This window comes from Aulostomus chinensis, chromosome 18 (assembly GCF_037954235.1).
Source record: "Aulostomus chinensis isolate RoL2024-O1b breed Wild chromosome 18, RoL_Achi_v1.0, whole genome shotgun sequence".
Taxonomy (NCBI): Eukaryota; Metazoa; Chordata; class Actinopteri; order Syngnathiformes; family Aulostomidae; genus Aulostomus; species Aulostomus chinensis.
In genome coordinates, this window is record NC_141337.1 from 3,496,267 (window position 1) to 3,568,138 (window position 71,872).

Genomic DNA, 71,872 nt, shown 5'->3' on the forward strand with positions numbered 1-71,872 from the left:
CAGCGACGAAGAGATCTTAACGATGCCAAATTAGCTACGTGACGGTGACGATTCAAACCGAGTACAAACGCCTTCGCTGTCGTGTGTTTCTGCAGGGCGACAAGAAAATGCAGTTTAAAATGTTGGTTTTCTGAATGCAGTTTGGTTTTGATGGGTTCAACGTGGCGCCAGCGGGAACTTTGTCGCGTCAGGCTACAAACCAGGCTTTTTCACCGGATCCAAAGCTCTCATTCCACATACGCCAGCAACATGTTTTCACGCTTGTATGAATGTAGGCTAATGCGCAGTGATGAAAAACAGGACTGAAAACTAAAAATGCGGACGCCATCACGTTTCTTTCCGTCCTTCTGGAGAGGCAGCGTTTAGCTGTTGTGCTAAGTGGAACTTGAACTGCCGGTGGATATTAAACTGTCCCCAAAAGTGGGCGCTCTCCAATCCATGCTGAAAACATGTCTTTTCTCATGCCGATACATGAAATCTGCACTGGTATCTCTCAACTTTTGTAGGCTGCTGGGTTGTTGTTGTTGTTGTTTTTAATGACTTTGAGTTAAATATCTTATTTTATTTTTAATTCTTCATTGTTTTTGAATTGTACTTTTTCATGTTTTCTATGATGCTTTTAGTGTTCTGTGTCAAGCACTTTGGGATGACTTGTACATGAACGAGCCGTCTCTTGTGCCACTGACAAACTGAAGGCGTCCTTCACGGTTAAATGACAAATAAATGACATGGATTTCATTTCCCGCTCCGAGTTGCCGAGTTTGTTCATCGCCCTGCACGAACTTCCTCCAGAGACCCGCGGCTGCTCCAGGCTGCGTCTCTAAGAACCGAAACCGAGCGAGCAATCAGGTAAGAACAGCACCACGCGGGTCAGGAGGCGGAGCCTGCGCGGTAATGATGAGTGACAGCCGAGCGGACCAATCACAAGGGGCGGGAGCTAAAGCTTTTAATGCCGTCCGAGGCTGCAGCTCTCAGCCTGAACCACCTGTAGCAGCTCCAGCTCGGAGGGGACCGGCAGCAGAGGAACCGTTACTCACCGGCAGGCAGGACCCGTTTCACCGCGCCGTTCACCTCAGAGGAACCGGGACTCGCAAGGGCTTGAGAGATGTTGGTCAGCTGCGTGAGTGTGGCGTTGCTGCTGAGCGCCGCCGCCAGAGGTGAGGGGCAAGTTGACTCCAATCCTGATTAACCAGGCCAAAAAAAGAAAGAAAGACAAACCCGCTTTAAAATGTTCTTGTGTTTCATTCAACACCGCTGCACTTTTCTCAGGTCTCAGGTGAGAGTTGAACTCACCTGGAAGTCTCAAAGTTCTGATGTAGTCAGAATGCATCTTCATGACGCAGGGGTGTGAAGATTGCTTTTTTTATGCGTGTGCGCGCGCGCGCGCGTGTGTGTCCAAATTTCCCTTAACGCTTGATTTATTTTTTTTATTTATTTATTTTTCGTCGCGTAACTCATCCGTGATTCTGAGAGTCTGGGGGTTCGACGTGATTGGGTTTATTTTTCAAACTATTCAGACAGGAAACCTGCCGTTCACATGCAGCCACTTCACTTTCGTGCATTTAATTCATAAAATTGTTGTGGTCGGGACATCATGGCAGCCTCCCACTGCGTCTGCAACAGTTACTGATCATCACGCGTCTCTCTCAAATATGATAAATGGAGAGTAAACTCGATCATCTTTGTGAAGGGAGTGTTTATAGCAGGACTTTTGGGTTTTATTACCTGTGTGTGCACAGCATGTTTGAGCCTACTCCGCATTTATTGCCTTTTATAAGTGGAAGTGTGTTGTGTAACAGGGTTGCCGTGTGTTTTCACACTTTATTGACTTTGGCTTGGGTTTATTCGTCATATCTCTGCATACTTACTGATTAAGCGATAGAAATGAGAAAGACCTGGACTCACCAAGATGAAGAACATCGATATAATTTTATCCCAGTAAAATAAGATGGCATCATGTAAACCAGCGACAACTAACGTTTGATTTTGGGCGCAAGATTGGTTGTTTTTCTAATTATCTGTAAAAAAGAAGGGGGCGAAGTTTGTACACACGTGGTCAAGTTATGTGTTTCATCTTGTGTTCTCCAGAGGAGAAAGCTGCTACTGTTGCCTGTGAGGCCTTCCAAGTTTTTTTGTGGAAGAAAATACAAGTTTTGTTCTTTATTCCTCCACACTTCCATGGGGGGTTCCCCCTATATGCTGCTGTAGATGGTTCTAAACCGTGACTCACCGCTCATCCAGCGTGACTCAGAGCTCCGGGGGTGGACAGATGCCACCGAGGAGGCATCGGGTCAAACAACTGCAGCCCCTCGACGGCGTGCTGGAGCTGCCTGAGCAGCTCTCAAATGCATCGCTGTGTTTAAAGGTTAACAGATACGGAGCCTGAGGGTCAGTCGCTGTCATGTGTCGCAGCCTTGGGGGGGTTTTCCCTTCTTGTCATGTGTCGGGGCTCCAGCTCGGCGTGACAGAGGGTGTCTGAGGAAGCTGGAAAGAGAACCTCCCAGTCTGGCGCCGCTTTTTTTTTTTTTTTCTCTTTTTTTCTTAAGAAAGATGGCTTCCAGAGAGGGAGAGAGGAGAGCAGGTTGAATGCTGCTGCTTCTCCCACTACAAGCATCATGCCCCCCATGTGTGTCATGGCGACTCATGGCCGGGTTATCTGCTGCTCAGGAGTTGGTGGGAAGTCGTGTGCAAGTGTGAACGCTCACACACGTTCACAACTCGTGTGGAGGAAATGTAGGGACGGTGGTTCTCTGCTGGTCCGGCCTCTGGAACCACCTTTTCTTCACGTGGTTGGGCACCCAAACGTTGGTGTGTGTGTTTTTATTTGTCCTGAGTGTGAGATTTTCCATGTTGATGCTGTGTCTGTGTTTCACCGCATTGACTGACCAGGCCACGAAAGAATGCCACTCTTATCGCCACATCGCTGGGGTCAAACGTGTCCTTCAAAATAAAAGCACATGAACAGAAAGTATGGCTGCACACCACTTACTCTAAACTGACCCACTGGTGGGTTGTGACCCAACAGTTGAGAAAATTGAACTGTAAACTTCAGTTCCTCCTTTTATTGCTTGGTATAGTTTAGTTTTGATAATTCCCCCCCACCACCACCCAAACTGCTGATTGTCCCTCCTCCTTCCACCTGTTGCCAGGTATTGTTGGCCACGTGTTGCTGTCTCTGGTCTGTCCGCCTCTGTGTCGCTGCTGCATCCTGTTGGATTAGACTCCTCCAGGGCAGTAAATCTCACGGGGTAATTTGGAGCGCATGTGCTGGCGGAGCTTTAATTGGATATGATATGTGGGAAGGCCCCGCAAGTGAGCTCTGCTGCAGGGAACCATCTGTTACCTGCGACTGTATCAACAACTGTGTTTGCTGTGGAACAGAGAGGCGGAGCGTGACGCTGGAGGCTGTCCGGCCGCGGAGGACACGCAGGGCCGAGTGTGGTGATCAGCTGGACCCCAGAGGGAGTGATAACGGACACGGAGACGGCTTCTTGTGATTTATCTGCCAGGTGCAAGACATAAACATGAAACAACCGTGCAGGCGTTCCCACGGATACGAGAACGTACCACAATGTGTGTTTGTGTGTGTATGTGTATATATGCACACACATAGATATAAATGTATATATGTGTTTAAACATGCATGTGTATATGTACATATATTGTATGCAGTTTGTGTGTGTGTGTGTGTGTATATATATATATATATATATATATATATATATATATAAAATCTCCCTACATACATATATTCATAAATATACATTCATACATGTACATTTATATATGCACATGCATATATGTATTGTATACATACACACATAAACATATATATGCTACATACATGTATTCATACATATAAACATATATATGCATGCATATAAAGACACATAGATATATAAATGTACCTTCATATGTGTATACATTCATACATATATACATTCATTCATACATATATACATATTTATGTATACCTTCATACACATACATACATATATGCATTCATACATGTTTGTGCATTCATACATGAAAATACATATATACAGTCATAAATACATATGCATACATGCACACATAGGCATACAAATATATGCTTACATTCATACACATACATACATGTATAAATATGTATACATATGCGAATACCTTCATAAACTTACATATATGTATACACTCATACATATACAAAGACATAGATATACATGCATATGTACATACATTCATACATATACCAGCACACACATATATATGTATACATACATGCATACATGTGCAGTCATACATATATGCCTACATACATATATACATGCAGACATATATATATATATACACACACATGCTATATATACATTCATACATATACATACATGTATAAAGAAATGCATACATATGTACATACATTCATACATATACCAACACACATTTATATAGATATAGACATGCACATGCCTACATACATGTATTCATACATTCATACATATACCAACACACATATATACATGCCTACATAGATATATACATGCAGACACATATGTTATATACTATGTGTTATATATGTGTGTGTGTGTGTACATATATATACACACACACGTATACATGTTTCATACGTGGACATACACACACACACACATATATATACATATATATATATATATATACACACATACAAGGATATGTTTACATTCATACACATGCATACACACATACATATATACATATATATACATATATACATATTTATGTATACCTTCATACACATACATACATATATCATGCATTCATACATGTTTGTGCATTCATACATGAAAATACATATATACAGTCATAAATACATATGCATACATGCACACATAGGCATACAAATATATGCTTACATTCATACACATACATACATGTATAAATACGTATACATATGCGAATACCTTCATAAACTTACATATATGTATACACTCATACATATACAAAGACATAGATATACATGCATATGCACATACATTCATACATATACCAGCACACACATATATATGTATACATACATGCATACATGTGCAGTCATACATATATGCCTACATACATATATACATGCAGACATATACATATATATATACACACACATGCTATATATACATTCATACATATACATACATGTATAAAGAAATATAAAGAAATGCATACATATGTACATACATTCATACATATACCAACACACATTTATATAGATATAGACATGCACATGCCTACATACATGTATTCATACATTCATACATATACCAACACACATATATACATGCCTACATAGATATATACATGCAGACACATATGTTATATACTGTGTGTTATATATGTGTGTGTGTGTGTACATATATACACACACACATGTATACATGTTTCATACGTGGACATACACACACACACACACGCACACACATATATATATATATATATACATACAAGGATATGTTTACATTCATACACATGCATACACACACATACATATATACATATATATACATACACACACACACACACACACACACACACACACACTTATATATATATACATATGCACATAAAGAGTCAAGATGGCAGCATGTAAGTGTTGGCCTGTTGCAGCAGCACCAGCTTTTCTGTCTACAAACTTTCCCAACAGTGCCAATTCCCTACTGACCGATGAATAAAGGGTTATCTTATATGTACATTTATGAATACCTCCAGACAGAATTTGTATGTATGTATGTGTGTGTATATATATACATGTATGTATATATGTATGTATATATACGCACACATTTAGACATACATACAAAAACACTTGCATATACAAATATGTATTGAATTATACATATATACATACATTCATACAGATGCACACATATGGATGGATGGATGGATGGATGGATGGATATGTATGCATACATACATGGATACCATCATACATACGTATACACAGTCAAGCATCTGCACACACATATACATACATACATAAATATATACTTATATATTCATGCATATACTCTCATATACATTTATACAGATATAAATATACATATATGTATACCTTCATACGTATACATTCATACATATATACATAGATTCATACATATTCACTCATATATGTACATTCACATACATATACATTCATAAATGTATGTACATGCATACATATACAGTCATTCATCTATATATGTGTACTTAGACACATACATACAAAATAAAAGCTTACATTCATACATATATATTCATAAATGTACATGTTTATACATTCTTATATATACATATACACTTATATATATGCATATATATAAATACCTACCTACATAGTTATACACATATATACATTCGTACATACATACAAAGAGACATACATATACATACATACACCTGCATACATATATACACACATATATATGCATACATACATGTATATGCCTACATACATATATCCATACATTCATACATGTACATTTGTACATGCATGTATGTATATTTGTCAGAATGCATCTTCATGATGCATTTCTGTGTCCAAATTTGACTTAATGCTTAATATTGCACATATTTACACACATATATACATACATTCATATGTATAAACACATATACATAATGTACTTACACACATAAATATACATACACACCATACATAGACACATGCTTACATTCATACACATACATATATACATAACTACACATTGACACATACATTAATGAATTCATACATATACATGCATATATATGTACATATATGCATACCTGCAAACATATCATACATATATACATTCATACATATGCAAACATATATAAATATCCATACATACATGCATTTGCATACCTTTATACACACACACATATATATATATATATATATATATACACACACATATAAAGTTACATGTACAAAAACATGTAACTTCATGCATATATACATTCATACGCATACTTAGATACACAAAAATCACTACATATATGCACACGTACATATACATGCATACATAGATTCATATATTGATACATACACATATAAATTCATAACTATGTACATAAATATACACATACATTCATAAACATACATATACACACATATACATGCATATATACATATATACATTTAGACACTTGTAAATGTAGACATTTTTATATATGTATATATAAATACATGCAGACATATACAGTCATACATACATATATAAATTCTGATGTATACATGCACACATGTATACATATAAATATATACTTACATCCATACACATGCACACATATATACTTACATATACACGCACATATACCCATACATATATGTATACCTGCACACACACACATATATGTACATCCATACCTATGCACACATATATAGATACATGTACATATACATACACATATCCATAAATATACATACCTTTTTACATATACATACACTCACATATATACACACATATACATGATGATGCAAACGTATATGAATGCTTATATACATACATTCATGCACATACACATTATATACTTGTATATACATATATGTTTATGTATATGTGTGTATGTATACGTATGATTATATGGATCTGTACAACTAAATATCTGCATGTATATATATATATATATATATATTCATGTTTATGTGTGTATGTATACGTAAGAATATGCATACATATATGCGTTCATATTTGTACACATTTGGACTCTCGTGACAAAAATTGTATACCTGCATACATACTTAAATACATATATACATTCATACATTACAAATATATAAATATCCATAAACACATACATGCATTTGCATACCTATATACACACATATAAACATACATGTACAAAACATATATAACTTCATGCATTTTTACATTCATACACATACATATATACACAAAAATTCATAAATATATGCACACATACATATAAACATACATATGCATGCATACATAGATTCATATATTGATACATATACACATATAAATTCATAAATATGTACATAAATATATGCACACATATATACATACATGCAGACATATACACACGTAGATATATAACATAATTTACTTACATATATTTATACATTCATACATGTACACACATATATCATGCATTTCCACGCACTTATATCCATACTTATATGTATACCTGCACACACACACACATATGTACATCCATACATATGCACACATGTATACATACATATACACATCCATAAATATGCATACCTTTTTACAAATACATACACTTACACATATACACGATGATGCAAACGTATATGAATGCTCATATACATACATTCATGCACATACACATTATATACTTGTGTATACATATATGTTTATGTATATGTGTGTATGTATACGTATGATTATATGGATCTGTACAACTAAACGTCTGCATGCATATATGTATATACATATATGTTTATGTATATTTGTATGTATACATAAGAATATATATACATATATACATTCATACATATGCACACATAGATATATCTATACATACATAAATTTGCATACCTTATACATACATAAACCTACACAAACACATGTATAACTTCATACATATGTAAATTCATACACATACATAAACACACACGTATAAACACTCATACATATATGCATACATACATATATACATACAAATGCATGCATACAAATATTGATACATATACACATATAAATTCAAAACTATGTACATACATAAATTCATACATTTAAATACACATGCATACATACATATAAACACATTTACATACACATATACATTCACACATGTATAGATACATTCATACAAACAGACATATATATATGTACTTACATAAATACAAATACATACATGTACATAGGGTTATGTATATACCTGCATACATATGTACACATGTGTATGTAAGTATATGTATCAGCATGTATACGTTCTCTTATAAATCCATCATGCATACATACACATACATGTTTATACGCATACATATATTTATGCACATACGTATATACTGTATGTTTACATGTATGTATATACATACATGCATATGCATGCCTATATATATACCAACATGCTTACATACAGTACATGCATACATACATACAGAGACACTTATTGGTATGTATGTTTGTGTATGCGAATAAATAAATTCATATATATATATATATATACACGGATTCAAGTACATCATGCATATTTTTACATGTATGTAAATATGTTTATATATATAGATACGTATTTACATATATTCACTTATATGTGTACTGTACTTGTGTATATATGACCATGCAGAAAAGCATATATGTTAACATTCTTTTCTGTACAGTCATATGTATACATACATACATACGTATATATACCGATATACATACATGCATACATACATGTATATGTCCATGCACATTTACATACACATACATATGTTATGTATGTTTATATGTATAAATATATGTATGTACATTTACATATATTGGTTTCATTGTTCTCTCTTTATGGCCTCTCTAGGGCTCCGTACTTGTGTGTGTGTGTGTGTGTGTGCGTGTGTGTGTGTTCAGGGCTCCACTTGTGTGTATCTTGAAAATAGAAAATTTAAAAAAAACATCTCAACTCAACTACATGTCAGAGGGAAAGTATAGTACTTATGTAGTATGCGGGTATGATCAGTAGTTTTTGTACACAAACCTAGAATGACATCATGAAAATATTCAGTATTATTCATAGCAACATCATGTTTTTATTCGCCCACATTAACCATATCATGATTTTGAACATTAAAAGCGGCTCATATGTTGAAGTAATTGCATGTACGCTCCTCCTGATACTAGTTGTCACTAACTGGGCAGCAGTGGTGTGGCCCTGCTGTTCGAGGCATGTGTGTGACTTCGGGAGTCGCCTCAGCAGGGTGACCGACTGCTCACCAACTTCCTCTCGGTCCTGGGAAGCTCCTGGCCCACTGGCGTCAGAGTTTTTGCTTTTATGTAGCAGCCCTTGAGCCTGGTTTCCCCTTGGCAGTGAAAGCAGACGGAAATTAACTCGCATGTGTCCGTGTGCCTTTTGAGTTAGCGTAGCCTGTATGCAGAGGAGGGACAGGCGGCTTTTAAATAGCAGGAGCTCATAAAGGAGCTGCGTGTTAGAAATGTTGGCTCTCATTAGCAGTCAAAGGGACCAAACATGTGACCAGTTTTCAGCTCCGAGGGGCTGTCTATTATACCTCCAGACTTTTTTCTTTTTTTTTTTACTTTGATTAGCTTGTTTCAGATGTCATGCTGCATAATTTGTAAAATACAGTGACTACAGACAGACACACACACTCACTCACTCACTCACTCACGCACACACACACACACACTGCAGGTCAGCTCCACATGACTCCTCTGTCCTCTGATGAGAGCCAGCCTCTTGCCCTCAGGCTCTTCCTGGTCACAACCCATCCGTTCATCTCCTTCTCCGTACGCATTCTTGAATCGGGTTCTTGCGGCGCTTCGAGATGTGCTGAAGAAGAAAAAAAAAAAAAAAGGAAAAAGTGTTTCAGGAACATGTGAATGCCAACAATGAGCTGGCAATGTTTAATAGCAACACCCAGGAAAAGAAGGCTCTCCAGATTGCTCAGCATTCCTCCTGGGAACCCTCACCCGCGGCGTGTCATCAGGACAGACAAGGCTTTAGTCATGGGCTGCGTGGACAGGAAGTGGAGGGTGTGTGTTTGGGGGAACTGGATCTGACAGTCATTTGGTGAACAGGTACTTTACAGGAGTGCTATTGTGCCACATGAATAGAAATCCCCTGAAGTGCAGGGCTGCGCTGAGGAAAAAAAACAAGCACCAACGTCTGGCTGTGTTTCTGCAAGCCGTAGTGATCTGAAGGGAGGCAAAATCTCTGCCGGCTGGAAGCGGACGTCCCCATGGTTACACACACACACACACACACACACACACTCGGCTGTTGTGGTTTCTGTGTGAAAGAAAAGCTCGAAGTGAAGAGATGTGGCTGCTTTTAAGTGCTGCCGTACACTGATAGCTATCAACGGGCGCTCTAACGAGAGCGGTGCTGAATGTGTCGTTCCCAGGGGGTGCAGCCGGACCCTCTTATCCACATCCTCCCGGACGTGTGTTTGCAGGCGACCTTAGACCCACTTGCCACCCGGCCTGACCCAGTCATCCCTTTTGTGTCTGCGAGGGATTATCTGGCTGTAGGTTAAATCCTGAGAGACAAAGCTCACTGTTCAGCGTGTTAGCCGGCGTGTGCGCTTAATTACTCCTCTGTTTCCACTGTATTACATTAAGTGTGTGTTTACATGCTCTCCTACGGGAGAGAGTTCAACCTCAGGGAACTTGCTTGCAGGTTCTGCAAACCCTCGTTGTTGCTGCCATTGTTTGCTAAAATATTACTGTTTCTGCGTGCGTGTGAAAAGAATTATACCCTCACGAATGGAAACAGAGGAGAAGTGTTGAGCTTTTAAAGTGGAAGCAGTACAATGTAACGTCAGCGCAGTGAGAACTCTGTTTGTTCAAGTTAAACCAAACACATCAGTTTCCCTTTTGCCAGTAACTTCCCCCTGTCAGTAAATAGTCATGATTTAATAATAGCACCATAATCTCTCTTGCCTCTTTCGCCGCGTGAAGTGGTAGGTGTGTCTGGTTGAGTTTCCCTCCAAGAATCACAAGATTAACCATGAGAAGGTGAGAGGCATGTGAAGGCTGCGCTTAAGAATCCGAAGGCCTCGAATGTTTGGACAGTTCGACTCACCGCAGCTTGAATTGTGATGCTAATCTCCGTCCAGATTGCGCAGGATTGAAGGGAACTTTAGAAATGCCGTCATAAAAAATCCACAGTGTAGTCATGGCTGCAGTTTTTCAAGGTGATAAGCAGGATATTACAGTGGTTTATGGGACCTGCATACGTTTGCATCATCGGATTTCACAATACATCCCTGCTAGGAGACATTTATCTGCTCATCTACAAATGCGCAAAACACTTTGACGTCAAGGTTATCAGAAATGTTCTGAATGTTAATATCGCCGTTAAAAAAATAAGAGTATCAGGCGAAGTCGTTTCCTGGCATTTATTAAATGTGTTTTACTATTAAAACACGATCATCTGATATCAGAGAAGCTTCCTGCTGTGCCAGAGAACGTCCAAAGGTCACACGGGCAGTCTTGTGGTCACGGGACGTTTCAGAAGTGCATGAAGGCGTGTGGGGTGTTCATCGAAATCTCACTTTGTGCTCACGCGCCTCTGCACTTCAGGACTTCCTGTGGACATCAACAGTCAGAGGCAGGCAGGTGACAACACACTTACTTTTCCACAGACGTGTTAAAAGGTCATTCGGAGGTCACAGTTCAAAATGTTTGCCCTCCATTTAAAGACAGATAATTAAGAATTGTGCAACATCATAAACTCTCAGATAAGCTTGCAGCTCGGCTAGGCTAGCAGCTCAGGCTAGCGCGGCTTTACTGTGATGCTAACATGGGTCACCATTAGCTACCTTACTCAGCTGGTATTTTTTTTGTATGTTACCCATCAAACATTCAGCAGCTAATTAGCTCAAATGAGGCGCAAACACATTTGGACTCTCGTGACAAAAATTTGAACAAAAACTTTGATTTTTTTGTTGCTGTTGTTAAATTTTTCTTTCTGTTGAAAACTTAAACTACACTTAACTCCACCGTCTTCCCCTCATCTCACATATTTACCTGCTGGTACTGACTGACTCAGGCTATTGTTAGCGAACCACGTCAGGCGCACCTGACTAATCCACAGGACAGAGTGTAAACTGAAACCACTTCAGCTCAAGCATTAGGAATCTGAAAAATGGTGCGGTGTGGCTACTTTTGATACAAGTCGATAAAACTCCTGCTTCTCAGAGATTCATGGAACGGAAAGTTTGCAGACAGGAGGCGCACGGTGAAAGACTTAACCCTCAACTGTGTCATTCATGGACTCACACAGGAGTCCTGGTGAAGCCTACGATCGTTAGAATGGAACTGATAGAAGAAGAAGAAGAAGAAGAAGAAGAAATGCAATGGCGCTAATTCACAGAGTTTTGGCTGGATCTGGTTTAAGAGGTTTTTCATTAATCTTCCCTGGCAAGATTAGTCCACTGGCCAATCTAGGTGAGGCAGTCACAAAATGATTCATCCTCCGTCTAACAGCAACAATCTCACGCTATGCAGAGATGGGTACTGTTCACATTTGACCACCTACTGGAACAGTTGCCGGGAATTTGATACTGGAACCAAGTGATGGGCGGCCACACTTCCTCTTAAAAAGAAAAGGTCATTTTAGTTGTTAAAAAAAAGTGTCCAAACTTCTCAATTTCTAGGCATGCTGCTATCACCGGCTGCAGCTGATATGTGTGGCTCCTCAGGTCAGATGGGCTGCCAGCACCAACTTTGCATTTCCCATTACAAACATATTGCAAAGAGCGTAGTTTGCATTGGCTTGCCATTACCCTGATTGCGCACTGGAAGGGATTAATGTGAATAATGTGATTCGGGCAGTATCTTTAAAGGTATAGTGCGGAACATGACGTCACAGGCTCCGTCACAGGCTGGTCTGTTGTTTCTGTTTTGACTGTATAAACGGTGGATGAATCGTGCCGAACGTCACACAGCTCTTGCAAAATGTCTCATGTTACTGTCACAACGCAATCCTTTTTTCTTTTCTTTTTTTTCCTCTGATAAGATTTGGAAAGTCATAAGAGCTGCGTGAATAAATAACCTGTCGGTGTTAGCAAGTGGCTAATTAGATGTGATTAAAACGGCTTTGGCTTCTTCAGCTGTTACTGTTTTTGCAGTAAAACAGTGGATTAATTATTCGGAGCATCCCTGCCAGTCGACTCCGTTCACTCTCAGAATTTGATTTGGTGAATAACAGACTTCAGTTCCCCGGTTTACCTGCTCCACATGTGCTGCTGAACACTTTCACTCCTTTACGTAACGCTCTTGAAAACGTCACGCACGACCACAGAGATCTTCCACACCTTTTGCCACTTAGCCATCAGGGGTTGTTGACCGTCTTAGTCAGCTCAGGGAGGGTCCAGTTGCGTGCGTGAGTCGTACAGGTGGTACATCCATAAAGGTCTTCCGTCTCTGAGGTGTGTTACACTACAAATACATTAGGTCACACGGCACCTTGCACACACAGAAAATAATCAAATGAGGTGCAGTGTCTGATATTGTTCTGGGTTTTCCCACCACTTCCTTGTGCTGTAGTGGTGAAAGCTGTTTGGTTAAGGCGTCCTCCCGTCTGGCATTTACGTTTCTACTCTGGCTGCTGAGAAAGGGCTCTGAATGTAATCATTCAATACATACAGATGAGGAGTTGAGGTAAACAGGCTAAGCCGTTATCAAAGGCCTCCTATCGTTTGTACTGCTCCTCGAAATGCCCTCTGCCTTCCTCCTTTCCCATTAACACGCCGCAGAGAGAGTTGGAGCTGGATAAATGGGAACGGACGTCACGGCAGCACACTTAAAAAACAGAACGCCGTTCTTCCCTGTAGGCTGGTCGAATTAACTTGTCGGAGCTTTGGAGTGACACTTTTAGATATCCGTCACAACACCTACCAGCTTTTTATGCACCTGGTGTAGAATGTTTCTTTGAAACACAGCCTCCAAAACTCTCTTTCAGAACAAGCTAAAGCTTTACATGTGTTTTAGAGTTGTTACTGACGCATTAGTTTTATCTAATCTTTTCCAAAGTAAAGTTTTTGGAATGTCAAATGGCTGAAAAGGGGATAGAATATTCCTTACAAGAGATGCAAGGTCTACAGATCAGTGCAGGTACAGAAAAACCTCTGAATTCAAACCCCCGTTTTTAGAATTTAATATTCACCCTGTTCCAAAACCCCTAATATGTGTTTAACAAAGTAAAAAACAAGTTATGACCAGTTGTTAGTTTAGCAACATCTTATTTCATACACTGAATGGCACATTTTATAGGAGCTGTCTGTTTGTGGATACATTTTGTTAAAATACTACACACTTATAGACAGTAACTGGAATAGATTTTCAGCCCTAATACAATACTTGTATGAAATATTTATTGAGTATGTTTGCTGTGAACCTGTGAAGATGTAGGAATTGACATACTCTGCATTATTTCGTAACTAGTATGAATGATTAGCCCGGTTCAGTCATTAGTAGTCGTTTAAGTGAACGTGCGAGTCCCTTCTTAGGAAATAAGTTTATTTTGTATCCTCCCCAGAGTCAGACAAGAAGATGGATATCCTTCTCTCCTCTGTGTGCTACATGAGGGAGCTGAGACCCAGAGACTGGCTGACCGTTAGCGCAAAAAGCTTTTGGCTGTGCTATACAGCGCATTGTGTTAAGCTAACGGTTAGCCAGTCTCTGTGGATCTCAGCTCCCCAATGCAGCACACAGAGGATAGAAGATGTATTTACCTTCTTTTATGGTGTTTGGGAGGATGGACAGTACTTTCGTTAACCAAAAAAGTTTGCATGATCCTTTAACAGTGGATCAGCGATTTCTTTTATATGAAAGGTGCCGTTATGACAGGCACATAACTAGTTCTCCCCACCTGAACTCTATTTAATTGTCCTTTTTTTCAACTCATTGTGTTATGGCTCACTGTAATTGCTCTCGTCTGCCTTGTTTCAAACTGCATCTGGCAGTTGTTTTTCATTAAAAATGCCTACTATCACTCTGGGACACTAAAGATAGACATTTGTGTTATTGTTTGTTTTCATGTGACAAACATAATAGAGGAGGATGAACACTTGAGAAAGATTTTCTCAGTAGAAATTATCCTCAACTTTTTGTGCTTTTGTTTTGACTGCAGGGATGACAACATCAGAGTCTATCACTGTCACTGCCAGCACTGAAGGAATGATCCGTGCGAGGACTGAAACAGCAAGCTCAAATGCAAGCAGCAGCCACACAACCGTCTTTTTTACAGCTCCAACCACTAAGGAATTTAAAACTACAACTGTTGAAAGTATCACAAAGGAACCTGTGCAACAAACAACAACTAGAGAGTCCAGAACAACAGAAATGGTCACCAGTGCAGGGTCTGATAACAGTAACGACAGCACAACCAGAAGCACCACTGACTCCCCCTTAGTTTCGACAAATGGTGCTGCCACATCCACGGAAACCCCAGAGACAAGAGCCCCCAGCAACACCAGTGAGACTACAAGTACAACCACACCTCCTCCAGCTCATACTGGCAGTCCCACACCCACAGTCTTCATCACAACAGCCAGTCAGACCAAGAATGACACAACACACACAACAGCCAGTCAGACCAACAATGACACAACCGTGATCACAACAGTCAGTCAGACCAACAACAACACAATTGTGATCACAACAGCCAGTCAGACCAACAACAACACAACCTTGACCACAACAGCCAGTCAGACCAACAATGACACAACCTTGACCACAACAGCCAGTCAGACCAACAACGACACAACCATGTTCACAACAGCCAGTCAGACCAACAACAACACAACCATGTTCACAACAGCCAGTCAGACCAACAACAACACAACACTGATCACGACAGCCAGTCAGACCAACAATGACACAACATTGATCACGACAGCCAGTCAGACCAACAATGACACAACATTGTTTACAACAGCCAGTCAGACCAACAATGACACAAGCATGTTATCAACAGCCAGTCAGACCAACAACGACACAACCATGTTAACAACAGCCAGTCAGACCAACAACAACACAACCATGTTAACAACAGCCATTCAGACCAACAATGACGCAACCATGTCAACAACAGCCATTCAGACCAACAATGACACAACCATGTCAACAACAGCCAGTCAGACCAACAATGACACAACCATGTCAACAACAGCCAGTCAGACCAACAATGACACAACCATGTCAACAACAGCCAGTCAGACCAACAATGACACAACCTTGATCACAACAGCCAGTCAGACCAACAATGACACAACCTTGATCACAACAGCCAGTCAGACCAACAATGACACAACCAAGTTCACAACAACCAGTCAGACCAACAATGACACAACCAAGTTCACAACAACCAGTCAGACCAACAATGACACAACCTCGACTGAACCGACCAACAGTGGTACAACAACCATAAGTGCAGCGACACCAGCCTTTCTCACTACAACCACAAACTCAACCAACACCTCTCCTGAGACACCTTCTTCTGCCACAACCAGTAGAACAGGCATGACCACAGGGCAGTCTGGACCCTCACCCTCTTCACCTACCTCCACCTTCCCAAGCAGTAGCACTGTACCCCCCACTGGACACACCACCCCTACTCCCTCAACACCAACCTCTGGAGGTAGGACCATGCTGACATGCACACTGACATGTGTTCTTGTAAAAATAACGCACTGTAACATGAGAGAGAAAGAATTCTGTGCAGTTCAACATGTCAGGTCATTAGTTGGGGTTTGCTTTTGCAAGCCCATCCTGGCGATTAGAATTAAAAGAATCTGGAGCTGGAAAACCGAATACAACTTGGAGCTACGTTCAGGAAAACTGTTGGCTGTTGTGTAAAATACGCCGTTTTTTTAACTTGCATGAAAATGTATTCAAAAGTGACATCAGAACTCTGCGCACAGTCCAGGTCAAGTTAGCATGGAGATGAATTTCAAACTTCTCACAACCGTGATTTGTTGTGTATGTGGTGTTATAATGGAATATGTACTTCATGTAAAGTTCGTTGCAGATATTGTTTTGTTTTAAAATACATTTTGAGGGATTTCTGCTGCTTCTTGAATTTTATAGTGACTGTTCCTACAATAGCAAGTACCGCAGGATCTGATGGTGGTATTACCACAGCGTCACCCAGCACCACTCCAACCACCAGCAGTAGTATCACCAGCCCGCGACCAACAGAGGTCACCACTGAGCCCACAACGAGACCGATTCCTACAGCAGGTCCAGTTATAGGTTGGTACCTTAAATGATGACGCTGTTTAGGTGGTTGGTGGTTAGATTAACCCGTGGTTAGATTAACACGGAACCCGTTCTGCAGTACTTGTATATTCCTATAATCAGTCAACACAGAAAAATCAGAAATATATAACATAAAAGGAATACTTCAACCAAAAAGTGTATTTTTCCTTTCAAGTACTCATGAAGACGTTTTCTTTTTCCTCCGGCATTACGTCTTGGTCACTCAGCAACCATGTGCATCTAGCTTTTAGCCGATGGCAAATGAAGGCTAGCAACAGCAAACTCCCTGAAAAATATACATTTACAAACTCTTAAGCTCATTATCTGTTATATCCATGTATTCTTTATCTGAAAACTATACTCAGTAATACACAAACGCTTGGATTTCAGCTAAAAATTATTTAAAAAATTTGGCCAGTTTTGGCTGTTGTTAGGCGTCAGTCACTGTTAGCTGCTAGCTAGCTGCTAGCTAAATATACATCGCTGGCTCTCTCTGCATTCTGTATTCACAAAGAAATAATACCGGGGGGGGGGGGGGGGGGGGGTCATCATTGTGTTTGTGGGCAGTTGAAAGGCCAAAAAAAATAGTTTAAAATAAGAAATGAGATTCTGAAGCTCTCGGTTGGAAGAGATTCCTACATTCACAGATCGTTGCCGTCATGTTTTTTTTTCTGCTGAAATGGCGTGTAATCATGAGTTTGTTTCAACTGTATTACCATCTGTCTCCTCACTAGTTTGTCCCGCTGTCCCATGCCCTCTTGATAGCGTTTGCCTTAATGGAACATGCCAGTGTCTCTCCGGTAGCTTCCTGTTCGACAACCGTTGCACACCAGGTAAAGATGAAACACTTCACGTCTAGTCAGATGTACAACGAGCTAACAGAGGTATTGCAGGTGGTGAGTCTTGTACCAGTCTTGCAATTTGCCTTATTTCCTCCTCTCTTTCTTATTAGCTCAAGTATTTCCTGGAGAGCTTCATATCGTCATGACATTTCTACCTGCAATGCTGAACAGGTCCTCGAAAGCATTCCAGGAGACAGCAGCGAAAATCTCAGGCGCTGTAGGTGCTAATTTCACGTAGTTTATTGACGTATGATTTCGTTTCAGTCATTAAACTCCACGTTCTTGCTCTTTCACAGCTCAGAGACGTCCTCAAAAAGGAGCCGGGGTACATTAGATCTGAGGTTGTAAGACTTCAGTGAGTATCGTCCTCGTCCTCATGCCTCTGAAAGACATTATCACGCGTCACAAAGGATTTCTGAGCTCGTTCTGTGCTGTCTGATCATTCCAGACCAGGAAGTGTGCTAGCCTCTGTGAATAACATCTTCCAAAACGCGACAATCTCTCAAGAGTCTGTTGATAAATCCATCGAGGCGGCGATAGCCAGCAGCTCAGATGGATTGTTGGCTAATGCTACGTTTAGAGGTATGTGGCGCGAGTGTGGATGCTAGCATGTGTGGCTACGTGAAGTGTTCCAAACCTTGTTCTGCACCCTCTCTGTCCCAGGTACGAGCCTGTGTGATCAGGAGCCGTTCCACTGTGACATCAGCACCACAACGTGCACCAACACAAGCGGCAAAGCTTTTTGTTCCTGCAAAAAGGGATTCGTCTCCAACGTGTACTCAAACACCAGCTGCAGGGGTAAACAACCGCCGCTATTCTTTAACTCATTTGGTAAAGCGGCAACTGTTTGGCTTTAGATTAGAACTATGACGTATATGTTGATTGCACGGCGTAAAAGCTGGAGAATAATGACCCCCATTTGCGTCTCTATTTTGCTTTTACTATGAAACCTTGCGAGCACGTGTGAGACAAACATTCTCAGCATACACTAAACTATTTTTATCATCTTTCATGTCTAGAATGAGTAAACAAACTCGTGCTTAAACACATCATAAAGAGCTTTTCACTTCAGAACAAACGGACCTGCTCGAGAATTTATATTGTGACATAAATTTTTATCCCTTACTGGAATATGCTGCCAAAGCTGCTACAGTTATTAAAGCCCATAAGTTTGCCCATAAAAGCCGACAACCCACGGCGTCCAAGATCAAGTTCAAGTGAAATTTTCTCAGCTGTAACAATAACATTTCATCCCCACTGGAATACTTTTGTGTGAGAATGAGGGGGGAGAAACAGCAGGGGGCAGGACTCAGACAAGGTCAAGCGCTGGAGCCTTTTCTCGCTGCGGACCCTTGACCTTTACTTCATTTATCTCTCTAATTTATTTCTTTGTAATGGGGTTATTACCCTGGAAACAAGTTAAAGAATCACAACCTTCCCCGGCCGTGGAGGCTTGCGAGCAAGCAGAGCCGCGGTGGGAAGAGCTGATCAAGACGTTACGCTGCGTGCGGCTCCTTTCCCAGGACGGACGGGACGTACTGTTGTGTGCTCGTTTGCAACGATCATCGTGCAGTTTGAAGAGACTCTCATTGGGCCGTGTTTTCATGGCGCGGGCAGCCAGGCGTACAGTACTTCTCCTCCCAACGTGAAGCTCGTCATGGCCTCGTTTGGGTTCGTTATTTATTGTCTTCTGTAGAGGAAAGGAGTTTCACAGTCTGGAGACAAAAACACTCAAAACTAGAAACATCACAACTGTCTGTTACGCTTCAGTGTATTTAAGGCAGCAGCAGCTGAGAGGGCGCGGAGCTCCTCCCAGAGCGTGTTTTGTTTTGTAGAGTAGTTGCGACCTGAGGGGAGGAGGATGAGGCATGGATGTGTGTGTGTGTGTGTGTGGGGATGGGTAAGGGGGAGCCGTAGGGGTCTCGTTATAAAGACCATTTTGTGTTTTTAAGTTCCTCTGTCTCTCTCTCCAGCTTGTCCAAGTGGGATGAGGGCAGTTGGGGACATGTGTGAACCGTGAGTAGCCTCGTTTTCATTCCTGTTCACGGGCTTGGTTTATTCAGATGTGGCGTGACAGGGTGATGTGTAGTTCCTGGCTCCTTCCTGACCTGAATTCTAATAAAATGCTATAGGGCAGCCCTGAAATGTCTTCTTTCTTTTCCTTTTTTGTCTTCCAGTTGTGCTTTTGGATATGCCGGCTTCAACTGCAGTGACTGTGAGTAACCATATTGGTGCAGAGTTCAAATGATTAGCCGTGTAGCAGCGACGGAACTTCACGGTGTGTTGTGATGTGTCCCGGTAGCGGCTCTGCTGGCGGTGGTGGTCATCTCCTGCGTCCTCGGAGGAGTCCTGCTCATCTTAGTTCTGGCTCTCCTGGCGCACTGCTGCTGGTGAGGATCGTTCACGTCCTCTTGCTCAAAGACTTCTGATCCACTCTTGTTGCATCCAACACAATGAAATAGTCCCGGTCAAAGTCGGGGTATCAGAAAGGCACACGACTCACCTGTCAAATGCAGAAGTTGAAGTTAAAAGGAAAAAGATGAGACTGATAAACAAGCAGTGCAACCGCAGCAGTGACTGAAACACCGTGGATGAGTTTTTAGGGAAGTTTTTTCAACAACCGCTGTTGCTCCAGGCATGAAGTTTGGCCTCGGATACAACCAAGATCAAAATAAACTAAATCCTCTCGTTGTAAAACAATACTTGGGATGTAACCCTAACGCCCAGAAGCCTTTTTTCTTTTTTTAGAGAAAATTTGCAACGATAAAAACATGACTACAATTCCCTCGCTCATGGTAGGAAAAGAATGAAGCTCATAAATCTGTTCTGAATTGTTTTATGACTCGGTGGCTTGAGTTGCGTTACTCTGGGGATACCACGTTAGCAGGTAGGCTGGCACAGTATCAGAGTTTTACCAGGGCACTTGGAGATGGAACATAGCATTTTCAATACTTTCAAAACTGCTCATTTATCTGACAGTGGGTGTAGTGCAGTACACCTGCCACCAGGGGTCAGTGTCTACTGGTGGAAGCTGAGCTTGGAGGTGGAGCGCTGCCACAGGACTGGAGGAGAGACGCCTGCTTTATGGGAGTGTTTGGGGGTTCAGTCCTGATTGTAAAGAAGAACTAACTCAGATGGAGCTGTTTGCACTTTTAGCCTTAAGGAAGTTGAGCGAGTCTCAGCTCAGAGGGGAAGCTGGTCTGAGTGTTTGTGTACTTTTATTGTTGGAACCGACAAAAGAGCCTGTAAATACGCTCCATCATTACCCCGTCAGGATGAGACGCCCCGGCAGCAAGCCAGCCAACAGCAGCAGTCCGTACTCAACAGCAGCGGACACAGACAAGCCTTGGCCCGCCGGTGTCACCCCCATCCCTCGAGCCACCACTAGCTGGGACGCAGCTCCTCCCATAGAGATGACGGAGGGGGGCAGCACTCGCGCTTTAGTGGACAAAAAGCATCAAACCAACGGAATGGTGAGTTATCGCAGAATTCATCCACTTTGTGACTCCTCAGACTCACAATCCTTAAAAAAAAAAAAATCTAATTTGGCCGAATCCTGCATCCGGATCGCATCTTCTTAAAATGAACCCGCCCAGGAATCATGGCTCGCTGGTGCAAAACTGGCCTGAGTTCATTCGTTCTTCCAGGCTCCGCGAGACCTGCTACAGTGAAGCGGTTCAGTCAGAGTCCCAGACCCCTGACCCGCAACTCACCACTCCATGCTTCCTGGGCCCAGACCGCTCCATGTGTTAGTCCGGCCTCACGCGTTGATGATGTGTTTGGATGCTAAACTCAACCATCTTGATAGAATGTTTGTAGATTAGCACATAGCTGCGTCCTGCCCGCTTTGCCTGACTCCCGGTGTGTTGCTTTAGGGGTCTGAACCGAAGCAGAACAGATGGAAAAAGGTAAGGCTTCGCTTTTAGATCCTGTTTTTCTGTACCTTGATGTCCCGTCCTGTTGATTCAGAGTGGCCACAGTGAGACTTTTTGGGTGATGGGGATTCGGGGCTGATGTCAAGCTTGTGGAAAGCGGTGCGCTTTCATCCTCACGCTCATGAGTGTCAGTTCAAAGAAACAGAGCTTGAGTTTGTTTGGGAGTAGATTTCATTCTCACTGTGAATACTAATATACGTTCTTGGCCTGAGTGTGTGTGTGTGTAAATGTGTGTGTGTGAAGGCTCTACAGTTGAAACACACTGACTGGTTGCACTGATGTTTCAGTCAGGGTCCTACGATCTCAACCCAGAGGGGCTGAAGACCTTCAAAGGCAAAAATCCATCTCGTTACTCGTACCTGGTTCAAGGCCACGAGAACCCCTACTTCCTACCAGGAGACGAGGCGAGTAACTGAAGGTCTGAAGGCTGGATCCGAAATCTGGGACAACAGGTAGACTTCCTGAGCAGGAGCCGGTTATTTATGAAGTACTTCTTATATTGTTATTTTGAATTATCATTGTTGAACTGCTTCACTGACGAATCACAACGGACGCTTCTTGACAAGCCACACCAAAGAGAATCATGAACACGAGCTGGAATTTTTTTGAACAATTTCTAAATGTGAGGACGCTTGGAACCAGTAGGTGTCGCTGGTGCTCCGTCCGACCCTCCTACGCTCTTTTGAAGCGTGCGGTGACTTTTGCAGAGCTTCAGAGAAATTCTACTGCGGTCTTTTAAAATGCAGTTGTGTGATATACATACACACACACACACACACACACACACACATATATGTGTGTGTGTGTGTGTATTGCTAATTTCACAAAGGTATGTGCTACCTTTACCTCTAGTTTTCCTCTTAAATTAAAAACAATGAACGCAGGATTTCTGGGGCGACAACAATCATGTGATTTTTCTATTGTAATTTAATGTTATTGGAGGAATGGGATCACTCAAGGGGCTGGATCCCTGCTTCCGGGTGTTTTTAAAGGGTTTGTTTGTTTGTTGTTTTATTTTATTTTAGCGTTCTAATAAGTTGTTAACACTGCAAAAATATCAAAGGATTGTTTAACAAATGGAATCAGAATGCAAAGCTGGTGATGAAGCCTGTTTGTCTCCTGGACGTGCCAATTGTCACTTGTATTCATTTCTTTTGAAGCCTCGTGTGTGTGTGTGTGTGTGTGTGTGTGTGTGTGCGTGCGTGCGTGCGTGCGTCTACATGAGACTGTGCACTATTTTATAAGAGCGTGAAGTTTTTTTTTTTTGTCGTTGTTGTAAATAATTAAAAGATCTGCAGAGAAATAAATTTTAATTTGAACACAACCGTCTTCATTTGTCCTCACTGATGGATGCAGTCGCTTTAATGGAGCCCAGGAAGAACCTTTAACTGCTTTATGGCGTCATTATTCAAACTTGTGATTTCGAAGGCTTTTACGGTGTGATCTCCCAGTCTACCAGTGTCACTAATCTTTAGCTCTTTGTGTGTGTGTGTGTGTGTGTGTGTGTGTGTGTTAAATTCCTAGGGCAACTCCTTTTTTACCTGGAGTCGACCTTGATGAGGATGTGAGGGAGACACGAGATATCCAGGAGGTCCAAAAAAAAAAAAAAAAAAACAATTTCGTCAGCTCCCGTCGTCTCTGCAGACAAACAAAACAAAAACCCAATTAAAATAATATTAATGAGGATATTTAAAAGCACGAAAGCCTCTGAGCCCCTGCAAAATTAAAGCCGAACGCGCAAGAATCTGAATGTTTGTGAGAAGGACTTTCACAATAAAGTAACAGCGGGAGTGCCAGACTTAGTGGAAGTCACCATCACACGAAGGTTTGCGCGAGGCTCTTGAAGGCAGCTTGGGTGGAGCTCCTGTTGGCGCAACCCTTTTTAACCTCAGCTCTCAGTGTGGGACTTTTCTACCTTGTGTTGACGTATTTCATGGTGAATTTCTCCATGACAGCATCTGAACGAGCCAACGTTCATCTGGAGGCCTAAAAAAAAAAAAAACTGCCATAAAGCCGAGCCAATCCAAATGTACGAATCATGACTCATCGATGATGTGCTCAACATCTCATTCCTGGACACCAGGAAGTACCGGTACCATCAGATGACAGCATTATTATTATTAGTTCCACAGTAAGGAAAGGCAGCGCGTGAGGCGGCGCTTTGGCCAGCAGCCTGTTACTCAGTGACAAGGTTCTGTTTCGGGTCATTGTCTGGTTTATAAAACAGAAGCTGGTCTCAACTTTTATGCATGAAATCCAAAAAAAGCCAGAGCGCCGTTCTTGGCTTGGCTCGTCGCTTCTGCCCACATCGGTCTCACTGTGAGGGAGCAGCTTTAACGTACGGCCTCTTTTTAAGGGAACGGCTGGATGAATCGGAGGTGATGGGATTACTCCTCCTGCAGCACTTTCTCCACCCTCAGGGTCGAGTTGTTACCGAGCCTCCGATGTTTCAGGTCCATGTGGCTTCCAGTCTCGTCGAGCTCCTCAGACTCTGGAGAGCTGGATTTGGTTTGCAGGGAGACTAAATCTGTCTTAATCTCCAGCTCTGGGTCACTGGAACACAGCGACTGGCTGCGGGGACACAAATCAGACATACATGTGGTGTATTTAATGACATTTGCATGTATGTTGCATGATCGTGTGTGCGTGCAGCATCCTCCTCTTTGGCCGGGTTTGAATCGTGAGTGTGAATGTGTTCAGGGGAGATTAAAGATTAAAATCCAGAATTTATTGCCAATATTCCAGTTTGCATCTCGCTCAGTTTACTTTCAGAACCGACGCGGATGCATTTAGGGACGTTTGCGTTAAACAAATCCAGTTCAGGCTGTAAAAAACGGTGCCGCATACTGAAATACTGTAAATATAAAGGAGTAAAGAGTGAAGTTCACGAACCGTCCGAGCGCAGCCTGACCAGGCCGCTGACACCAACAACCAGTCATGCTCAAACTCTACCCAGCGGTTAATTCAGAATCCCCAAAACGATCGAACCAGCTCGTTTCTGGTCTGTGGGAGGAACCAATGCAGGAACGAGGAGAACACGCCAACTCCACACAGAACCAGGAACCAGGAACTTTCTCCCCGTGAGGCGACGTGCTAACGGCTACGCCAGAACTTTCTCCCCGTGAGGTGACGTGCTAACGGCTACGCCAGAACTCTCTCCCCGTGAGGCCACGTGCTAACGGCTACGCCAGAACTTTCTCCCCGTGAGGTGACGTGTTAACCACTACGCCAGAACTTTCTCCCCTTTAGGCCACGTGCTAACGGCTACGCCAGAACTTTCTCCCCGTGAGGCGACGTGCTCACGGCTACGCCAGAACTTTCTCCCCGTGAGGCGACGTGCTAACGGCTATGCCAGAACTTTCTCCCCGTGAGGTGACGTGTTAACCACTACGCCAGAACTTTCTCCCCTTTAGGCCACGTGCTAACGGCTACGCCAGAACTTTCTCCCCGTGAGGCGACGTGCTCACGGCTACGCCAGAACTTTCTCCCCGTGAGGCGACGTGCTAACGGCTACGCCAGAACTTTCTCCCCGTGAGGCCACGTGCTAACGGCTCCGCCAGCGTGGTGCCTTAATGACAACACAGGAACCTTTTTTATTCTTCTCTACCGTTGTTCTCTGGTAGTTCAATTATCAATAACGGGGAGTCTTAAAATACAAAATGCATCCACTTAAAAACTTTACAATCCTAGGCTGGCACGTCATTTGTTTTTTTGGGCTTTTTAGTAGCAAACTTCAAATCAAGTGTGTGTGTTTGGTGACGTTTGTGAGGAGGAGTCGCCAGATGCTAGCAGAGCTACTGAATCATGCATCGTCAACATCCGTCTGTGTGTACTGAAGTCCTGCCAGTCGTCCCAATCTTAGGAGGAATGCGTCGTATTTTGTAGCCATTAGCAGGCTGCCAAGTCTCTCTGTGCGCTGCAGCCCACCGGCAGCTGACTGATCGATGGACCACTTAACGGTCTGAGCTACACATCCAGTCATTTGACCCGCCGGAGCTGTGGGAACGGGCCTGCAATCAAATAAGCATCAAACCGCCAAGACAAACGAGCTGAACTTGAGGAACTTCCTCCTTGCTGAGAGCCTCGACTCAGGGGGGGCAAAACAGTGACAGAATGAGTAGAGTCACACAGTCCAGATTAGATAAATATGTTGCTTCTTAATGAGTTATTGATCCTCTCACCGGAAAAAAAATAAAAAAGAAGTGCGCCAAGAGGCTCCAGCGTACGTGAAGGTAGCAGCCCATCCGTCTAGGATGAAGGTGCACTGGTACGGAGGCGGGAACTTGTGATTTATTAACAAGAACTAAACTCACAAAACTAAAGAAAGCCATAATAAAGTTGGGAGGAGACTGAGGCAGCCAGGCTGGTGAAGAACCCCCCCCCCCCCCCCCGCCCCCCATACCAAACCGGAGGTCGCATTCACACCTTTAGGTTCGTGGACGCGGCCTAGGAGGGTCCGGTTGTTTGGTCTGGATCGCGGTTCAGGGAGCTCTCTCTCACCTTCAATTTCAGCTTGGCTCAAAAACAAAAAAGTCTGAAAGTCCAGAACGAAGACGATGTCAGGAAAATGACATTTAATAGCGGTTTTCACGCCCCGTGAACGCCGCCAGTCTGCTTCATCAAGGTTCTTTGGCTCTGCATTTGTCAGACTTGATTGACACCACAGCCGCCATCAGATGAAACGTCTGTCACGTAAAACGACTGAAGGCCTCACAGGCACCCCCCGTTGCTGCTGTTGGGTTCTTTTACAAAGCAAAAAAAAAAGAAAACCAAACACGCAATGACACGTTTGAAACCTGAGCGAAGCAGACCAATAACGCAACCTCATCTAACCTCGCAACACTTTAAAACATTCTGGAGCTCTAAATTAAGACCCCCCCCCCCCCCTAATTACAGAAAAAGTTGTCCGCAGCTCCACATCTCCTCATAACGCTGAAGTTGATTATCCGAGTTTATCTCCCAAGCGCATAAAAACGACAGAAGCCCTCTCAGAGGATGTTATACTGCCGGAGCGACGCCGAATTCGGGGATTTCACAACAAGCAGCATATGAAGCCATTTGAGGAGAAGATTAGCGTCTCTCTCCGGAGCAGATGGAATCCAAACGCCGAGGTTTACAATCCACGATTGCCAACAAAACAATCTAATAAATTCTTGCCAAAAGGCCCACAGAGGAAACTGCAGCCACCTGTTCTACTATTTTATCACTATGAATGACCAGCAATCTGCCTCTGTTGTCCCCCCCCCCCTTCCGCCTCTCTTCCTCTGTCTTTATTAAGTTGCACAGACGGTTGTAATTCACTTTCGCTGATGCAGCTCTGCAGCAGCCAGTGGAGTTCATAAAATGATGAAACATTTCCCAGCAACCTTCGGTTTCAGCTAGCGGTTAAAATCCGCCTCACACCTTCTTGATTTAATCACGTAATGGAGGGTAAAACCATCTAAATGCTTTACTTGGGGGTGCGGGGAGGGGGGGGGGGATAAAGTTGAAACTCTCGTCCGTCTTCCACTCGTGCCTCCGTTTAACCTCCTCGACTTTTATGCGCGACGTCTTTATTTTATTTCGTCAATCAGTGAAAACATAAACCAGTAAAATTCGCTCAGCCTCGTCTCTGTGGCCACAGCCTGTTTTGTTTTTGTTTTTTTTATCCTCAAGTCGCCTCCTCGGGATCTCAGACGGGAGGGAGGCTGGAGGAGCCAGGAGACGATGCAGTAGCGGCGGCTTGCAGACACAATCACATCCCTGACTCCCAAGTGAGCGGCGAGAAAGACTCGGCGCCACGTGGAGCCTATAGGTCTGAGAGGACATTAGGACTCCTGCTTCCATGCGGGGAGTGGCGGTCTGAGGAGAGAGAGGAGTAAATACGATTGGAGTTGAGAGACAGGGAGGCGATACCTCCGCCTCTCCAGTTACCACGCAAGCTTACACCTTAAAAGCCACAGATGATGGACGCAGTAGCAGGAACACCTGACACTCCGAAGCCTCCCAACCTTTCATCCTCCAGAGTTCTTCTCCTTTTTCATAAATGAACATTATCACTCAACGCGGCTGACGATGGGACGTTTTACACACAAAAAGATGGCGATCCTCAGCGGAGAAATGATGGCAATGGGAATTATCACTGGTGACAGTAAATTTAAAACACAGACAGATTCACAGATCTGAAGACTGCCAGGATTGCCACGGTACAGGAGACGCATAGATTTAACCGTAGTGTAATGTGTTGCAACCTTGACCTTTGACCGCCCAAATGTTTCCGCCGCATCCTGTGGATGTTTAGGCCACATTTGAGGAAGTTCGCTCCGAGCGCGTGGGGGCAACACGAGGCAGACACAAACACCAGAGTTTCAAAAATACGTTTTTTTACATCCAAAATTAAAAGGATAAAAAGAGGCCGGCACGCTACGGCAGAGGAGCGCCACGCCTGTTTGTGACCTCGGCGGGTGAATCGGCTGTCGACGTAATTAAAAAGACGAGCCTCTGGCTTCTCTGATGAGGAAAACTTTCATCTCAAGCAGGGAACAAAACCATTTTTAAGATACATGCGCTCCTAAAAGCTATTAGCCATTTATCAGCATCGTAAATAACCCGGCTAATAGTGTTTGTACGTCTGGGACACCGACTTGTCGGGGTGGGGGGGAGGGGGGTGCGGCAAGTTGCTCGCCATTAAAAATGATTGGTCACAATTAAGGACTGCATTTTCTTTGTGGCCCATCATTTCAGCACAGCAGAAAACGCTCCCGCGCAGCTCCTCTGCAGTATCAGGTATAATCGCATGATTTCGTCTGCGTGGGGACCCCGGCGGAGACGCCGACGACTGGCGATTTCATTTTGAGCCGCGTCTGCTTCGTCCCGCTGCTCGGACCGAAGAAGCCCAAGGGACCGACATAAAGCAAAGTTAATGAGGTGGACTTATTTGACTTCAGGCCGCGTCTGGATTCTTCTGCCTCTTTCTGTTTAGGTAAATTCTCAGTCACTTGCGTTCTGTTGCATGTAACATCTGCGCTCGGCACAGAATCTCCTGCATGTGCCCTCTTATGTGAGGCCGCTCGGTCCACGTGGTCCCTCTGGAGCCGACTGAATACACGCAGACCCAGTTTATGGCCTATTTGCGGGGCCGGAGCACAGCCTGCACCTCCTGCTTGACCCCACACTTTGGACATCAAGCCAGACTTCCCTGCTGCCCAGAGGGGGAGGTTAGCAGATGCCTCTGAATCAATTTGGCCAAAGACCCAGAACGACCTCCGCTGTAATTGGTGGGGATGTTTGGAGTGTACATAACGAGCTGCCGTCCCTGCGCTGTCTCCGCCGCACCGGGTTGGGATTCAGACTCTGTCTGTTCTGTTCACTGCGTGGAATAACACACATTTTGTTACCAATCCTGACAGCATGTTGTTGATACTGCTGCGCCCCCCCCCCCCCCCCAAAAAAAGGAAAAAAAAAAAGTACATGGGAACTTTTCAAGGATGCAGGCGAAGTGGCTCGATGACAGACATCTGGTGAGCTACATATCAGGATCAGTTGGCGAACGAGCCTCAGCCATGAGAGCCAGTGACACGGCAGGAGGGGGAGGAGGGGGGGGGTCATCTACAAGCACAATTGCAACAGGGGCGGGTGTCGTTGCACCTACAGGACGCTGGTTGTCACGAGTGAAACCTTTCATAAACGAACGGCCATCACTTCAACGATCCTCTTTTCTTTAGTTTTAATGCACATCAGCATAATTGGATCACTTATTTCTCAAAAAAAGATATGTCTTTATATCCATCCATCTTCTACCTCTTATCCTGTTAAGGGTCATGGGGGGTGGAGCCTATCCCAGAGGTGGGGTTCACCCTGGACGGGTCACCAGTCCATGGCAGGGCCAACACATAGAGACAGACAACCATTGGCTCTCACAGCCACGCCTACGGTCAATTTAGAGTCTGGATTAACCTGGTCCCTCTTGATGTCTTTGGACTGTGGGAGGAAGCTGGAGTACCAGAGAGAACCCACGCAGGAACAGGGAGAACATGGAGACTCACCCAGAAAGATCCTGTGCCCGAGCAGGGACTCAAACCCGGAACCTTCTTGCTGTGAGGCGACAGTGCTGACCACTGCACCACCGTGCCGCACCAATATATATATATTTTAAACAGAGGCAGCACTTACCTCTCTCAGGAACCATTGCATAACGTTTGTAAGTTTCTGCTTCGCATGCCTGTCACCGCGGCCTTGACCTTCGACCGCCAACATCATCCCGGAGTCCCAGGGGAGGTTTGTGCAATAATGTGCTCCTGGAAACTAGTGGATTCCTAGTGGATGAGATGTCCCAGAGATATCGTGTTAGTGAGAATGTGAGAAGACGGATGGACGCGCAACCCCAAACGCACGCCGCTGCCGGCCTACAGTCCTGCCTGGTGCTGAGACATCTGACTCGTATCGAATCATCGGTTCATCATGAGGAGAGGCGTCACACTCCTCCCCTCAGGAGCCAGACCCCACCTCAGACCCTGGAAAAAAGCGAATATCAGACATGCGCGAATGCAGGACCAGAGGTCCGACTTCCCCCACATTCAGATCAGTTATTGCTCCTTAATACTGTAGATCCATAAAATCTGTGCAATTAACATGGAAGATTAACTAGAGCCCAACTGGGAGAGCCTTTTCCCTCCTTTCCTCCCTGAACATCTACAGCCGTATACGAACCAGCGTGAGAGGACTTGGTTTGTACTTCGCTGTCGGAGCGAGACCCATTTGAGCTCACGTTCTCAGGGTTACTGACACACCGAGGTGGCGATCTGGAGCGACTCGGGCACAAACAGGGGTTCAGGTTGAACCAGCAGCCTTCTGGTTACTAGGCAGCTCCTCCACCACCTCCTGAGCCACCCTGAATGGACACACACAGTTTGAAGAAAACGGGGATCCATAATTTGTGCGCGCAAGTTCAGGGGCATGTTGTGATGCACGGTTCATTCCTTTACTGAGGTTCATCCTGACCTGCGAGAGAGGAGGGGGGAGCCCCCAGGCACAAAGATGGCCTGGGAACATCCATGATTACCATGTGAATAAAGGGGTATTTGTGTATGTGTGTGTGTGTGTGTGTGGGGGGGGGGGGGTTTACTGGTCATTAAGATGCTGTGTGTCCACTGGGTGAACTACATGTGTGCAGACAAAGCGGATGTGGGCCGCCGCGACCTCTGCCTCGGTCATGCCTGGCTGAGAGGAGCGGGGGAGGGGAGGTTTGTGTTGGATGAAGACCATCAGGTCCAATTAGCCATGACAAGTCTGAGTGGCGTCCTGCCAAAGTGAAGGAGAGGCCTTTTGATCCTGACCTCATCTTCGGCATCAGCTGAGTCACGAACGTCATCTGAGTCGTATAAACTTTTTTTTACATGTCCGAGCCTGAGACGCGCGATAGCGAGAGACGCTGGTGGTCAAAGGTCACTGTGACAGTCACGAAACGTGGAGATTTGATGCCTACCAAAATATAAAGTAGCAGATACGAACGGATGAAAGACGCTCCAACTGCAGGTTCAACACAACGAGAGCTTCCCACATCGCACGCGGCCGTCTTATGCGCTCCATGTTCGACTGCGTTGGAGCTCCCACCTTGGAGCTCCCACCTTGGAGCTCCCACCCCCAAGGAGGCTGTGTGTTCGTCAGCAGGACTACAGGAAGACTTTCACCCAGTCTGGTGGAGGAGTGCAGCAGGAGCTCTGGTTTGGCTCTGAATCACTGCCCAGATATGCTGATGAGCCGGTGACATCACACTGAGTGGGAAAGGTGACGTTTACTCAACTCTTAAATAAGTTTCTGGATTATTTTCCTTTTTTTAAACCTTGCAATTGTTTACACACATCTGGCTGTAGGAGTCCTGCACATTTTCATCAGATCCTGACGGACCTGCGCCCCCCCCGGCGGGTGGAGGTCTGAGCTGTCTGAGTAAACTTGTATTTACAAAACGTTTCCCGTTTTCCTTTATTTTTTAATTTTAAAACTGTACTCTTTTTTTTTTACGTCAGATTTGCTTTGAATTTAAAATGGTTGCAACTTCCAAAACAATTTTTAAAAAAGCATCTGATTCCAGCTTGCTGATCGGAGGATAACAGGAACAAGTAATTGTTCATAAATGACCTTTTAGTTTCTAATTTTAGAGAAACGCATCAACGTCTTTGTGACTCAGCTGACACGACAATGTATGAGAGGCACAAACACGCGTGCCGGCAGCGAAAGCTCCTTCTACTTCATCATGGGCTGATTTTGAGAGCTCATCAGAGATGCGAGGGGAGGGGCTGAGGGAGAGAGAGAGAGAGAGAGAGAGAGGGAGAGGAAGAGGGGAAGAGGCGGACACTCGGTGGCAGCAGGTTTGTGAGAGCAGCAGCCAGAGGAGGAGGAGGAGGAGGAAGAAGCGGAAGGAGGGAGGAGGAATCCGAGCTAGAGGAACAGTGTGGCTGCAGTCAAGAGGAACACAAACACACACACACACGCAGAAAGAGAGAGAGAGCGAGAGAGAGAGGCAGAGAGAGAGGAGGAGATACAGAGAGAAGGTAAGATCCCACTCATTTCCATCCATCTATTTAACACCTTCTCGCTACCAGTGTGAACATGTTGATCAGCTGGCAGACGGGATGCTGTTTTCCTTTTCTCCTCCGTCTGCCAGCTGACGGCACGCTGTACGAGGGGAGAGCACTGCGGAGTGATGCAGGGAGGCTGAGGGGAGAGAGAGAGAGAGAGAGAGGCAGGGAGGGAGGGAGGGAGGGAGGGGATGGGGGGGCCGGTATTATTCTCCACACACATGAGGACATAAGAATAGCGAGGGAGAAAGAGGAGGGGAGAGATAATAGACGTCTGCCTCCGCTCTGCTGTGCAGTGGTGAGGGGGCTGGCTGGTGGGTGGAGGGGCTGTAGCAGCAGCAGCAGCGTGTCAGCTGTCACTACTTTCCCTCCATGTTGGGAATCGCACAAGTTTGTGTCCGACCACACCCTCTGCTGCTGATGAGATTAGATGATGGTGATGATGACGATGCTTTTGTGTTTGCATCGCTTACTGTCACCTCCCGTTACTGCCAGATTAGCTGCATGTGAGCCCGATCCTGGGGGCCGGAGCTTTGTCTGTCACTGTCAGCTGTGTATGTGTGTGTGTGTGTGTGTGTGTGTCTGAGCATCACATGCTGGTGAGGTGAAACACTCAGCCTGCCTTATGCTCCTAATAACTGGAGTGGAAAAAGCATCCTCCACCATATTGCAAAAGCTCAGGATGGGAGAGTGCGGTTCTGAAGCGGGGTTGGCCCTCGTCATCTGGCGCCGTGCAGCCCTCTCAGAGGCAGTCTGCTGGGAACAGCTTGACCGGGCATTTGTTGTTTTTACTGCCTGGGTGCCGAAGCGTTTTCAAAGCCTGGGACACAGTGCATGTTCATAAGAGCTGCTTGTGTTGGTGCCTCTAATGACTCCCATACACACACAAGCATCACAATAAGAGCTGCACATCACATGTCTGGGGACAGAGAGAGAGAGAGAGAGAGAGAGAGAGAGAGAGCAGCACCTCACCAACATGATGACATACCACTGAAGCTGGTGGAAACACTGCACCAGTCCACGCGGCCCAGCGGTTTTTTCCACACTTAGTCCATGTTTGCAGGTCCATCTCTCCTTTAAGAGCCTCAGATGGTTGAGAACCTGAGACAGGACGTTCCAGCATGGCCCTGTCACTCACCTACAGGTGCCGGTGCTCCACCAACAACGTGCCATGACACCATGACAAGACAGGAAACAATAATTTAGAGTTTTAAGTGGAAGATAATACATTCAAGACTTTGCCGTTTGGTGCTCAGTGCTAAATGTATCTTTTGTGTCCAACAAAACTACAAAAAACCCAGCAACCTTTGTGGTTGAGCTAAGGGAAGTTTAGGACTGCAAGTGTCTGAGACTTGGGGATGTGAGACGCGTTCGCCCTTAAACATCCTCCTTAAATGTTTCTGGAGTTTAACTTCCGTCGTTTCTCCCTAAATACAAGCGCACAGACGCGAGAAAACCTGCAGAAATGAATAAACGAGTCTAGTAATGTAACAGATGCAGACGACCCTTACAGTCGAGATATGGAGGGGATGTGGGTGACACGCTTCGGCCTTTGAGATCTCCAGAAGGACGGAGCCTTTGGACCACCGTGACCATCGTCTGAGCCCCAAGTGAGGGTAGAATTCTGTTCCATCCTGCAGTGAGGACTCTTCTCAACTACTCAGATACCTCAAGTAAGGACTCAAGACTTTAGAACAAGTGGTCAAACATTTTAGCATAAAGCTAGCAATAGCAAAACCCCTCTGGCTCCCTCTGAAACACAACACATATGTAGTGACCCCGCCTGACTCGAACGGGTCTGGAGGAAGCCAAACCTGCCGCTTGTTGCGTTGTTGTAAACAGAACACCCCACGCTGAGGTTGTTGTGCTGGTTGGACGTGCAGGTTTGAGCTGCTCGAAGATGTAATTGACTGAAATTTGAGGAGAGGGGAAACCCTCAGTTTTATAACCCAGCTCAGCGGCGGCGGCGGCAGCAGAAGCAGCTTAGTGCTATCTTGGTTCTAACAGCAAAGGTCTTACTGGATGACGCATCAGAGACACTCGGGGAGACTCTTGGCCAAGCGTGGATGACTGCACGGGCCAAATGCTCCCCCGCTGAAGTCACACCTCCTGCAGGGTTTCATCAAAGCAGAAAATGAACCAGGGACGGAAAGAATTCAGACAGAAACAGAGAGGTCAAACAGTAACGTGAGGTACGAGGGGCTCGCGCCATCGCCAGGAACAGCGCAGAGGAACATATTGGGTGATATTTTGGCTGTAAATCTGCTCTGTATGCAGCCTGTCATTACCACACGCTCATCTGTGGGCATTTTAGCTAAATGTGTGTGTGTGTGTGTGTGACGAAAGCTGTTATGTGATCAGCTGACTTTAGAGCTTTTCCAGTGACCTCACCGGGACTCCATCATGTTTGTGTGATCTGCAGCTAAGCTCTTAACTAGATTTGGACTAAAAACGTCATTTTTGTTGAGGCCGAAATGCAAAAAAAAAAAAATTTTTTTTTGGAAAAATGGTGATGTCTGAGTCTATTTCTGGATGGGTGGCGATTGGTGATTTGATGTGTGCAGCCGTGAGTCGCGGTGACGCTGATCAGCGAGGATTTGGATTTTGAGGGCCTTTACTGCTGCAAGAACTAAGACCTGCTGGTTGTTGTGAGGAGCAAAGCTGCCGGGAACACGCAGGGGAGAACTTTCTAGTGCGCTTTCTAATATGTCTTTGAGGGAGAGAGCACATCACTCGCTCTCGTTGATGAGCATAGCCGTTCATAACCATGTAACGGCAGCATGAAGTAAGCAATGAGTTTAAAGACTCGTGAGCTGATTCCAGCGGGGTCAGGAAACAAACATCCATTTGTACAATGTTCAGCCAGCAAACTCTCACATGCTAATCTGCAGCACATTCGTTGCTAACCCTCTGGATACGTCCGACTCAGTGTTGACCTCTGGTGCAGTTTCCCTGCCAAGGTGAGCGTGAACGTGTGGAGTTTAGCGACTTTGCCTTCATGTGTTTGCTGGCTGCGTCACGTTCAACATCGCAACACGAGCGCGATCGGCTCGCTCGCGCGCTGTCAATGCGTTGCATCTCTTAGTATTCACAGGTGGGAGCTCCTGAGCCTCCGCGCCAGATGCTTCGGTTTATAAAGGTGTGGGTTTAAAACTTAGCAGGCCTGTTTGGCAGCTAGCAGCTGCTTAGCATGCAGCGTTAGCATAGCCATACTGTGCTGCATGCCTGAAGACTGTATGAAAATAGTGTATCAGCAGGTGTGTTAGTGAGTCACATGACCCCGGGAGCAGTAGTGAATGCCCCCTCTCCTGTGGAGGCTAACAGCCTGAAGTCAGGGAACGCTAGTGGGGGTTTTCTCAGTGTACCTGGGAGTCTAAACGTCAAGGACGTACTTTATTGGCGTTCATTTGAAACAACCCAGCTGCAACACCAGTCAAACATATTCATCGCTCCTCCTGCCCACCGGTGACCTCAGCAGCAGATGAAGTCGCCGTCCCAGGACTTGTACCGACCTGCTGCAGACGGAAATGTTATCAGCTGAACACACACACACACACACACACACACACACACACACACACACACACACACACACACACACACACACACCTCGGGTTTAATTATTTAGAAAAACTTCAGTTGGCCGTGGTTTTCAGCTAATTAATCTTGCATAAATGTGCGTTGGGGTTTTTTTTTTTTTATTCCTTCAGGCTCGTTTTGACAGCATCGCTGGCGGCAATAACAGAGCGAACTCACGATGTAAAGAAGAGATGATGACTAATAGATGAGGATGTGTTATCATTTGTAATCCTTCATCAGACAAAAACGAGGCCTTATAAACGCTACACACACACACACACAAAAGTTATCCTTAGGGAGACGTTCGTCTCGGTTCAAAACATCTATAAGGTCCTAATCAGGCGTCTGATATTTCCCCCGCCAGTTGATTTATTCTTAAATGTTTGAGAAGAGCTAAACTACAGGTAAAGGCAACACTGCAGTGTGGTGTGAAGCCAGTACAGCGAGCTCAGCCAAGCACAGGAGACTCAGGAAAAGAGTTTCCTCCAAAGCAAAAACACTGGATGGGTCGTCAGTGCAACCTTGGCCACGATGACAAATGACCTCTGACGTTCAGGAGGGATTTGTTTGGGCGCAGACAAGATGTGCTCTTGTGTTTTATAATAAAAATTTAAAAAACTCTACCTGAGCAAGCTAACCAGACTTCTTTGCCTCAACTTAAACGCGGCGTTAATGACAAATTATTATTTTTATTTTTTTTCCCCAAACTGACTTGCAAAAGATTCCAGCGGCACAAACCACCGACGACTGTGGAACCAGACTGTCAGGGTGGGAAAGGACCTCGGGATCCTTTGGAATCTCTCAAAAAGCAAACTTGCCGTTGAAGCTGAAACGTTAAATCTGGACAGGGCGGAGCGCTGCTATCAGCTCCATTTCATTAATCATCCCTCCTACAGGCTCAGTCACTCCTAGTAGGTGTGAGGGGAGGAGTCTTATTCATGCGGCGGCTGTTGGTCTCCTGTAAACTCAGAATGAATCATTCATTTCTCCGTCTCCAGAGATATTGTTCAGATATTTTCCTCCTCTGAGTTAAATATAGTAGCGTTTTAGGGAGGGAAGCCCGGCTGAGACCGTCTCTTGCGCGCTAATCCGACTGATTCTCCTGGCAGGACAAAAGAGAGCAACTGCCTCCCTCCTCCCACTCAAGTTGTCCATCCTCTCATCCCTCTCTCTCCCGCTCCCTTCATTATTCATGAGCTCATTACGGTTCCATGTCTCTGCTGAGGTGAACATCAAAGTACTGTGATACCTTTTAAAATGCCGTAGCAGGACTGAGACAATCTGCAGCCGGAGCCTTGAGATTCTCCAGGTTTTCCCTCTGAAGGGCTCGGGCAGGCCTCGCATGGCTGCCGGCGTGTTGGCGAATGTGCAGTTTTGCATCACATGACTGCAAACAAAAACCTTACAGCTCCTACACTCCGAGTGACCGCTGTACAATTGGACAGAACCCTTGAGAACCAAGAAGTAGTCCCACTGTGCTTGAGAGGAATGTTTGAGAATAATTCTTGATATCAACTTTGCTGCAATCCGAGGATGGACGACGGGCATCGGGAGCAGCTCTGAAAGTCAAAACGTCATGATATAACGTAGTTTTTAGACCTCGGCGCCGTCTACGAATGATGTCACAGCTTGTACTTACTTGAACTGATACACTTTGGCCATTGGCGGTATTGTAAATCCAAAGGGTCACAGGTCAGGTGATAATACTGGTTTGTGTCAAGAGTCCTACTGCCAGGGGGAGGAAGTACGAGGAACACCGAGGGGAGTCGCAGGTCACATGATCGATAGCGGCCAGGATAATCCAGCAGTTCTCCTGCTGACAGCATCATCGATCACTCACAGATCCGCCAGGACACAAATACAGACAACATGTTTATATATGTACTACTACTACTACTACTACTACGACTGCTACTGCTTTACCTTTCACATCCAACAGGAAGTCATTGTCGATGTTGCTTCATCGCTACGTCGTGATGCTTTTATTGTGAAGTTATATGACGTAAGTTTTAAAGAGAAGCTTGCGTTCTATCATCGGTGAAAGAAAAAGCAAAGCTCAACCAAGAGCCAGAGTTCTCATTCGTTAGCCGGAGAACGTTTCAGTGTCTGCTGGGGTTTTGTCGCCTGCTGTGGGAACCTCAGTTTTACCTGTAAACAATGGCGCGTTCTGCTGGGTTCGGGGAGAAGAACCCCGCTTCCTCTCGCGCTGTCCAGCCTCCTCTCTGTTTCCTCAGCTCTTCCATCTCTAGGACACAGTGGGTTTGTAGAGGTTTGGGCCCACGCTCCGGCCTGCTGATGCATAGCACCTGCAGCGTAGCTCGGCTCGGCTCTGAAATGCAAGCAGGCTTACGCATGCACACCTACTCAGTCGTGGATGAGGCAACTGTCAAACGCAGGCTGGATTTATGTCATGACGCCTACGAGGAGGCGATGTACGTCTATAATTACCACACGCGTGTCCCTAGATGCTCCTTCATCGGGTCACACGAATACTAGAGCACCATCCTTCGTCTGGACAGCCAAGGCTCCCATCTGTACGGGAGTGTAAGGAGATGATGAGTGTGATTTTCTCCCTCCCAGGTTTCCCCTCCTCACCTCCCTGACCCATGAAAGAAGCCATGCCGGTCCTCACAGCAGGAGCAGGTGAGACGAGCTGGCACAGATGCTCCACATACTGTTGCGGGCTTGCTGTCCTCCATCTGATCACGGTAAAACCGCATCCTGTGCTTCCTCCACTCCTCTGTAGGGCTACACGAGACGCTGGCCCTGCTGACCTCTCAGCTGCGTCCTGACGCCAATCACAAAGAGGACATGGTGTTCCTCAAAGATGTCTTCAGCGAGAGGAGCCTGGGATACCTGATGAAGGTGAGGAGGCAGCAACGAATCATTCCCAATCCTTTCCTCTAAATGTCAGGACAGGAAATCTCTAGCTGCCTTCTAAAATAACCCGCTGAACACGGTGGAGCCTGACAATGTGAAAACCAGGTACCAGCATTGTGTTCATGCGAAAAAACAAAACCAAAAACAGGAAAGTTCCTGCTGGGAAAGGGTTCCAATAGATTAATAAGTAGAACTTAAAAAAAACAAAAAAACACGGGGTCTTTCTGGGTGAGTCTCCATGTACTCCCTGTTCCTGCTGGGTTCTCTCCGGTACTCCAGCTTCCTCCCACAGTCCAAAGACATCAAGAGGGACCAGGTTAATCCAGACTCTAAATTGACCGTAGGCGTGGCTGGGAGAGCCAATGGTTGTCTCTCTAGATGTGTTGGTCCTGCCATGGACTGGTGACCTGTCCAGGGGGAAGGCTGCTGGGATAGGCTCCACCCCCCCATGACCCTTAACAGGAGAAGAGGTGGAGGATGGATGGATGGATGGATGGAATTCAGAAGTTGTACTTCCTGTTGAAACAAGTGCTAGACTTCGTCTCCGTTCAAGCTGTCCCTCTATCTGAGGCCTGTCCAACGGCTTCCAGCAGAAGCCCCGCCCACAAAATTCAGTTCAGCAGGAAACACACTTTTGGGATTTGCTAACAAAAACTTTGGAGTCCCAATAATACATTTTTTCATCACACTTGTATTCTTTTTTTTTTTTTTTTACGTGTGAGAAACAGCCGTTCTGTGTCGATGGTTTTGCTCTCCGATCGGTTTTCTGCACAACCAATCAGTTCGAAATCAGAATGAAGACCCAGAAGTAAGAGCTGTTTCCTGAATTCATCAAATTATGAAGGAACTAAACGTGTTTGTGCCGCAGATCCATGAGAAGCTGAGACAGTACGAGAGGCAGAGTCCCACACCTGTCCTTCACAGTGCCTCGTCCCTGGCTGAGGATGTAGGTTCACCACACACACACACACACACACACACACACACACACACACACACACACACGCACGCACACACGCACGCACACAGATTTGACACAATAAGCAAGCTCCAACACAGAAGCATCGCAGGTATCAAAAGTGAATTTTAATGTTCTCAAAGTGCTGAATCATCCTGATGCTCGTCTAATGAACCTCCACATCCTGCTGCTCTCGCCGGTTATCGCCGGGGAAACTGCTGACCTCAGCAGCTCACCTCTTATCTTACCCTCTGTGCATGTTTTTGTATGTCTGCATTAATCTACGGTAAAACATCAAGCGTGCTTTACCGGTAAACGCCGGGGTCACGGCAGGTCTTCGCTCACGCTTCACATGTGACGGGCAGGTTGCAGAGGAGCTGCAGACTGGGCCCATGAGCACGGAGGAGAGGGAGCTGCTGCACCTGCTGAGCTCCCCGCATCTCAAGGTAAACACACTTCCAGTTCTTGACAGGAACATGGCGACCCACAGTAAACCGCCACCAATCCAAAGACTGAGCAAACAGAGCTTTGGCTCTACTAGATACCAGGAGCGTCACCCTTTCCAGCCCTCTTTCTTTTTGCCAACTCATGCCTGAAGCTGTTTATAGCCCCGTGTGCGCTCCCTGTCCCATCAGGCCGTTCTCTCGGTGCACGACACAGTGGCGCAGAAGAACTTTGACCCCGTTCTGCCACCGCTGCCAGACGACTTCGAGGACGAACTGGAGGAGGAGTCGGTGAAGATTGTCAGGCTGGTGAAGAACAAGGAGCCTCTGGTGGGTTGTGGTGGAGGGGGGAGAGTGGGACGGAGCAAGTAGCTCTTTTTTTTTTTTCAAACGATCTTCTCTCTCGCTGTTCTCCAGGGAGCCACCATCAGGCGAGATGAGGCCACCGGGGCGGTGATTGTGGCTCGGATCATGAGAGGAGGCGCAGCTGACCGAAGCGGTGAATTGCACTTCCTGTCTTGTTTGTCACCTGTGGTTCCCCGAGGGGGTCACATGACTACTGGGGCGTAAAATGGGAACAAAAACGGGAACTTTAAATAATTCAGAGTTTGCGCAGCGCTTCAATATGAATGAGCGCCCCTGGAATTCAAAGAAGTTGCTCATTAAGTTCATCACCTCCTGATAACCCACATTGCCTGCATGATGAGTGGAGACCTGTACTGGTTGTACTGGCTGCTCTGGTTTGCCAGAATGAAAATGCTTCTTCTGTAGACTCTCCAAGCTGTCAACACATGAAATGGATGAGTCATTTTATAGGGTTCGCGTGTCTCTCAGAACAATTTAACCTCCATTTTACAGCAGAAACGGTAACGATGGAGTAAACTTGGTGCTACTTCATCCTAAAAGTGTATTTTGCCCTTTCAAGAACTCGCAAATAGTTGTGTAACAGACGTTCTTACCCGCCTGCAGCACTTTGTGAATTCAGAGTGCGCAAAGTACCAACCACGTACAATTAGCTTGAAGCTAATGGAGACTCATGGCTAACATCAGCTACAGCAACAACAGTGCAGTAAACTCGTCCAAAAACGTCCGTTTACAAGGTCTTACAAACATCATGTGGTAGAATCCAAGCCTTTCATATCCAGCTAAATGCTCAGAAACCCACAAAAACTTTGATTTGACCGAAAAAACACCACCACCTTGTCACACTTGTGGTTCTGTGCTGCTGCTAGCACAAAGCTAGTTGACGCAACTGAAGATTCAAGCTAGTCGCGTGACGGTTTGCTTTAGCTCGTGTCAAACTTCTTCTGGATCACGGCGCAGACAGCTGGATGGTGACAGAGTGGATTACACCAGATTTCTGCACTCGTGAGATTTTGAATGAACCTCTTTGGACAGTCGCTGTCGTTAGCTGTCAGTCACCCCTCGTTTGAAGCCCCGTCTTCGTGGCTGGCTCTTTCTGGATTCTGGAGTCATAAAGGAGAAGTAATGCAGGAGGAGAAAAAAAAAAAAAAAAACTTCTTCGTGAGGCCAAGCCATCTAGTTGTTAGTACTTTTGCTCAAAGGGGAACACTAACTAACGTGACGAAAGTGCAAAGTGTGACAGCAGGACAAGCTAATAAGTTCCCAGCACGATTGTGAGTGAGGAGATTGCGGTATTGTATTAGCGTAGCCCCGAGGCAAGCTGAGCCACCAGGATGCCTCGAGAGGCCCCTGGTTTTTACATCAGTGTGACCGCACTGAAAAATGAGAGGAACTATTTCACACACACACACACACACACACACACACACACACACAAAATGCGTATATATGTGGGATAACAAATGAAAATGCACTAATGGCTGTCAGATGAAAGCTGCAGGGTAGAGAGAGAGAGAGAGAGAGAGAGGGAGAGAAGTGTTGCAGCTCAGCAGCCGAAAGAGAAAAATGAGACGGATCCGCGTGGTCGCTTGTTTGAAACCAAATTCCCCGAAGAATCAGTCACACCGAACAAAGATTCAGGAAAGGCTCCTGTCATGATGGTAACCATGGTAACCGAAGCCACATGCAGGCGCGCGCGTGTCCCATGTGGCATTACAAACATGTACGCTGCCGATGAAAACCAATTAGTGACCGTCGCAATTAATAATTAATGTCTTCCTCCTTTCTGCTGCGTCAACTGACAGAAAAAAAAAAAAAGAAGAAGCTCTCATCTGTTTGTGTTGGAGGCTGCGGTTGGTTTTCAAATGAAGCCTCAGGCCCGCGTGTGTCTGAGAAATGCTGGCATGAACATTCGAACACACCAGCAAGGGGCCTCCGGCTCCTGGGGGGACCGGCATGTTGATCTCACTCCTCACACCCTCTGGTTCCATTGTTGCGGCCGCAGATCGAAACAGTTCTGGTGTTACAGAGCCACTGATAGAACAAGAAGTTCTGTCCCTCTCTTCTTCCCGCAGGCTTGGTCCACGTAGGAGATGAACTCAGGGAAGTCAACGGCGTCTCGGTGATCCACAAGAGACCCGACGAGATCAGTCAGCTGCTGGTGAGGCAGACGGCAGCTACAGATTTAGAGCGTAGCGGAAAAGACAGGCCGACGTAGCGAGTTTGGAAAAAAACTGGAGAGAAGGCTTGCAAAAAGAATCGTGAATTTCAGTTGAACGATTCCGGCATTCCCAGTCTTCGCACCGCTGCTGTCCCTCGGTTCACGCGCAGACTTGCTCGATCCCACGAGGTTGCTACTGCTGCTCCCTCTCGTCTGTGGCTTTGGGACGTTTGATTTGGCCACAAAACAAAAGCTTTTAGGACGAGAAGTTCATCCACAAATGTTTAAATTATCCTGCCAACAGACCAACAGACGCCACGTGATCTCCCCGGTGGAGGTGAACAGACATGTATTTTCCCTCCATAGGCGTTTTCAGATAAACCCATTATTTCCTGTAACAGAACCTTCAGGAATTCGATTAGACGAAACAAAATCAAATAAACAGAATCTGGACTTTGTGAATCTAAATGAAGCTGAATGTGGGAAGTAAATGTCCCTCTTTAATTTGCAGGAACATTTTTTTTACTATCATTGTGGCTTTTAAGAGGATAAATACTTGTTTGTATTTGCCCCTAAAAAAAAAACAAGTAGTGATAAATGCAGTATCGTCTACATTTTTTTTTTTTTTTATTAAAAACCTGCTTCCTGTTTTCCATACATTGAGTTTAAATGATTGACAAGAATCAAAATGGCTTCCATGATTCAGAAATCTTACTGGCCGTTTGTCTGTGTCAAAGTATGTATGTCCGTGTTTTCGCCACTATTTCTGTACTGCACTTCTGCCGACTCACTGAGAGATACTGTAGTCGCTGCTGTTGTCATGTTGGCGCCGGGGTCAACTCCTAAACTAACGCCGTGACCTCGGTTCTGTGTGGTCCAGTCCCAGTCCCAGGGCTCCATCACTCTTAAGATAATCCCCGCCATCAAAGAGGAGGACCGACTGAAGGAGAGCAAGGTGAGCGTCCAAACTCGTGACTCCAGTAAAGTCCGTACACCGAATAAAGATCTTTGAATATTTAAGGATGAACCCTCCTGGGGGGGTCGGTTGGACCCTCAAGCCGGTTCTCCGCTCGTCTCCTGAACATTCCGACTTCTTCCTCCAGGTGTACATGAGAGCCTTGTTCGACTACATCCCCCTGGATGACAAAGCGACACCCTGCCAAGAGGCGGGACTCCCCTTCAAACGGGGCGACATCCTGCAGGTCGTGACCCAGGATGACCCCACGTGGTGGCAGGCCAAGCGGGTGGGAGACAGCAACCTGCGGGCCGGACTCATCCCTTCCAAGCAGTTCCAGGAAAGGTGAGAGCGCCCGGAATCAGCGAGGAAGAGAATCGGCCGCAGGCTGGATGTTTATTTCTACCAGCCATTTGTAATCTGTTAAATCCACATTCATGTGTTCCACTTTGAGGGGTCAAGTATGATTAGATGGAGGGGGAGAAAAAAACAAAACAAAACCAACAAAAACCCTGCAGCCTTGAACAGGCGCGCGCTGATACTGGAGGTGTCATAATCCATCAGTAAGATGATCAGAGCAGACTGGGAGATCCATGCCAACGCTGCTGGAGTTAATAACCACAGATAAAGAGACACGGGGGTGGGGGGGGGGCAACCTGAATGGCTTCTTAAGCATGTTAAATATGTTTAGGTTCTGCTGACATTTACGTTTGACAGATAAGACTGTCGTTCATGTTTGAATCTTTTATTCCACCTCTGTGACATTTCCCTCTTTACCCTCCGCTCACTGTAATCTCTCCTCCTGGCTTCAACCTCCTCTGGTTCTTTGTTCCATACCACTCGTTCCTCCAGGCGACTGGCCTACCGGATGAAAATGGGCACGCTTCCGAATCCAAAATCCCCTAAAAAGCCTGTCTGTAAGTTTCTGCTTCCCAGGATTCTCCTGCATCTTCAGCTTTGTCTCAGACTCTTCGCTCTCTGGCAGTTTTCCTTTCCTCCTCCACATTTATAGAACAAAAACTGCAGCCGTGCCTCCGCTGAGATTCATCAACCTTTGTTGCTAGTAATTGGCATTCTCGGAGGCATTAGTATTCACTGTCAGCCCTCCGTGTTGCTGTGTAGACATGTTGTGTGTTTTTCTTTTTTATAAAAGGGATGAGGGGGAGACGGAGGGGTGGATGGAGGGATGACATATGAATTAATCTCTTTCATGTTTTCTCCATCTGGCCAGTGAGCAAGCGAGTTAAGCTTAAACGGCTCCAACAGGCGCCCCCTCTGGGATACATCTCAACAATACGTTCCTCTTCTCACTTCCTTACTCCATACTATGGCGCTGGCGTGTAAACACCCAGGTGAGGGCAGTGGTGGCTCTCTTCGTGGCGTATAAGCTGCAGGCGATCCGATTAGGCCTGAGCCACGGGGAGACAACAAGAGCTTAGCAATATGGCAGCTAGCCCTGCTACGCCAGGCAGCGGCACGCCTGCAGGGGCTCCGACTCCCCTCCACAGTCCTCCAGTTCCATGAATTCCCGAGCTTAACTCCCAGCAGGGGTTCTTGAAATGTGGGTTCCGGCTTGCTGCATCATTTTGAGGGTCCTCTTTTATTTATTTATCTTTAAAAAATCGATCAAGAATAGACATTTTTCATGAAGAATGTGTCTGTCGTTGACTCTAATAATGTTTCACACCATCTTCTCTCTTGCTGCAACTTTTATCAGACGACCAAGGATGTGATAAAGGTGGGTACACGTGTCTCCATCGCCACGACTCATCCCGATACGCTACGCATCCACACTAGAAATATAGGAACATAAAGGGCTGTGTGTGTGTGTGTGTGTGTGTGTGGTAGGTGGGATGGGGGGGGGGGGACTTTATATGTGCAAATGGGGTGTGCATTTGGGATTTCTACTGCTTCTGCTTCCAGCTTAATTCCTCCCCTCCTGCTGTTACTGCACCAGCCCAGAATAGAGTGTGTGTGTGTGTGTGTGTGTGTGTGTGTGTCTTTCTGTTCCCATGTGAACCAACCTTTGACAAAACCAACCAACACTGTGAGGACATTCTGGCTGATCCCCACAACTCCAAAGCGGCGTTTCAAGGTCAAGACTTGGTTTTAGGCTCGGGGTTAGACTTAGGTCAGGGTTAAGATTAGAGCAAAGGGCTAGGAGAGGCATTATGTCAACTGATCGTCACAAAGACAGGGTGTGTGTGTGTGTGTGTGTATGTGTGTGTGTGTGTGTGTGTGTGTGTGTGTGTGTGTGTGTGTGTGTGTGTGTGTGTGTAGGCAGAGCAGGCATCCCTAGAGACTTTAGTCCGGCCGAGCAGCGGTTGTTAACAATAACAATAGCTCCTCTCTTCTTTTGTGTCGTCTCTGTCCCCTCATCTTTTGTTCTGATTTTCTCTCCTCATCCTCTTCTTCAGCTGCTGTTCTCCACCCATACTTTCTTTGTTTATCACCCCCCCCCCTCCTCCACCCTCCACAAAAACAAACCCCATGTCACTCGTCATCTATGAGTAGAGGCAGGTGTAGAGGCTTGTTTCCTGTTGTTCGGGGAGTTGTAGCGATGTGCGGCTGTTTGTAGCTTAGCTGCTGCGACCAGGAGCGCTCCCGTCTCTGGCTCACAGAGTCTCTGCTCACAGCTGGCTCCCCTCCAGATGAAGGAGAGCCACCTTTTCTCTCTCTTCTCTTCTCTCCTTGACTCTCCTCCTCTCTGTTTGTCAGATGTCTTCATCAAGGCTTTGTTGCCCCTAATAGCGTTCCTCCATTATCTCTTGGCTGCTCCCTCCTCTCCCGCTGTCTCTGCCTGCCTGCTGCCTGTCGGCCCCGCCTGCCCTCTCCAGTGCCAGTGGCCCACCCCCCTCCTCCTCCTGCTCCTCCTCCTCTTTAACTCCTCCACCCCTCCTATTCCTTGACTCTTCCAGGTCTCTTACCCAGTGCTTACCCCCTCTTTTCCCTGCTTGCCTCCCTACAGAAGACTGTGACTGTGAGGGCTATTTCAATGGACAGTACATAGGTGAGAGCGTGCATATTCTCCATCTCCTTCTCCCTCTCTGCTCTTTGCCTGTTGCAGCCTGGCTGTGTGCTGGTTCCCTGGATGCTGGGTTGACTCTAGGTTTGACCTGGGAGGCCCCCGGGGTTGAGGGACAGGAGGCCCTGTAGGGGTTCAGGTCTGGGGTCTAGGCAAACTAAAGCTCTTTCCCAACCCGACCTGGAAGTGTGGGAACCTCAAACACACCTGGGCCTCACTGGGGTTAAAGTACCCACCTAAAAAAACCTGCCAGGGAGCCTTTGCGAGCAGTTGGTTAGCAGTTGCTAATTATAGCTAAAAACATTTTAACACCACATGAAAATGTTCACGGAAGGTAAATGGTTACTGCTCGTGGATCAAGTGTTGAACACAGTCCTGGTGCTGGGCTATCAAGAAGCTAATACTTAAACTAGTAGTGCACAGTTGTGGTTTTACACAGCCGTACCAGCCGTGTTGGTACCTTTTGGCAAACTGAAGCGCTTCAAAACCAAGACAATCAGTTCCTGAACTTTGTGGTCACAAACAAAAACAAAAAAAGGGGGGGGGGGGGTGTGGTTCCTCCAACAGTCAGACGAAAGGTTCCTCTTGTCAGACTGAACCTTAAATAGACGGACATGAAACCTTAGATTTGTAGGAACTAGAAGAGAGAGTAAAAAAGGAGAAGCAGAAATGTAAAACAAAAAAAGAAAACCTAACCACTTCTAGTATTTGCACACAACTGTGTTTGTTTTGTACAAATACTGTCTGTGTAGACTCTTAATTGTATTCATAAATAGTTAATAGCCCTGAGGGGTCATATAAAGAGGATTCATAAAGAAGATGGTTTAGAGTTAAACTAGTAAAAAGCCAGTTCTAAATCACAGTGAAAGTTTTAAAATTCTTAAGTTTCTTCAGCGGAAGTTTTCTCGAAAATTTGATACCGGAAGAAGTAGTATTTCCTGAAATAATCGAGCATGATAAATTACTGCGAAACTATTACGTTTTTCTACTGGAAAGAATAAAATTGAACATAAAAAAGTTGAAATACAAATATTTTCACGATGAATTGATATTCACACATCTTGAAAAGTAGCTGTTTTCTTTCTCTAGGCTTTTTTTAATAATAATTCTTGAATTGCATCACCCCTGGGATGCCAAGTTACCTTCAGGCTTTAAGAGTCCTGGGCCCCTTCCTCCGACCTCCCCTCCCTCACCCCCCTCCCGTCAGACACCGCCTGTTTGCTCCTCCACATTCCTGCTGCTGGGATGATGGTGCACATCATCTCAACACAGCTGAGGGAAACAGTGCCCTCTCTCTGTAGCACAGGAAACCTTCAACACATACACATGCCTCCTATGAACCAGTACATTTAGCACTCTGCTTGGAGCTGTAACCCCCCCCCCCCCCCAACCACACACACACACACACCCCTACCCTCCAACCCCACCTTGGCCCTATGCCACCCCACCCCCCCACCCCACCCCCCCCCAGCTTCATGGCAGTGTTTGGATCCTCCTAAACCTCCCGCCCGCCCCTGCATTGATAACTAACTATGGCTGCTGCTGCTGCTGCCGCTGCTGCTGTGGCCAGTGCCCCCCCCACCCCCCCCACCCCCTACCCCACGAGGGTCTTGCTGTGTTGGACGCATTGCACACTCAACCAGGCACGTTTGCTGCTCGTTCACCCCGTGTGTAGGTGTGAGGCTGAGTTGTGTGATGCTCTAACACCAGATATAGTCTCTCCTAAGTGTAAAGCAGTGGCGCCCTCCTGTGGCCAGGTGTTTTCCTGGGAATTTTATTCAGGTACAGTGCCCGGCTCATTCCCTCAGGTATATATTACCACTGACAGGGGGGATACAGGCAGACCTGACCAAGGGAGACCCTCGGTCAGTGGGACGTGGGGGTCTCCCAGGGCCAGGCTGTCCTGTCTGTCCTGCCTCAGCACTGTAGCCTCGTTTAAAGCAGCATGCCTTGTTTGGACCTTAACATTAGAAAACGTTTATCTGGGGTCACTGAAATATGTCTTTAACTCATATTATTTATTATTTAGAGTCTGTAATTTCACCTGTTAGTCAGTTGCATGTGATCCAAGTTTTATCTGATGCTTGCTGACTAAATTAACTCCGCTAAAAAAAAAAAAAAAAAAAAAAAAATCTCTCACTGTCACGTAGCTCAGTTATTTCGTTGCTACTTTCACCCATGTGCACTTCTCACGAAGGGTTTTTAAAGTATGACCATTGAGGGCTGGTTTCTATTAAAAGCATGTTTGTTTGCTGCACTAACAACTTTATCTTCAAGCACAAATGTTTTTATCCTGGTTGTAGTATGTGACATCTTTTGTAGGATTTTTTTTTGTTTGTTTGTTTTTTTTGCAGCTTATAGAATCTAACCATGGATCCCTTATACTCTCTGCTCCTTCTCCGCCTCCTCTATCTCTGACCTCGCTGTAGCTGGTCTCCGGAGGAGCTTCCGCTTGAGTCGCAAAGACAGGCAAGGATCTTCGGGCGAGGGCTCTGATCCTGGAGATTCGGATTTCTTGACCTATGAGGAGGTGACGCGCTACCAACAGCGGCCAAATGAGAGGCCTCGTCTGGTGGTTCTGATCGGTAAGAGTCAAAGGTTAATAGTCGCCGTGGCTAAGCATGATTGTTGATGATGATCCGTTTTTGTTTTTTTTTCATTTCCGTGCTCAGACAAGACAAGGATGTTATTCGTGATTCTGTTTACCTTCATTCCAAAAAGGTTCTCTCGGAGCGCGCATCAATGAACTCAAGCAGCGGGTGATTGCTGAGAACCCACATCGCTATGCAGTAGCTGTCCCACGTGAGTCTCTCTGGACATAATGGGCCGGCAACACATCGCATTGGCGTGCCGTCACATCCCGTTAAGTTCCCCTGTTGTGACCTCACAGATACCACCAGGCCCAAGAAAACGCACGAGAAGGAGGGTGTGGAGTACCACTTTGTCACCAAACAGCAGTTTGATGCCGACGCCCTGAATAACAAGTGGGTTCTTGTCATCTACACACGGATGGAGTCCCCAGAGCTATTAGCTGGCTGTTAGCTTAGCACAAGGAGTGGTAGTGGATGGTAAGGTTAGCATACCTCCATTTTGCCTTGCGTCACATCACTGCACCAGAACAGGAAAATAGTTCCAGCAACACATTTGATTCTAAAATTAGAATCTGTCACTGTTTTGAATGATCATTTACAGGCCACAGCTGTTGTGAACAACAATATTTTATAGCTTTGACGGGTGTATGCTACGCAGCCCATCCACTACCACTCCTTGTGCTAAGCTAACAAGTATTCAGTTGGACTGAGAGGGCAGCAAAGTGGAGAGAAGGGATCTATCTTCCTGTCTGGCTCTGGGGAAGACAGACAATTAGAACATTTACCAAAAAGTTTAAGGTGTTCCTTTTAAGAGCTTTTGTTCTCCCTCAGGTTCATTGAGCACGGGGAATACAAGGAGAACCAGTATGGCACCAGTATAGAGGCTATCCGCTCTGTGCAGGCCAAGAATAAGATGTGTATCGTGGACGTGCAGCCTGAGGTAGGTCGACCGTCTTTGCTTGCTGTAACCACAAAAGCTTCACAGTCCAGGACCATGAGTCACTGATCCGGTGTCGGTTGCAGTCTGCCGGTGACTGGGGACAGGAAGTCATGTCACATCGTCTCACTGTGGCTGAGCATCACTGTTGACTTTGTCTGATTGTATTTGTTCTGCGGACTTCGCTGTTTGCTGCTTTGTTCTATTATGTATCAATCTCCCGCCCCTCCAGGCCCTGAAGAGGCTGCGGACAGCCGAGTTCAAGCCCTACGTTATATTTGTCAAGCCCCGAGTCCCTGAGAGCAGACGTCGCCGCACCACCGCCACCTCACCAGGAGGGGGAGAGCATGGCCGCATTACGGTGAGTGATCACTGTTCTCCACTGAGGGAGGCTCTGATATTGCAGAGACAGGCGGGCAAGAGCGCCTAGTGTCCAGTGAGTTGAAATAAAGTCTGGACAACTCGATGACAACGGCAGACGAGCAGCAGCCAATCAGAATGTCGAACTGCTGTACTCACGAAACTCAAACGTGCGTCTTGTGCTGTGAACCACCTTCGACAAAAGAGGAACTTGCAGGTGCAAGTGCTTCATCTCGAAGTTAAGGAGAGGAAGGAATGAAAACTATAAAGACGGTGCAATTTCTTGACGTGTTCCAGACTAAACCACATCAACCAGTGCTCCTGTGTGTGTGTGTGTGTGTGTGTGTGTGTGTGTGTGTGTGAGACAGGATGATGACCTCCAGGAGATGCGCCAGTCTGCTATTCAGATTGATCAGCAGTATGGACACCTGGTGGACCGGGTCCTGATCAAGGAGGACTCAGCCAGTGCCTGCGTGGAGCTAAGAAGCATTTTAGAAAGACTGGAACGAGAGTCCTTCTGGGTGCCTCTTGGCTGGGTGCGGACCTAAAGAGACCCTGCTGCATCTTCCAGAGGAGCTTCAGCCTACCCACCCGATCCTGCACCGGTCTAGTCCTAATGAGCCCATTCCTTCCTCCTCCAGGCCCACTGGGAGCCTGCTGGACTTCCTCTACCTGACACAGAGCCGGTCAGGCAGTGACTGAGGCACCCAAGGGACAGGATGATGTCAGAGGAACACCTCGTTATCCGCGGTGTTACAGCAGGTTGTCAGATCCACTTCCTCCAATGATCCACCCTTTCTCTCGCCATATTCACTGCAGAGACGAGCAACGGGGTGAAAGTTTGTGGTTTACAAAGTGTTTTATTCCTCACATCGTCACGCTTTCTAGTCGTACGGTTCACTAGGGTGTATCAGGTCGGGGATCCTGCTCAGGATTGCTCAGTCAGTCGGATTTATTGTGTCTCCTGTTGGAGTACTTCTAGTAGCATGTTTTATTTTGTTTCAAAAAAATTGTATTTAATTCAATCACAGAATGCTTCCTCGACAATATGAAACGCGACCACACATTCAGCAGACGTAGGTATGAAATCATTTAAGTGAATGTTGTTTGAAACTTTTTTTTTTTGCAACAACAACAACAAAAAAAATATATATATATAATTTCCACACATGAATAGAAACGGAATGTGAGAATTTAATTTTCTACTAGTTTTCAGGAAACGCATGACATCTGATTATTTAATCTTACATGTAAATACTGTAAATGTCAGCTCCTCGTGTGCCAACGAACGATGTCGTAGCACTTCAATGCAAACCTGTTTACCTTCCATCCCCGGGAACCCACGTCTGTTTGTGTGTAAACCGACATTGTGCGCAGATTTATGGGCGGACGCCACCGTGTACGTTCGTACACCAACGTGCTTCGCTCCCGTTTCATACAAAAACAACTGAGTGTCTTTGCACTTGTCTGTACTTTTGACAGCTTAAGAGGGAATGACGGCAGTTACTGCTTTTAGTCGTTTCCGCAATTAGTTGATTAACGATTAGATTAGCAAAAAGAAATTAACGATTTCAGATTAAAGTCACTTATCAGGCAAAATAACAGACGTTCCTCATTTTGTTGTCCTTACGAGCAAACTGTGTTCATAGGTGTTGGCTAATCAATCAGTTTTGATCTATACCCTTGGGGCTTTAGCGAATTGGTTTTCTTTTCTATTTTACTGTTTTCTAATTTAGTTGCAGCCCTCTTCTGCTGTATACAGAGGTGACGGTGAATGTGTCATTTTGTCTTTTCAAATCAAAGCAGAAACAATTAGAAAATCACATTAAAGTGAACAAATGAACTCTTACTCTTCTGCCGGTGTGTGTTTGTGCTGAAGCACGAAAACACCTGCAGATACCCCCCACTTTTTTCTTTTTAAACAAACAACATTCCCTTGATTTTTCTCATGTTCTGTATGTTGGTGTGAATAAAGAAACCCAGAATGTTGAATTGGAAACGTGACGTGTAAAATGTGCCATATTAAAGCTAGCTGAATCAGAGTTTTGCCATTTCGCGTGAATAATTCTTCACATTGACCTCTTGACAACGTGCAGAGTGTGTGTTCACCTCTGCGTTGTTAAGGACTCCATCCCAGTCACTCTCCGTACATGTGAAAACGACATCAGAGGAGAAGCTCTGCAAAGGAATTTAAATGCAAAAATTCAAATAAATTCATTATGTGGCTGCAGCACAGGAAGAAGAAAGAGATGTAGGAGGCCAGTGAAAGGCAGCAGACCTGAAACAGTGGTGGAATATAACTACACCTACTCAAGTACTGAATTTAACTACAAATACGAGGTACTTTCTGTTCATAATGAGATGATAATATCCATGAGAAGTGAAAAAAATAACAATAGTAATTTAAGAAATGTATTGAGTGTCTTTTGACTAAGGTATGCTAATCTGCCCATCCAGTATCATTCTTTGTGCTAAGCTAACGGTCGGCTAGCCTCTGCGGGTCTCAGCTCCCTGATGCAGCCCAGAGGAGAGAAGGGTTACTGTCTTCTTGTCTGACTCAGAGGAGGATGGACAATACCTGACTCCCCTAAAGCTTGGTGTGTCCCTACCTCATGACTTTCAACCCTCGTTCAGCTTCTGTAATTGAAAAAAGATAGGAAGCCAATTATTCCGCCTGTGTCTTTTGGTTACTTTTGTCAAGGTTGATCATTTGCTTTCTCACATACGCAATTACCTCTCCGAGCATCCTGCAGCTCATGATACTGCAGCTGGCAGACCCGATTAATGTGGGTTATCATTCTAATTAATGAAGCTCCTCGGCTAAGAGAACTGAGCTATGTTAGTGTGAGTTGTTGCTGAGGCTGCAGAGCTCCAGCTATATTCATTAGGGGGAAAAAATACTGTTATTCACATGCATATCTTGTGGTCAGAGGGCTCATACAAGCTAAATACAAAATTAAATACAGAAAAAGTAATCACTGAAACTCAAAGCTAAGCTTATTTGTTACTTTTCCATTTCTTTGCGGTCCCCCGTCATTTCAGAACATTTTAGGAAACATAACCATTATTATCAAGACCAGGATGCAGGAAGGGCACGTTTAGCTTGGCTTAGCATAAAGACTTAGGAGACCAGTCTAAAATTATAAAGGGAGACAGCTAAATGAAGCTTTTGCCATACAAATATTGAGGCTGCACTTAGAATTTAGCTCAGGTACGCTAACATGCTCACAGTAAAGTTTGCATGCGGGTTTTAGCAGAAATAACCCTCACCATCTTTGTAGCCTATAATTTGTTTGCTAATTAGCATGCTACCTAGCCCTAAACAGTACAGATTTCAAGGCTGGGGTTCATCAGAGTGTTACAGTTAATTATATGGCGACCAAAACAGTCAGCGCTCTTGACAACCTGCCTGTTAGCTATCAAAACACACCGTAAACCATAAATGTCAACCTCACGGTACCGTAAAGGGGAGTTTTTACAAAAGGCCAACATAACAGTCGAAACAAACCCATCGACCCCTCTACATCCACTTTGTTATTTGTGTAACCAACACACGCAGAGAAATGTAGAAAGGATGAATTGTGGTTTTTAGAGGCATATATGTGACTCCTGGCATCACAATGAGATTTTTTTTTACGATTATGCCTGCTCTGAGACCAGAAACCCCCCATCTGTATCCAGCAGCCATCACCAGGGCAGCTGACACGGCACTGAAGTCCTGGACGGAGAAACTGCAGCAGCATGCAAATTCTATCACAAACTCGCCACTTTCGACTCACTGCGGTTTAATATGAATATTATCATTTCTTTTTCGTAGCAAAGCGCAATCTTTCTTGACTGTAGTGATGTGACGCCAAGACGTTGGTGTCAATCTTCTCATCTCGATGTCGGAACGAAGTAATAATAATAAAAAAAAACAACAACCAACTAATGAATTAAATTAAACTTTTAAATCTTTGCTAGATTTGCATTGTGTGATATGATTATGTCCTTGAAGTCTTTTGGCTTCGTAAGATCAAAGCAGCAGAAACACCCACTTAAAAGTGGATCCACTACAGACGTTTTTGTCTTTTTTCTTTTTTAATGTGGAATGCTTGATCCTAAAAAAGATTGTGGACCAAAGCAGGATTATTTCATGTTGGTATCTGTCCTTGTGCACATCAAAAAGGTCTATTGGACTCCACCAAATCTCCTCAAGGACAAGACGAGACAGAACGAGTTGAGACGAGACAGAACGAGTTGAGACTCGACGTGAATTCTACAAGCAAAGAGCGTTCAAACAGGAAGTGGTGTATTGTTTTGTATCTCTTAATTTAACGACAAGCAAAATTTTCCAATAGTTTAAATTAGATTTTAATTTTATTCGCTCTCCTCTCGTAATGAGATTTATGATTATTATTCATTTGAGGACATGATTAGCTGAAATAATTGAGAGCCGACAGTGAAACTAAAAGAAGGCTTAAAAATATCTATAAATCAATATCAAATAGAGCGGTGGAACTGTAAGTGTTTTTTAAGTGTGGACAGGAGAAAGAAAAAAAAAAGGAAGAAGATGAATGAACCTTGTCCACAAGATGATTCTTTAAACTCGTTGGGCCTCGGAGGAGGTGGGAATGATATATTGCGCTATAATTGAATATGAATCCAATTATGTGTATATGGTGTTTGGCGCAGCTGCAGCTCTGGGTTGCTGGACTGGATGTAATCAAGTTTAGGGTCGTATAGCTGATGATATATAGTAGAACTCAGGGCGGCTCTCATCTGAGCGTTTTTGCCACGGATTAATGGCATGACCTTCAGATTAAAGAGGGTGAATTTACTGCTTCTATTCCTTGGTGAAGTACGGGTCGAGATGCAAACAGCGCAGGAAAACGTGTTTGTGAACCGAAGCGTGAGAGTTCAAAGGGCTTAAAAATGGTTCCATCTGTCTCCGTGTGAGACAAACGATGACAAAAGCTTTGTAAAACATCTGAGCGCATTCTGGGGATGTCACTGTAGAGAGAAAGGGCGCCTGAGTTTGGGCTGCAACATTTTGTTTGCACTCTCTATGGGCAGAAAGAGAATAAGTGGTCCTTTTGTTTCTAGACATCCATCCATTTTCTACCTCTTATCCTGTTAAGGGTGGTGGGGGGTGGAGCCTATCCCAGCAGCCTTCAGGCAAGAGGCGGGGTTCACCCTGGACGGGTCACCAGTCCATGGCAGGGCCAACACATCTAGACAGACAACCATTGGCTCTCCCAGCCACGCCTACGGTCAATTTAGAGTCTGGATTAACCTGGTCCCCTCTTGATGTCTTTGGACTGTGGGAGGAAGATGGAGTACCGGAGAGAACCCACGCAGGCACAGGGAGAACATGGAGGCTGGAACCAGCAACCTTCTTGCTGTGAGGTGACAGTGCTAACCACTGCACCACCGTGCTGCCCCTGTTTCTATACAACAATAACAAATTCCCTAATGGACTGACAAACCCCCCCAGCATCAGGTTCCATCTCCACCTTGGGGCAAAACACTCCGGTCCCTTGTGTGACAATATAATAATATAATATAATTTGGAGCATTTGCAGCTCCCAGATTATGTAATCTTGACAGAAACTGTGTGAAAGTATTTTTAAGCACCAAAAACCACAGAAAGTCAGTACTTCTTGTCAGCCAGGTCTCGTTCCAGGGTCACTGAAGACAACAAATAACGATTCTCTTGTGGGTTATCTTTTTTCGGGGAACGTGGCTGAAAATCTGTTGATCAAAAACTGCAGTTATTTAATGCACAGCTATTTTGAATCACATTCATCGATTGATTGACACTGACATGGATGACCACAGGATACTGCTGAACGGCACTGTTGCAGTACAGGGACTATACGGGATCAAATGGTGGATCTGAATCCAAGCAAACAACGTGGAGTTCCTCAGGGCTCCATTCTTGGGCCTCTTCTGTAAAAAAAAAACAACAAATCCATCTCACCCTTTAGACCATTATCTTGAACTTAAAAGTCTGTACACAGCTTGACTTAATTTCCACGTTTTTGTAACTATTGATTCTTCTGTTTTCTTTTCCCCTTTCTTCTATGGTTTTGTTGTAGTGATTTTACATTCTTGACCTGACTCGGTGGGAGCGCGACACAAGAATTCCTGGTTTGGGCACAAACGGCAAATAAGAATCTTCGAGTCTTTGACTCCATTCGCAAATAAAAACACACGCACCCACAACTACGGGTGAGCAATCAGTGAAGCACTTCTGTGTAGAGAAAGTACAGTTGTGAGTTCTTTTTTGTGTTTTTCAGCATGCTCGGCCAGCGCGTTCTAGAGTTTTTCAACGGATCCGTCAGACACATGCAACCCATCCAGAATCCTGCTGCCAGGGTCCTCACTAACGCCTAGAAAGCATTATTATAGGGCACATTATTCCTGGCTTTAAATCACTGTAGTGGCTTCCAGCGCGTCCGATTTTAAAACCCTTTTACTGTCCTCTTTTACTATTTTTATTACTCTTCCTATAAAACACTAAATGTCTCTGGCCTAAACACATTTCTGATTTATTTGAATGCTACAAAGCACCCAGACTCCTCAAGTCACCAGGTTTACTTCAGGATCAGACGTAATCAAGGTGGAGCTGACTTGAATTTCTATGTTTCGGAACTGTGGAATAAGCCTCTCGGTCTGGTCCAGGTCCTGTTTAATTCCTCTCAAGTCTTAACGCTGTGCAGTTTTCAGTACTTCCACCTCTTCCAGCTCAATTAAATAAACTGCTCTGATACCTCAATAGCAAATACATTTACACGCACATTAGAACAATCTGCAAGTACTCATTAGGAGGTGAGGTCAGAGTCTAACTGTTCAAAAGAGCCGTCCCTGTGATTTATGAATTAAAATTGAAATGAAAACCATTAATCTGCGATCTCGGAACGATTTAAAGACAATTTGGGATTAAGATCTAAACCTGTCTTCCATTGAGGACTAATGGGCCTCGATCACTCAACCAACAGGCGTCGTCTCCTCCCGTTTAAGATTTAAGTGCATCATCTTCATCTTTTATTCTTCTCCCTTCTCTCCCCAATTATCCCATTTCCAAGCCAGCCGGGCCGTTACTCAACCTCCGCGGGAGCTCACACAATTCCCCCGCCCAACCAAGCCCGAGGCAACACTGAAGGCACAGCCTAATAGACTCTACACCTGCACGCCGTCTACATCTGCGACCTTCGTTAAGCTGCTCGGAGCACCTGGCTGCACACCCACGTCTTGCCAAGTCTAATTTGTTCTCCAAAAAATAATAATAATAATAAAAAAAAGGTCTCATCAGGATTAATTTAAAACAGAATCCCTTAACATCTCAGCAAAAGGGGGTTATTTTTAAGACGATATAATCTTATTTTAAGTAGATTAACTCATTACAAGCAAAAATAATCTCAGGGTGTTTTTGCTGGTAATCAGAAAATACTTGCGAATTATTCCATAAACTTGTGGTCTCATCCTCTTTAAGAGGGGAACGGTTCCAGCGTCCCGTGCACCAGGTGGAATCTTCCACGAAAAAATGTCGAAATAAAAGCGTTTCCTGCCTCAGCTCCTTCGTCTTTTCTCAGTTTTTTCTTGTTAAGGTTGCTAAGGTAAAAAAAAGCGAGAGGTTTTGTTGGAGGCCGGAATTTGTTGCACACCTTTGAGGTACGGTTTGCCCTCCAGATTAGCTGCGAGCTGAGCCCGTCGTGCAGGTTCATGGCATCTTCATCATGTGAGCAGAGGACGTTTTGACAGTCATATATCAAACGTGTCACTGCATCACCACTAGATGGCACAAGCAGAGCGCCGCACGGCTCACACGTGCCAGGCAGGAACGGCTGCAGTCATACTCTCACCCCTAAAATTGTCTTCTGATGATGATGTTAACATACTAATTCCGGCTGTTTTCGGGGACTGAGAGCCGTATCACACTCAACTTTGTTTACTCACTCAGGCTGTGAGATATGAGATGAAATAAAAAGCAAGTAAACACATATTTCTCAGGAGTAACGCTGTTAAATGCCATGTGTTATTGAATCAGAACTCAACTTCTGGTCATGAAAACACACACCAGCGGTCCGGCGCTGCACTCTAATCTGATCTGATCTCCTTAGCTGCTGCACAGCAGGAGGGCCAAATCTCCCCAGAGGACTTTTTTCAAAATGGAACTTGTACAAAGTGGATTTCCCAGTGATGGATGAACTGGAGTGCATTACACTCCTGGTTCTCTAAACACGCGCACACACACCCATGTCCTTAGCTTCGTTGCCTCTGTTCAGATGGCCCACCCTGGTAGGGATATCTATCAATATTTGAAGCATTACCATTTACAGAGGAAGACACACACACACACACACACACACACACACACACACACACACACACACACACACACACACACACACACACACCAGATGCAAAATCCAGGATAGATTAAGCCTCCCTCTGCTCTCAATTAACCACAGACCACTTATCCTCAAGCAGCCTGTATCATTGCCAGCGATGTTAAAAAATTCAGGCGCTTGCCTCAATTTGAACACATCAAATGCGCTTGTGTGTGTGTGTGTGTGTGTGTGTGTGTGTGTGTAGATACACAACAAAAACATTCATCTAAAACATTAGGAACAATTTTAGCTCGTTACCGGTGCCACTCTTGAGCCGGTAAGCTCACCAATCCATCCTTTTAACCCCGGCATCCTTCCGGAAAAACGCCGCCGCAGTTAAGAGGAGAGAGAGGAGCCTCCTGAGAGCTGCAGGGTCGAGGTGGAGAGACTCGCTCAGAGATGATTTCTGGGCCGGCAGGATTTGGAGGAGGACACATCAACTCTAATCTGCTCTCTCTGTTTTAATAATCTAAACACATCTGTAACCCCCCCCCCCTTCCCCTCCCCCCACTAGAGTGAGAATAATCAATAAGACAGCACTTTTATGTCAGTCGGCGTGACGGATCGACGCGTTTCCATTCTTCCGCCAGTCATTCAAAGCAGCTTCATCACAGTTACACAGCGACACAGCAGTGGTCACACGACCGTCGTGGTGCCTTTGGTGCAACACCCCAAAATGGCTGCAAATTCCTTGATTTTCTGCGGGGAAACGCAGCTCCTTTTGGGTGGTTTAACGTCAATATGCATTTTTAAGACGCTCCCAGCCATGACAGCCCCTCAGTGAATGCACGTGGTGTGTCGGTTACAGAGGTTCTTTGAGGCTGCTAGCTGTTGTTTGTTGCGGTTTGTTGTGTACTTACTGCAGCTGTCGTGTCATTGGTGTTGCGTATCATTTGTCTATTGATCTCGTTGTCAGGTTTCGTTTCGAGGAGGCAAGGAGATGAAGATCTGCAATGCTCACAACAAACTAATACCAGAGGCAAGATGCCAGGATCCGACGCCATTTGAGCGATGACAACAAGAACCAGCTGGGAGAAGACGAGGGGGCTGGAAGTGGAAAGCACCAAGGACATGGGGGGGCTTCGAAATAAAACAGGAACTAAAAAAAAACAATACACAAGGAAAGACTCAATAAACAAAGGTTAAAAGTCTGTTACGAATCATGGAGGGTTGGACCACGGCTCCGTGTACTGAAGCCTCTTCAAGGGCTGCAGCGCCACCTTCAGGACAGACCTGAGGCACCGTCGGCGGCCGCTCAGTCCCCACCGCGGTACCACAGGTGGTAAGAGGATACTGATGTTCTCCTGCAGTTTACATCAGTGTTTCTCTCACGCGCAATCTATACGGATACAGGATCAATTACGGCGGTTAAGATTAAGCAGCGCCTGTCATCGTGGGTGCAAGGAGGACGGCGCTGTCACACAAAGGCAGATCCATCACGTGCTTGTCTCATGAAACAAACACGTCAGTGTCGCCGCTCCAGTAGATCACATGATTGTTTTTTTTTGTAATCATTTGATTTCCTCTCTTCCATTTCCCCCACCTCCTCTTCACACACACACACACACACACACACTATCCATTTGTGTTCTTTCCCCTCTTTTTGTTGTTATTGTTGTGTTGTTTGTGTTCTTTCTTGGTTCTGCATCTCCGTTCTGGCGTTAATCACAAATCAAATTGAAAGAATCAAACTAAAAACAAAAAGCGATGAGGTGATTACGGGCCATTACTGAGGCCCACCCTCTGATATCCTGCTTCCTGAAACTGGATTGATTGTGTCCTGCCGCTGCGGCTGGCGTCAGGAGAGCAGACGGCCTGGTAGCCTGGCGCTCAGACAACAACCTCCTATCGAACTCCTCAACAACTTTGAGAGGAATAATCCAGGCCCCAAACCTGCTGTTCACCACCGGCGAGAGTTTTCATGTTCCTGGGTACTGAGGGTCTCTGCTGGGCTGACAACCCCACCGCAGCGCACAAGAAGACCCCGCAGTGACTGAAGGAGCTGCAGGAGGAGCTGCTGGTGTCCCACCGCCGCTACGGGGTCTCAGCAGCTCTTCAGAGGGGCCGCGAAGGTCATCGGCTGCTCTCTGGCGTCTGCGATACACGTGTGGGACTCTCGCCTCACCGAAGGACCCCTCCTTCCCTGATTTGCATTCCTGTGTTGTTCTAGCAAAACTTCAGTTGAATTCAACATAAACTAAACCATCATTTGTCCAGTTGTTTTAAGAAGAATGCTCTTTCTCTTAGCTTCATAAAGACAGTTGATGTTTGACTTGAAAATCAAACAGTTTAAAAACAAAGATTAAAATTGAAAAAGAAAGCGAAAAATGCCATTTATTCTAAATTATCGTGAATCTGAGAGTGACGCCCGCTGTCTGGGTCGACCCAGGATTCGTCCGCTCGGCTACGCCGATGTGGAAGGAGGCAAAGCCAACAGAAGAAATCAGAAGAGGCAGGCGGGAATTAAAGAGCTGATTAAAGCTGACATTTACAGGGGAACAACCCCCAAAGAACAAATAGAGCTGATTACATTTATTCAACCAACAACAAAGGTACAAATTCAGGTAAAGTCCAAACGTTAGCACAAAGCAAGCGGAGAAGACGGTAATGAGAGACAAACATGGAACGCGGAACACGGCGGAACTAATCACACCACAGGAGAAGACGGAGAACGTGAGGGAGGAGGGAACAGGACGGAGGCGACGAGGACGGATTCACTGATGAGAAACAGCCTCACACAACAACGGAAAGTGACAAATACACCTGGACGATTCAAGTAGCTGAGCCTGGTTTGTTAGTTTACGAAAGTAACAAACTAAAGATGTTTCATGAGGTGTTGATCAGGTGATGCAGGCTCGAAAAAGGAAAATATATATATTTTAAACAAATCTTTCAATCTGTATTGAAAACACACCTTTAGCCAACTGTTTGGGGCCTTAAAGCTGGTTTTCCAAAGTCTTATTCTCATAAAAGAAGTGTAATTTCTGAACAAAGCAGTAAATTAATGTATGAAAAACTAACTACAATGAAGTTTTGTCCTGATTAAAAACGAAGCCAGAGCGCAACAACTTCTCCGCTCTTTTCGATTTCAACTGCAAGTCTAGTCATCCTGCATTCATGGAGAATCGCTTCAGTACTGTAAATAATGTAAACAGTTCATTAACTTCAAGTCAACTCCATTCTTACATTGACCTGCCGCGCGTTTCGCCGGCTTCTGTCTCCACTTCCTCCGTTTCTACCTGATATTCTTGATACGGTGACACGTCTGAGGGATTTAATTACATCTGTGAGGTTCACCGCAAATACAATATAATTCTTAATCTGAGCAACCGCATTTTATCACACATGCTAATGAGCCCAGTTTAACTTGAAACTGGAAGGTAGGCGTCTTGTAAATGCCTTCAGGGGAATTTGCGGGGGGCTTTAACTCGTCAGTCCCTGACAACTCAGGACGTGGGAAGCTGCGGTCTTGTTTCTCTAATTATCACAGCACATAAGAGCTACCTGATGCATTTGCAAATCTGTTGTGAGGAATCTCGTGAACGTTGACACACGACTTGTTAAAGGAGCTCATCGGCTGGATGCACATGTTGTTCCATTAGCTGAACGAATAAACAGTCACGTTAACACCTCGGCTGATTTCCCTCGAGCTCGCAGCAGCACATGGAAAGACACTGAGTCTGTGGCTCGTGATTAAATTGGTAATCAACTCTCTTAAGCAATAAGAAGTGTCAAAGGGAAATTAAATATGATTCCGGTCCTTGTAATAGCCAGCAAGTGTGTATGTAAAATTGATTATGTTGTCATCTCTTCGATGTCACCGAGGGTAAATGATTTTAAAGCCCCCTGTTTATTTGTTATGTGCGGAAGGACAAACACAACTGCGACCCTTCTAATTTAATTTAGTCAATAGAATTTTCAAATAAGGCCAAAAGAATGGAAAGAAAACAGGCCCCCCCCCCCCGCCTTTTATTCAGTTTTGAATTAAAAATTCAATTATGTTGCAGATGTTGCTTTGTGGCATCATATTTGAAAAAGCATGAATTATAGATGTCAAGGTTAAATTGTTCTGGACGTTGCCTGTCCGAGGAAAACGTTCGAAGATATCAGATTGAAAACACTGTGGTACTGTTGTGGAACAGGACGTGTGTTCCCTCTCCCACACACCAATGGGACTTTCACATTTTCAGTTTCACATTATTGTAGATAGGTGATCCTGAAGCTAACGGTACTCTTGAGGGCTAACGTTACGCTAACGAACTACACCGTGGACGTGACGTAACAGTCACCTCAAATAACTTTGAGCGTCTTCTGTCTTTGATGCTATGGTGTTTCATGTTTTTGGCAGATTTTAAAGCCTCGAGTAGCAACTTGTGAGCAACCGCCATTTTTAAGCTTAGAAACTATGCACGGAGTACATGAGTGCTACTGTGCGGGACCTTGGAAACTGTGGCTGCCATGCTCGCTGGATATTGACGTCACTCCTGCTCATATTTACTCAGGTCTCTCGATGTCGTCTCTCCCTCAAACAGAAATAATTGTTTTCACCACTTCAATTTCAAATGATTCTGATTCTTTTTCAACACACACCAAATAGAATCTTACGGCTGACTAGCGTGCGGCCTTGGCTTGACTCCTTTCAACAGTCATGAGTCTCATCTTACTGCTTCAAAAAAGACCCCCAAAAAAAAACACACCTGCATTTCTGAAAACATTTGATAGTGAAGGCAACACAGTAAAGACAATCCTATATTTTATTTCATCAGCGCTACGTTGACCCTGACAGGTCTATGCCAGGTCTCTCGGAGCTATCAGGTACACTCATGGCTGTCTGAAGCCTACAAGAGCATCATGGCAGGCTGATGTAGTCTGGAGACTTCCAAGGCTGCCAGTGCTTCAGAATAACAAGTACCATGATACAAATCAAGAGATACTTCTACAACGAGTACGAGTGCACACAAGGACAGCTTATTAACACAGCTTTGGCCTAGGGTAGAAATTCATGGCTGTTTTTGTATGTTTTTTTTTTTTTTTTTTAAGATACAGGAATATGAAGGAATATTCTTGAATTATTTATTTATTTCTTGCAAAAAATCACAGTCAGTCTTTTAAGACAAATTTTGGTTACTATGATGAAGAGGAAAATTCAAGTTGTTGATGCAAACAGCACAACATTAGGACATTTTGGAGTGCGCTAAAAAAAACAACAACAACCTAATGCTGCGGAGGAAAACGGTGAAATACTGCATATGAAGCTAGCGCGGGCCACAGTTTCAGGCCTTTACTGAAAACCCATTGAAAAAAAAAACCACACTGACTTTGAGACGAGAGAACCTGACGATTGTCAGTGCTGTCACTCGTTTCTGGGGTTGAGGACTCGTACCTGCACCGCTTCATTTGATGTAGAACACCGACAACAGCAGATGTGCAAGAATGCGATTGACAATTTGGAAAAGAGATATTTTGACATCCAACACTGCATCAACCAGATTTGTATTTTCAACTGAAAATTGGTCCTTCTTACACACACACACACACACACACACACACACACACACACACACACACACACACACGTTGGATTTGAAAATAGCTTCTATGAACTAATCTCAGCAGTAGAGAAGCACACTTTTAAGAGCTCCCAACATTTCCTTGTGTCAGCGCCGCTACATGGCTCAAGACTTCAGAAGACACAGCCAAAACATCACTTTAATCCTGTCTTCACAAACACAACAAATCCAATTAAAAAGTCATCCTGATTTGAGTACACGTGTCCTACACGCAGTACTCGCAGCGCTCCCTTTTTGTCCGGAGGTTGTTTTTTTTTTTCTGTCCTTGTAACAAACTCGATCCATGGATGCGCTTGAACATTGGATCGTGTGGTTTCCACAATGCTGTTATGAGTGCAACCTTTGCGGAGTTTTTACAACGAGCCGCTGAAGCGCCGTGGCTGACCTGCAGGCACGCTCCGAAGCCTAAACGTGCTAAATGAAGTGAGACTGAAACCCAGCCTGAAGCAGCTGTAAAATAAAAGTACAAGTACACACGCTAAATCCATGAAGTAGTAAAATCACTCCCGTTTCTACTTTTGTATCAACTCGGTCGACTGAATAAAATGCTGGAATAGTATGTTTCAGCAAACAACAGGCTCATCAAACCCCAACGTTTTATTTCCTGACCGAGCAAAAGGTCGATGCGGTAACACCAGATTTGACAGCGTTGTTGAGAGCTTCACAACTTTAACTCAAGCCTGAATGTTTTCTAACCGAGAGCTTTTTTTGGTTTGTTTTTAATTTTGTGGCTAAATCCAACCAGACCTAAACCTTCGCTCTGGCGCTGCACCGTTGTCGCTCAGGCGCGTGTGACGCCTCAGCGCTTCACAAACGTTGAGGCGTCACACGCGCCTGAGCATACTTTGCAAAAAACGATTTATTCTGGCGCCTCGTTTGGTCTTGATAGCAATCTTGAACTGAACGTCGTCTTTGCTCACAAATGCCGCCCAGCTTGTTGGCAGTTGAGGAAAAATCACTGTCACGCTGGATTGAAGACACAAAAACAAAAGGCCAGTCTGTGAGTTCCAGTGCAGACAGATTTCGGCTCGATCAAACCTGACTCTACCTCCGCAAAAGCAGCATTGAAGAGGAACTCCTCCGTTGTCCCAGCAACCGTAATCAGCGAGAGTTGGACAGAGGAGCACTTCCACCGCCGCTACGAGCAGGTAGCGCAACTCGCAGGAAAATCGCACCTTGCCAAGCTACTGTACCTCTGATCCGGCGTGGCTTTTTCTTTTGTTTTTTTGTTTTTGTCTGACAGGCGTTGCCAAAAACTGTGTACCGACTCCATCTTTTTGTTCTATTCAACTCCCACAGAGAAAAGCAAGACATCAACCCGGTACGACTGCAAGGCCAAAGCAGCAAACAGCGAGGCTGAAGGTTTTCCCTCCACTTCCCCTCTCCCTGCCACGCTACGCTCGTCACCTCCTGCTTCTGGATTTAAACTGATTGTGCAGATATTAAAAAAAAAAAAGAAAAAAGAGAAAGAAACTGGTGTCGGTTTTCTCATTTTACTGTATTTCCCAAAATGTTGAACAGTTCCTTTCAAGCTTTGCCACCATGGAGTTGATGTCTGATGTCGTTTGACTGTTGCTGGGCAAAAACTACAAGACTGAATTTCACTAAACTTGGGGGGGACACGGGCCCAGGAAAACCCCGTCACATTTTGAGATAGATCTGTTTGACGCTGTTGAAAAAAAAAATAAAAAAAGTTTAAACTGGTTTGGGTGAGTTCACGTGAGTGGAGGGCTGCACCGTCTCGTCTCATATTTCTGTATAAATTCCTCATTTCTATTTTTTTTTCTTACACTTGCTTACTGTATGTGCGTGCCTTTTTTTGTTGTTGTTGGTGTACTCCGGTGTAAAAAAAACAAAAACAAAGTCCCCTCGCCACAATAGGACACCACCACTGCAAAACAACTTAATCATTTAATTGTTTCACACTGAAAACACACACACTTTATGCGGCATCACAAAATGAGAAAAACGCTGTCTTGCAATAACAATTGAAGCCAAAGTAGCCAGAGGAAACGGCCAGTGTGTGTGGGGTTTCTTTTTTTTTTTTTTTTGGTCTTTTTTCTGCCACCAAGCATTGCAAGACGTGCGTCTCACACCCCCCCCCCCCCACCCCACCCCGCGAGGTTGGCTGACTGAGGACTGTGTTGATCTGAAGCCACAACATGAGATTGTACAGTGAGACGGCAGATTGAAGCACAGATGGGAAATCATAATTCAAACAGTCTAACAAAGCACTTGAATTCATTCCTACCTGCGATGTACATTACCATGATGGAGAGACCATGCTAGGATGATCGTGGGCTAGATATAGAAAACTCAGATATATTAAATCTTCCAAATGGTGGCCTGCAAGCTTCTGCTGTGGAGGCATAACTGCTGCCCCTCCAGGACAATGAGGGTTAAGCTGCACTGAAGAGGATGTCGGACGCTCGTGGCAAAGTATGTCCTTCATTTCAGCACGACATTCAACTTCCCCCAAATGCAACCGACCGTGACATTCTCACCTGCTGGGATCCGCAGGTTGAGGAATTTCACACGCAGGAGAAGGAAAAAAAAACAAACAAACAACAAAAACAAACGTAGAGCGTTTTCACCTCGGCTCCCAAGTCGGATCTTCAAATTTGTCCCGGCGGAACCTGTTTTTTTTTTGTTTTGTTTTTTTTAAATGAACAAACAAACAAAAACAGCAACAGATATTTACACAAAAAGTTTCTGTATCTAAAATGAAGAATTTGGCTCTGTGGGTTTTCATAAATCATGAAAACTTGGGATTTCGGTTGCAAAAAAAAGGGAAGGGGGATGCAATTTTGAACATGATGGGTAGAGTCGTCCAAAATATCTGTAAGAGTAACACTTTCTCAATGAAGTAACATTTCAACGATCACCTTCTCCCTTGCTGGAACGCTATTGTACATTTTCACTCATTCAGACTTCCTGATCTGGCTGTTGTGCTGAGGTGCATCGGACAGTAAGTCATTCAATCACATAATTGAACGGCAGGGACAAGAGGTCCTCCCATTGGTGTCTCTGGAGAGCGGCTTCGCAACCCAGCAACCACGCCTTTGAGCCACCCGACTGGAACCGAGAGGAGAGGACAATGCGCAAAGTGCGATCCAGAAAATGTTAAGATTTGTTTACTGTTTTCAGGAAGCAACACAGAATGTTCGGGTGTTCGCTCCCGTCCTCCGGACGTCGCCAGCCCCGGTCCTGAGGTCAGTACCTGGGAATGGACTCACTCACTCACGAGGAGAGATGAATGGCTCGTATCTGGACCGGCGTTTTTTTTTGTTGTTGTTGTTTGTTTTTTTTGTTTTTTTTTAAACAACCGTTATGTTCAATTTGTACATTCGGAATTCAATATCTCATCTGGGCCCTTGTCACAGACCTGTCCTGCAGATAGAGAGACAAATGGCACACATGTACAGTAAAGCAACACTGTAGTCCGGCGTACGCATCAGCAAAGAGAGCAAGGTAGATCGACGCATGCAGTTTGAGTTCAAAACCAATTCTGTACAGTTCATTTGGCAGTGAGCGACATATGCATGTGTTTGTTACATAGATAGGCAGCACAGGGACGAGTCCCCCAGCTAGCTGCACCATACACTCTCTGAATTACTCTGTGCCTGTATGTGGAGACATGGACCCCCGTCCAGGTCCGGCACTGCAGCGTCTGCCTGCTTACAGTTCGGTGCAGGGTGACAAAGAGGGCCGGTAAGTCCATCGGACAGCTCTTTAATCCCCATTAGTGCCTCAGATGGGGCAGTGTGACAGAGTGCACCGCTGTCTTTAGAACAACCCTCCTCCTCTCCTCCCCTGTCCCAACAGAGGGTACAGTGCCACCCAATAGCCTCAGCCTCTGGATGTGTGTGGCTCTGAGGGGAAGGGGACCGGGCCTCAGCAGGCGATCTCCTCCAGGGTGCCCAGGGTCGTCTGAAGGGGGACGGCCACAGTGTGGCTGATGGACTCTGAATGGTTTGCCACTGGATCGCAGGAGCTCTGGGAAACAAGATCAGAAAAAGTCTCAGTTCCACATCAGACCAGGAAGCAGAACAGCTACATGGGCGTTCCCATGGCGCAGGCTCACTTGGTGGCATTCTGGGCCACATCACACCTAACGTGTTTGGTCCGGATCTTCAGTCGGTTCAGCTTGAATCTTAATAGCAGATGTGAAAGGTGCCTGGGGCCACAGTCCAGACCAACGGGACAGAATCTGGCTTGGAGAGGAAGTGTGAAAACACTTACGGATCCATTTAGATACCGGAACCATCAGGCTCAAATGTATACGATCAAACAAGAACATGAACATTGCTCCAGTGTACCCAGCACCATTGCGTCCACTAGCGGAGCTGACGTACCCATGCTAGCTACGATAGCTTCGTCACTACCAGACAACAGGACCCGTCTCACAACCGGCTGTAAAGGGGGACCCAGCTGGAGCAGTTTACTCTCAGGCAGAGCAACGCTTCATGAAAATGAACGTCACGACGAGTGAAGACAGTTGGCTCAGGCGCAGACATCAGCAGGTGGCCGAACCGGCTTCACTCACACCCCCACCCCCAGAACCCCAAAATACTGGCCCCTGTTCCCAGAGGCTGCTGGGTTGTCAGATTTAGGCGACACCAACAGATCAGGTCATAGCTCAACCTCCTGGAGTCCAGTAGCCCAGACATCGGTAGGCATTTGACCCACAAACATGAGTGTCTAGAATCAGTCGACGACAATCCACTGATGCAGTGAGTTAACTTTGAACCTTAAATGTGAAGTAGACTCGTGTAGATTAGGGTTAAGCTGAGTTTCAAAGAGTAAAAACATGTATGAGAACATGTTGGCTCCTCATTGAGCAGGTTGCTTCCATCGAATCAGCAGCTGCGGCTTTCATCATCACCGGCTTATTCACTGCTGCTTGGCAACCATCGGTCCTGGAAGATCCGGTAATGGTGGAAATGACGCTGCTGCGAAGAACAAAGCCTTTTCCCTTGAACTGGCCTGCTACTGTCTGAGCACAGTTGCGCTGTTGCTAGGCTGCGTCTGGACTCGGAGGGGCAGCCGCAGAGCGAGGGATTCAAGTGCTTGTTTATAGTTAAGCGGCAGTGAATTAACACGCCGCAGTTTTCAAGGAAAACAAGGAAGATTGACAAGTGAAGGGTTTAAGGTTGCTCTTACCACATCCTCTCCATGACTCTCATCCTCCTCCTCTCTACTCAGGAGATCCAGTAGTCTGTCTTTCACCACCTGCGGATCAGGAAATAACCATCACACAGATTTCTACAACTCCATGAATTTCCTTTCCACTGACTGTCCCACACAGCAACGCTTGGGATTCAAATGAAGCGTTATTTGGTGGCAACAATTGGACAATTTTTGCAGAATAAAAGTTTTAGCAAATCCTCATGTCAGCAACGTGGGGAGTTTGGATCCCCATTCCTCCGTTATACCCGATGAAAAAGAAAAAGAAATGACTTTCAAACATTTTGTCTGTGTATTTCAAAAACCCTTGGGTGGTTTGAGTCTGTTATGTGCTTATCAGAGCCATATGCAGCGGAGAGCGGCACGAGGAGCTCTAAAGAGGGGCACGCAGTCGAGGAAAGGCATCAGAAAAGCACCATCCTACAGTCCTTCATGTCACTCAGTCCCTTTTTCTTGGCTCCAGTAAGACTGCGTCTGTCATCAGCATTCATGGTCAACTGTCTGGCTCTTCAAATCCTGCCAGGAGCCGTCCGCGCGTCACGTGTGGGTGTGTTCAGAGGGTTTATCGGGTCTCGAAGCGAGGAAGCGTGAAAACAACACCTTGAAACTGACCTCGTAAGCATAGTCGAAGAGCTCCAGGATGGTGAGGATGCTGGCGCCGATGAACAGACCCATCTGTCCCCCGATGTCTCCTGCAGGAGACACCACACGTCCAGACGTTCAGAGAGAAAGAGCAGAGAGATGGTAAGAAGAGCGTGAGTGGCTGCACGGCGATGATTACTGTGTAGCTCTGACATGCAGATGTCGTCAACTGTCTCAGCATCGAGGCGACTGCAACGCTGTCGCCTGGAGTTACGCCGGGCACAAGGTCCCATTTTTATAGTGTTGAAGTCATTAGTGACATAAAGACAAGGCACGCCGATTGGCTGTGGGCACCTGCTGACCGTTCTGCCTTAATTGTCAAAGATTCATTTGAAACCTCCAATTAGGTTGCACGCCAGAACACTCTGAGGCGTCCTTTGATCAACGAGCAGATTTGTTAAACGTCTTTTAGGTTTGTAACGTGTTGTCCTTTGCCTCGTTGAGTTAATGCAACACACCGGCAACAGCGTGTCTCTCGCTCCAGTGGGAGTCGCTTCTTTTCTTGCTACAAAGGATTCGCACAGTCGGGAGAAATAACAAGCTATTTCACAATCTGTTTCGTTTGAGAGTAACCAAGCCACAGCACTCCAACCCAAACAGTTTCCATACATTGATGTTGACGATCTGTATT

At 45.3% G+C, this 71,872-nt stretch overlaps 3 protein-coding genes and 1 long non-coding RNA gene across 16 annotated transcripts in view; 2 read left to right on the forward strand and 2 right to left on the reverse strand.

The window, feature by feature from the left end:
• Window positions 1-960: 960 nt before the first annotated feature.
• LOC147244708 (uncharacterized) lies at window positions 961-23,994 on the forward strand. Of its 3 annotated transcripts, none has more exons than XM_086185392.1 (14): window positions 961-1,157; window positions 15,754-17,262; window positions 17,712-17,876; window positions 18,617-18,715; window positions 18,835-18,941; window positions 19,021-19,079; window positions 19,173-19,306; window positions 19,388-19,522; window positions 20,698-20,740; window positions 20,902-20,939; window positions 21,027-21,114; window positions 21,999-22,197; window positions 22,600-22,632; window positions 22,947-23,994. In XM_086185392.1, the coding sequence occupies exons 1-14, from the start codon at window positions 1,106-1,108 to the stop codon at window positions 23,073-23,075; spliced, it is 2,790 nt and encodes a 929-aa protein (XP_086041518.1). In that variant the 5' UTR covers window positions 961-1,105; the 3' UTR covers window positions 23,076-23,994. The 3 variants fall into 3 exon arrangements, with proteins under 3 accessions (XP_086041518.1, XP_086041521.1, XP_086041519.1); XM_086185395.1 differs by lacking the exon at window positions 961-1,157 and adding an exon at window positions 3,402-3,509; XM_086185393.1 differs by lacking the exon at window positions 961-1,157 and adding an exon at window positions 14,023-14,050.
• Window positions 11,882-14,748, reverse strand: LOC147244709 (uncharacterized). The gene is made up of 3 exons (XR_015110098.1): window positions 14,151-14,748; window positions 13,851-14,045; window positions 11,882-12,206 (listed from the first exon to the last, which is right to left on the reverse strand). It is a non-coding gene; the product is annotated as an uncharacterized LOC147244709 (long non-coding RNA).
• A 9,013-nt stretch (window positions 23,995-33,007) lies between the features above and the next one.
• mpp3a (MAGUK p55 scaffold protein 3a) lies at window positions 33,008-53,509 on the forward strand. 5 transcript variants are annotated; one of them, XM_086184265.1, is made up of 20 exons: window positions 33,008-33,188; window positions 39,375-39,437; window positions 39,541-39,659; window positions 40,543-40,620; window positions 40,998-41,078; window positions 41,268-41,405; window positions 41,493-41,574; window positions 43,514-43,599; window positions 44,480-44,554; window positions 44,703-44,899; window positions 45,407-45,471; window positions 46,272-46,292; window positions 47,523-47,564; window positions 49,290-49,361; window positions 50,009-50,164; window positions 50,301-50,381; window positions 50,470-50,563; window positions 51,002-51,110; window positions 51,340-51,468; window positions 51,836-53,509. In XM_086184265.1, the coding sequence occupies exons 2-20, from the start codon at window positions 39,401-39,403 to the stop codon at window positions 52,013-52,015; spliced, it is 1,842 nt and encodes a 613-aa protein (XP_086040391.1). In that variant the 5' UTR covers window positions 33,008-33,188; window positions 39,375-39,400; the 3' UTR covers window positions 52,016-53,509. The 5 variants fall into 5 exon arrangements, with proteins under 5 accessions (XP_086040391.1, XP_086040393.1, XP_086040395.1 ...); XM_086184267.1 differs by having other exon boundaries at window positions 49,296-49,361; XM_086184269.1 differs by lacking the exon at window positions 49,290-49,361.
• Window positions 53,510-67,535: 14,026 nt separating this feature from the next.
• asic2 (acid-sensing (proton-gated) ion channel 2) overlaps window positions 67,536-71,872 on the reverse strand; it is a 317,689-nt gene continuing 313,352 nt past the window's right edge. For all 7 annotated transcript variants that reach the window (XM_086184151.1, XM_086184149.1, XM_086184152.1 and 4 more), the window contains exons 9-11: window positions 71,212-71,291; window positions 70,576-70,644; window positions 67,536-69,408 (exon numbers count right to left, since the gene is read on the reverse strand). In XM_086184151.1, the coding sequence (XP_086040277.1) occupies window positions 69,307-69,408; window positions 70,576-70,644; window positions 71,212-71,291 (251 nt within the window). In that variant the 3' untranslated portion in view covers window positions 67,536-69,306. The remainder of the gene's footprint in view (window positions 69,409-70,575; window positions 70,645-71,211; window positions 71,292-71,872) is intronic.

What these genes read in the sequence shown, in the direction of transcription:
- LOC147244708 (XM_086185392.1), top strand. Translation starts at nt 1,106, where the DNA reads ATGTTGGTCAGCTGCGTGAGTGTGGCGTTGCTGCTGAGCGCCGCCGCC. An exon ending in CTCAACACCAACCTCTGGAG is followed by an intron (nt 17,263 to 17,711) that starts GTAGGACCATGC and finishes TGAATTTTATAG; the next exon opens with TGACTGTTCCTACAATAGCA. An exon ending in AGCATCAAACCAACGGAATG is followed by an intron (nt 22,198 to 22,599) that starts GTGAGTTATCGC and finishes GTGTTGCTTTAG; the next exon opens with GGGTCTGAACCGAAGCAGAA.
- mpp3a (XM_086184265.1), top strand. Translation starts at nt 39,401, where the DNA reads ATGAAAGAAGCCATGCCGGTCCTCACAGCAGGAGCAG. An exon ending in TGAAGAACAAGGAGCCTCTG is followed by an intron (nt 41,406 to 41,492) that starts GTGGGTTGTGGT and finishes GCTGTTCTCCAG; the next exon opens with GGAGCCACCATCAGGCGAGA. An exon ending in CGACCAAGGATGTGATAAAG is followed by an intron (nt 46,293 to 47,522) that starts GTGGGTACACGT and finishes GCCTCCCTACAG; the next exon opens with AAGACTGTGACTGTGAGGGC.